Genomic DNA, 72,089 nt, shown 5'->3' on the forward strand with positions numbered 1-72,089 from the left:
AGGGGAGGAGGTGATCACCAGCGGAGAGCAGGGATGGGAATGGAGGGTAGGGAATGGAGGGGAGGGAACGGAGGTTGGGAAGGGATCGGAGGGCAGGGGTGAGGGGTCCCACCCTCGGGAAGAGGTAAAGCAGAAAAGAAGACAACAAAAGACATTTTTATTTCAATCAGGGGAAGATCGTAGGGCAGGGGTAAAGTTAAAAAAGAGGACAATAAAACATTTTTTTTATAAACAAACAAAAATGTGAACAATTTTAACAATTTAAATAAGTATTAAATTAACAATATTTACAAAATGATAACAAAAATTGAAATGAAACATCACTACATTTCTTCGTATCGATTGCCTGTATTTGTGTATCCATGCCTGGGGGAAACAAAAGAATCCGAACACATGGGATACTGTGCGTGGGGGGCAAGGCTTTGTGGATGCCGGATCCTCTGCACTGGTGTGTTGCGAAGTGGGTCCGGCATATGGGTCCAAGAATGTTGTTGAAAAGGGCCAGGGTCGATCAGAGTATGTACAGTAGAAGTTTCATTAAGATCATCGGCTGCCGCTTTATTTAAAGTCTCAAACATGACCCTTTCTGCGTGCGCCCTCTGTCGGTCATCCAGCCTCTGTAGTCTCTCGCCAGCAAATGTGGCGAAGTTGTCCCACTTGGCCTGGGTCTGTAGCAGTAGAATCTTGTTCGCCAGAGATATTAGATCTGGCGATGGCGGCAAGCTGGCCTTTCTTTTCCTTGATTTTCTTTGTCACTGAGGCACAAGGTCTTCACTTGTAGAGGCCATAGGGTCTTCATTCGCCGATGCCATAGGTTCCTCATTCCTTGACAGCACACTCGCCTCCTCCATACCACGTTCCGTAGCCGGGATGTCGTCATCTTGCCGATGGTGCTGTGGGAACACAAAATTAAAGTTAAGATTTTGGTTACAACATCCAGCAGGTATGTTATGACCAGCATGGGTACACGTGCACTAAAAAACAAATGTGAGGGGCGGCTAAACTATGGCATGTACATTGAAAGTATAAATGCTATTTACAGGGAAGCAAAGAAGGTACTTACATCTTCAACAGGGGAGTCAGTCTGGATATCAGGGTCTTCTTCCGGGGTCGGCCGCATCGTACACGCCATTCATCGAGGTAGCTCCTGGTCACGGGTGAAGGCAAGCAAGTCATAATACCATAATGTTGGCACATAAACCTCATTTGTGCCGGTACCCGACTTCTTTGACTTCTCCACCCGGTTGAGTTCTTTCTTATATACGGTGCGTAGACCCAGGAATTTTCTCTTCACCAGCTCTTCATCCACCTTCTCGTTGGGGCCATGGCTTTTAAAGAGGGCAATCAATTGCTGGTATGCCTCCCTCTTTTTCTCTCTATTGCAGTAGTCTGTTGATTTTATTTGCCAAAGGCACGGCAGGGAGCGGTACAGGTCAATCATTTCCCTCACAAACTCTTCACTTTTGAAAGCCATCTGAAAAAGGATAGCATACAGTGATCATACATGAAACATTTTAAAACACAGTAAAAAATACTGCACACTGTTTGTTGACCCCCTTAAAATGGCCTCCGATGCATAAGCAAATGTATACTTGTTGGGTGTGGCAAAAACCCACTAAAACAACTTACCGTGTAAACAAAGCAATATAGCTGCCTGAAGAACCAAAAAATCGATGTCGAGTCACAGCTGAAGAAAATCCACAAACCAGAACGCTTGTCAGGAACAAAGCCCAGATGAATGGAATCACAGCTGTAGAACGCTACTAGGATCCAAACATCAGGATGCTGACAGGGCCTTAACAAAGCCCAGATGAACGAATCTTGCCCGGAGAACACTGCTACGATCCGAAAGCAGAGCCCAGATAGGAATAAAGGAACGATCCGAAACCAAAGCGCAGATAGGAACAAAGGAATGGAATTGCTGCAATGTCGCCTTATTTTAAACCTGTCGCCAATCAGAACGCAGTAGCGTCCACCAATCGGAGATGAGGGGGCGCGGAAAAGTAATTTTATGCACGCCTTTGTGACACAGTACAATTCCTATCAAAGTGTGGATCGTTGAAGTAGCTGCTGTGTGAAAGCGCCCCAACGACCAACGAGATCGTTAGTTAGATCGCTGGGGCGGCCGAAATCGTTGGGAAGTTCAGCATGTTTGACGGCTCCCCAACGATCGCGATTTGACTTTACAGCGATCTCAAATTCGTGACGTAATAACGATCTCGCTAGCGATCTCATTATGTGTGACAGGGCCTTAAATTACTTGTGAGTTTAAGGCTATGTTCACATGTCCAGTAGTCATCTCTTAGAATGGATCCATTGGCAAAAAAGTTGTGTAGGCACAACTTTTTTGTCTGTTTTTTAAAAATTGATTTCAGCTGCATCCATTTTTTTTATCATTGAAGACTATGGTCAACAAATCTGTTAATTTGCCATCTGTTTTTTTCATTTGGAAATGATCTGTTTTTTTGCTTGCTGGATCAGTTTCAAATTGAAGAAAATGAATGGCTATTTCATGGATCCATTGTCCATAGACACTAGGCTTGTGATTCCTCTGCACCCTCTGCCTGCCTCCAGGGTTTGAATGACAGGTCACTGTTGAGATTCCAAGCGGAAGAGGAAGGTCTTTCAAGGACAAGAGACAAAATCTAATTAGCATAAAACTTCATATGGTGATTAAAGAAGAACAACGCGGATATCAATGTAATTAACATTACAGCACTATTACAGTCATGTTTTTACTTTACATTACAAAATCATGCAGACAGGTTCTCTTTAAGAATTCTGTTTCAAATTAAGTAAATAAACGTCAGTTATAGAGTGTTATAAAATGTTACAAATGTAGTTTTCCTTTAAGTTTTTTTTATGCCTTATCCTAAAATAAAGGTAGATGATGGGTTAATCTCAACTCCAGCATGTCTGACTGGTCTCTTTGTTGTTTGAACAGCGCCTTGCATTCATTTCTGACAGCTGCATCATGGCAGCCTTTGTTGATCTGTTTACTCACATTACTATTTCAGTTTCAAAATGATATTTCAATTGAAAAGGAAACACGCTATGTGTACAAAGAAAAAAAGACCAAACTATTGAAATACAAGCACTCTGGCATTGAAGAGGAAGCAGATGTCTGGTCTCCAACTGAACCAACAGGAACTTTATAATGAGACTTCATTCTCACCTGTTGGCTGAGAGTCACTTGTACTCATTCGTGTACCTGCTGTCTGACTTCTGAAAATCCCACAGACACACGGAGTTCTGGGTAATCAAGCATTCATTAATTATTCTATAAAGGAAGTTTTAATAGAATTTCATTTTCCTGTCCACTAATGATTCCATATTTGTTTTTGCATTTTATTTATGATCTAATACACAATCATTTATAAACACATAGCAAAAGTTTATTTAATTCAAAAGTGAAAAATAAAATATTTAAAAAATATCCATTGCAATATAACACATTGTGGCACAGAAATATTTAAAAACTGTTATTATAAAACTATGAGAAGCCAGCTAGTCATTAGTGAGTTACAGCAGAGGAGGCAGTTGTCATGTGAAGATATGATGTACAGTTCATTCTATTATTTTATCAATCTCTAATTTAACAGCAGATTTGATTGATTTTGTACTTATCGTAATGGTATGTTGAGTTTAGGAGACAAAGAAAATTGTGATGGTTAGAGATGATCACATCTTTTTCAATTCAAATTTCATAAAATGTCAATTAGCAGCGAATTGATTCTCTAGGAATTACAATGTTTAACCCCTTTACCCCCGAATGTGGTTTGCACGTTACTGGCCAGGCCAATTTTTACAATTCTGACCACTGTCACTTTATGAGGTAATAACTCTGGAACGCTTCAAAGGATCCCACTGATTCTGAGATTATTTTTTTTGTGACATATTGTACTTCATGATAGTGGTAAAATGTATTCAATATGACTTGTGTTTATTTGTGAAAAAAACGTAAATTTGGCAAAAATTGTGAAAATTTTGCAATTCTCAAAATTTGAATTTTCATGCCCTTAAATCAGATGTCCGCTTCAATGGATCCCACTGATTCTGAGATTGCTTTTTCGTAACATACTGTACTTCATGATAGTGGTAAAATTTATTCGATATGACTTGCATTTATTTGTGAAAAAATCTGAAATTTGGCGAAAATTTGAATTTTCATGCCCTTAAATCAGACGTCACATGTCTACTTTACATCAGCACAATTTTAGAACCAAACATTTTTTTGTTAGGAAGTTATAAGTGTTAAAAGTTGATCAGCGATTTCTCATTTTTCCAATAAAATTTACGAAACTGTTTTTTTAGGGGCCACATCACATTTAAAGTGACTTTGGGGGGCCTTTATGAGAGAAAATACACAAAAGTGACACCATTCTAAAAACGGAACCCCTCAAAGTTCTCAAAACCACATTCAAGAAGTTTATTAACCCTTCAGGAGCTTTACAGGAATTTTTGGAATGTGGAAGAAAACAATGAACATTGAACTTTTTTTTCACAAAAAAGTTACTTCAGTCCCAATTTGTTTTATTTTCACAAGAGTGATAGGAAAAATGGACACCAAAATTTGTTGTGCAATTTCCTTTGAGCACGCCAATACCCCATATGTGGGGGAAAACCACTGTTTGGGTGCACGGCAAGGTTCGGAAGGGAAGGAGCGCCATTTGACTTTTTGAATGTAAAATTTGCTTGAAATATTAGCGGATGCCATGTTGCGTTTGGGGAGCACCTGATCTGCCTTAACAGTGGAAATCCCCACAAGTGACATCATTTTGGAAATTAGACCCCTCAGGGAACTTATCTTGAAGTATGGTGAGCACCTTGAACCCTCAGGTGCTTCACAGAAGTTTATAACATTGAGCTGTAAAAATAAAATGTTCAAATTTTTCCAACAAAAAAGTTTTTCAGCCCCCAATTTTGCATTTTCATATGGGTAACAGGAGAAATTGCGCCATACTATTTGTTGTGCAATTTCTTCTGAGTAAGTTGATACCCCATATGTGGGAGAAAATCACTGTTTGGGCAAACAGCAGGGTTAAGAAGGGAAGGAGCTCCATTTGACTTTTTGAATATAAAATTTCCTTAAATAATTAGCGGACGCCATGTTGCGTTTGGAGAGCCCCTGATGTGCCTAAATAGTGGAAATCCCCCACAAGTGACCCCATTTTGGAAACTAGAACCCTGAAGGATTTTATCAAGGGGTATAGTGAACATTTTAAGCCCAGAGGTATGACACAGAATTTGATAACATTAGGTCATCATACTGAATAAGTTGTCATCAGTCTTGTGCGCAAGTGCTCGCTACTTGAGTTTGCATTGGGTACTCGGGTATACACCAAGTATCGATGGTGCTCGAATTACTTTCTCAAGTCCCTGCCCCGCATGTTTCATGGTTATTAGACACCCAAAAAAAAACATAGCATAGCAGTGTTTTTTTTGGCTGTATAACAGCATATGGGGTGGAGACTCGAGCATGTCATGAGGGGAGGGAAGAGAAAGTAGAAATCATTTTAGTTTTTTACAGTCTAGGCAGATTGGTTCTAGATGCACAGCTCATCATTACAGAAAAGGATAGAAAATTTGATTGTCGTTCAATTCTGAAAAACAGAGAAGATAAGTATGGCAGTCTCAATTTGTGAATAAAAACAAATAGATTCAAGAGTGCAGAGTCAGTATAACTTTTAATTGATTGATCAGTGATATACTGCAGCGAAGCACCCTAATAACACCACTTTTTTTTATTGTTCACAGATTACAAACAAAAGGGCAGTTTAAATCCCATTAACTCTAATTTTCCAACTAAAAAACCAAGGCTTGTGTGTCAGAGAAAGTATGCTGCCTGGACAACCCATAAGTTCTATCAGTTTTTGCATTTATTTAGCATTTTTTAATGCAGCTGTCTTCCTCACAAAGTATGCATGTTTACATTTTTTTTAACATTTTTGTTGTACCAGTCCAATATCACGCCTCATTTCAAAGTTGGGTACCTACTTCCTGGCATTGGTTGCTACACATCCTTTTGGGGAAAGGGTAATTCATCTACTTAAGCAAAAATGTAAAAATAAATATGTTTTACATTGAATCAAGACATTTAGCTGTACATGTCTATTTTGACACACCTGTTTAAGCCAATTGGAGACATGTACATGCCACAATGATGAGTGTGCTGTCATTTAATTAGCATTTTGGGCCAACATGTGTACCCTACCTAGCATTTCTGGATGATTTAAACTTTTTTCAGGGTTGAAAAAGTGTGGTTAAACTTTTTTGTTAACATTATCTTGATTCCAAAATGTATGGTTAAAGAAAAGTGGCACACTCAACTGACATGGTAACGTAAGGGAAAAAATTACTATATTGTGGCAAAAAACCGATCCAACAGTAGTAGTACCAAATGCAGGTTATAATTGATCTCCTTTGCCTCTGGAAAGCGTATAAATGAGGAGGATGCCGAGGGCATAATGGAATACGTGGCATGTAACTCATCACAGTCACAGTAGGATGATGTTTTCTCTGACTGCAAAATAGTCAGAGTAATTTTTCTGTTCAGTCAACCTCTTCCGTCACCAAAACATGATCATTTACATCCAAAACTTTCAGAGTTGTCAATAAGACATCTATCCATTCAGCCATATAGTTCCCTAACCCAAAGCACCCCAAGGGATAAGGAGGATACTTCAGATGAAGAAGTTCTTCCAGGTGATTTATTGGATGAGAAGGACAGTCAGTCTTTGTACTTGGATAATGTTATGACTAATAAAGCACATTCACACAGGTAACATACAAACCAGAGAGACAAATACCTGAACCTGACATGTCCCTATTCAGACTAGTTAAAGCCATTCTCTAACTCTAGTCTTTCCCTGCTTGACCATGGAGGATGGCACCCTAAGATAACGCAATGTCGCCCCCACTTGGTGGCTGCTTACCCTGCATGTTTTCAGTAGCTCTTAGGATAGCTATAGTAACAGTTCCCTAATGAATAAACGGATCACACAAAAAACAACTGCAACCAACACAAACCACAGTCATGTGAATGAATTCAACAAGTCACCAGCAGGAAACACAAGTTTTCCCCAACTTTTTTTCCCCAAGTTTTCCCCGAAAAGTGATAGGACAGACAAACAGAGTAAATGAAGGACACCTTTGTTAAGCTAGATAGACAGCAGCCAGAATAGCAGAACCTAAGCACCCAGAGAAAAGATGTGTCTTGCGTAGCAAGGCAGAAAAAGAAGCCGACCACAGAACACAAACTCAATGGTTCAAATCCAGGAGCATGACAGATAACTTGGGTCAGATGGAAGACACAATTCACAAGTCCAACTGTGGTACTGGTTCTACCAGTGGACGATGGTAGGGGCACTGTCACTGGTAGTGGCATTCTGAGTTAGGGCAAATTTAGAGGCAGAAATCAGGCAGGGATCTCATGACATTTTACATATTGAGACATCTGTGAGCTGGTTCATTAATAATGCGGCTGTTGGTTGGGAAATAAGTTGGAAGTATTTAGGAGGTGATGTCATCAAAGATGAAGGGTGGTGTAGTCAGCATTAAAAAGCAGAGCTGATGTCTGGCCAATATATCTTCAGGGGGGGAAATCTGACTGTTCTGATCAATGTATTGCAATCCAAAATAAAATAAAAATAATACATAAACAAATAAAAAATAGAGCCCAAACACCTTTCGTATTAATGTACAGGTGCACAAATACGCTATGTGGCCAATATATAAACATATACATACACAATATGTCAGCACACTGCTATTAATGAATACATGAACTCCACTATTGCTTTAAACATTAAAAATATAAGGTACTTAGTTAGCACTTTTTGATCAAAGAGCTCAAAAGCCATCCAACCATGTCAAGGTGTAACTAAACATGGATGGTCCCTATCACTAATGTTCTACCTCTCCATGTGCCAAATCAGCCTCATCTGAATGGGGAAGTGAAAGAAAACCAGGCACACAGTAATTATAAACTTGTCTTGGAAGGATGTTTAAATAAGGGTTCTAAGCCCTGCAGGGGCCTCACCCCAAATGTATACTACAAAAAAATAGGGCTTGCACACCTTTAGTATTAAATTAATGTACATGTGCTCAAATTCGCTATGAGTGGTGTGGCTCCCACCTCTTCAAGTCCCTCTCTGTCAAATATACTGTTGCATGGGAAACAGTGCACAGGTTGCTAACTGGGCAACTGCTCAGAAAAATTAGAGCAAGGCCCAATGCTGGTGGTCAAATTTTAGTTCACAAGGGATGACCTTATTTTGACCACAATACACCATGACGAAAGCACCCCTGACTGTGCTACCACAACAGATGATCCCAAAACCAGATTGTAATCTGCATTATAAAAAATCATGGGGGTTGTTGATCTCTCAAAATCATGGTACAAAAAGTGTCCCAGTACTTCAGAAACTGAAGGTACATGAATTGTATTAAGGTCACATTTCCCCAGTGAAGTCCCCCAAACTGCAAGGAAGGGAATAACTCAGAAAAAGTACAGCGTGTTCCAAAAGAAGGATACAAAAGGACACAAAGGCTCTCGTAAACCTGGCCTTTGGATTAAGGTTTGCTTTAAATCATAACACTAGTTCATGAATTATTAAAATTCTGATTTATCCTGTTAACACAAAAGCCTTTTGTAGTCTAATATAATTTATATAATAATAATTAATAATTATATAAAGTATAATATATATATATATATATATATAATGTATATGTATAATATATTATAATTTATTATATAATATATTATACTCTGCACAACTTACATGCGCCACCAAATTATAAATTCAAATAGCAGTAAAACCCTTAATTTATTAAGCCCCTAGATAATTTCCTTGCGGGTTTAATTTTTAAAAGAGGATCACTTGTTGGGCGTTTCTTCTTTTATAACATCTCCAGGCCTCTGCTAATCTGGCATACCACTCGTATATCACTCCAACAAAATCCACATTCCTACATAAACATTTTCTTGGAAAAAATTTAATTTTTCATGACCCAAAGTTATAAACCTTTGTGAAGCATCTGTGATTCCAAAAGGCTCACTCCAACTGAAAATAATTCCTTTTCCAATTAAATTTTTTTGGGTGCATATTCTCTCTTTACATATTGAGAAATTGAAACATTTGCCATTTTAGTTGAAAGAATGGAATTTTTTTCTTTTATTCATTCCACTTTGCAATAATTCCTAGGACTCTGGAGTGTTAAACTTCCTGAATTAGGTTTTGAATACTTTAAGGAGTATAACTTTTGGGGTTTTTCTTAAATATAGGCCCCTCAAAGTCATTTTAAAACTGTATAGGTCTACAAAAAATGTTTTTTACATGTTGGTGAAAAAATGAAAAACTTTTAACTAGAGATGAGTGACTTTTTTTCGATTCAAACTCATCGAATTTGCCGAATTGTCCCCAAATATTTCATTTGCACCGAATAAATTTGTGAAAATCTCAATATTGGAAAACTTTTATTGCTTGGACATGCAGAAGTGGGAGAGAAGAGAGAATCCCACTGACCATAAGAGATTACACTTTAAAGAAGAGAGAGAGGATCCTGCTGACCATAAGAGCTTACACACTACAGAAGAGATAAAAATTCTGAAGATGGAAAATGACCTTGTGGTACAAACTGTTCTCCACTGTTCTCCACTGAGCTGTGATGGCTCAGGTACTGACCACCACTGTACAAGATATAATAATCCGTAATTTACAAAATGATGTTGGCCAACTCATTGATGCTTCTGCAATTCGGGAACTGATGCAGGGAAAGATTTTTTCATGACCATAAATCGAATCTCAAAATGTTCGAATTCTTCTTAAACTGCAAGTTTTAGGAAATTCGACTCAAACTCGACCCTCCTTTAATCTATCCTCTTATCTCTATTTTTAACTCTTATAACACCGCAACAAAATAAAATGGCATTTCAAAAGTGATGCTGATGTAAGCTGGATATATGAGAAATGTTATTCACTAAATATTTTGCGCTGGATGACTATCTACTATAAGGGAATAAAAATGAAAAGTTTGAAAATTACAAGTTTTTTCAAAAAAATCCAAATTTTTGATATTTTCATAAATAAATGCATTTTTTACCTACATTTACAATTATTTGTAGTGCAATTTTTCACAAAAAAAACATTCTCAGAATCACTGGGATTAGAGGAAGCATACTTAAGTTATTACTAATTAAAGTAAAATTTTCCTTTGCAAAGTTCTCAATTTTTGTATTAAAAAATTATTTTTGAGGTCATGTGAAGTTTCCTGGTAGAATACTATGCAGACTTAGTCCCCTGCCCAGGACATAAAAGGCTATGGTAGTGTTTCTTTAATTATACTCCCTGTAATCACTCTGAAACAAATGTCATGGACCTTCATGCAATGAAAGATGGTGTGACTGTTCACAAAAGACTAAGGGCCCAATTCATCAAACCTATTACGCCAATATTACAGAGTAAAAATCTTTGAAAAGTTGCATAATTTTGGTGCACTAAACTCGAGGCTACACTAAAATGTTGCAACTTTAACCCAGCTCTGACAAAGTGGGTGGGGATGGAGTAGGATGGGGGGCGTAGCAACCATTGCTCATCAAATTATGCCACAAATCTTACTCCAGCAGGGACTGGAGTAGAATTTGTGAGGAGGCGCACATAGAGGTGCACGTCACGTCTTATTAAGACCGATGTGTACAATTTGATTTATTGGGTGCTTAGAATATGTGTACACAACGGCTTATAGACGGTGGAGTACCTGCATAGTTTTTAAAGCAGAAGACACCTTAGGAAATTGCTGGTGGTGTTTTTCCTGAAGCATCTGCTCTATCTTTTTCAATGTTTCTGCTGTGACTTTTGTTCATAAATTCACATGTAGAATCATGGCAGCTTCCAATCGGAATTCACCTGAAGAAGGGTCAGGTCAGTTCTTTTAGGCTTTTGAAGCCATTAAGAGTTAAAAAAGACAGAACATTTGCATAATAAGTGATTTTGACATTGGTGTGCATTTGTTCATTATTTGTAATGTTTATTTAGCACCTTTTCAGGCGGGTTCCAGGCATAATCTGGCAAAAAAAAGACATTGTGTTCCTTAGGGTGATAATTTTGGACAGTTTTTCTTTACATTAAAAAGCGTGAAATTTCTGTCTTTGCTGTGTGTTATAAAACAGGCTATTGGTTACAATCCAATTTCTCCCTAGCCAAATATTTTACGGTCACTTGGACATTATTAAGGCTATGTTTGCGTTAAAGAGCTCAAAGAGGCTTTAGTACAATCCTTGGAGGACACATAGTGTTACACATGTCTTTTTTGGCCAATTAGAGGCTTTGTAGTATTGAGATTCACAGCAAATTGATTCTGTGCAAATCAATTTTTTAGAAATATTTGTCAAACCTGGCAAATTTGAATTTCAGAAAATTTGATCATACTACACAGTATCACTCATAGATCACACAGTGGCACTACTGCTCACAGTTCTCCTATCTCTCTCCCCTATCAATTAAATCTCTGTATTTTTAACAGATTACTACACTTATCTTTTTCATGTCTGCAGTTGTACAAAACATTATTGTCTGGAGTATTTTTCCATTGTTTTAGAGCAGTTTCTTTCTATCTCTGTTGTTGAACTGTGAGCTATGATGACATTTCACTATTTTAAAATGGCTGCTGTATTCCCTGCCTCAGCTTATATACAAACTATGATAGCCCCTTGTTATTTGATAGCTTCAAGGCATTATGGAGAAGCCCATGCGGTTGCACTTGACATTTTTAGGTTGATTCGAATTAATTGAATCACCAATTGTTTACATCCGCCAAGACCTACAAATTTCAGAATATTCTACGTGAAATCAATTTGCATCAAATCAATATGCTCGATTTTATTGATGGTACACAATGGACTGTAGAATGAGATAACAGTGAGCTTGTTGCAACTGCTGGGCCTGTAGCAGTTGTGACATGCTCCATTCTCCTGAACATTTAATATAGAAGATTAAGATTACAGACCCTGCCACCAGACAAGCTTAGTAAAAAATTTACTGTTATTCTGTAGTCTGCTATACACTGAGATACACAAAGGCTGAAAATGCCTAACAATTCAAAATGTTTCTTTAAACTGTATTGTAAAAATTTTTTATAATATTTTTATCCACAAATACTTTTGTATAAGAAAAAAAAACTTCCACCAAAGGTATCCACTCATTCATATGTTTTCTGAGTTAAAAATGTACCGTATTTTTTGGACTATAAGACGCATCAGACCATCAGACGCACCCCAAATTTAGAGGAGGAAAATAGCAAAAAAAATCAAAAAAAAAAGAATTTTAATGTGAAAATGGGCGTGCATCTTATAGTCTGAATTTAGCATACTGCGGAGGCAGTGGCAGTAGAGCGGGGTCATAGGAAGCAGGGTCGCCACTGCAGGAAGCCGGTGGCAGCGGGAGAGGGGCATGCTGCGGGCCCTGGGCTTGGAGGAGGGAGTGTTTTGGTGGTGCGAGGCAATAGCCATTGATCTCCCGGCGGTGAGCTTCAGAAAAATGTGGGTGGTTCGAGACAGGAGCGGAGTAATGGCTGTGTACATTGATCTCCTAGCGGTGCTCTTCAGGAAAATGGATCCAGAGGCGACGCATGCTCAGGTTGAGATCTCATCTTGTCATTGAGCCGAGATCTAAATCTGTGCATGCGCCGACAATGGCGCCATTTTCCTGGACCCCACCACAATCAGCAATGCACACAGTGGGGACTCAGCTCCTACCTCAAACGCCAATATTTTCCTGAAGCCCACCGTGGGGAGATCAATGGCTCCTGCTGCCTTGCACCACCAGAACACAGCCTCATCCCAGCCCAGGGGCCACTGTATAGCCCCATTAATGCAGCCGCTGGCTTCCTGCAGCGGTGACCCTGCCTCCTGCGACTCAGCTCCACCGCCACCACCCCTCCTCCCTGGAAGCTACATTTGGACCGTAAGAAGCAACCCCATTATGCTTCCAAATTTGAGGAGAAAAAAAAGTGCGTTTTATAGTCAAAAAATATGATAGATAAAGGGAAATCACTGTTTGGCCAAAACTGTTTGGCCATGCCCAGGGTGCAAGGAGCACCTGTGCTTTGTTTGAACAGTCATTTTGTGCTGACAAACATAATTTATTGTATTGTTGTACACACTGTGCATGTGCCTTTTAAAGAAGGTTACAGTGAAAATTGTTCTTCACTTCAACTCTGCATATAAGACCACAAATCTTTTTATACAGATCTATGATTCATTTGGACCTCATACATTCTAAAGGATCTCATGCCATTCTGTTTTTCAGTTTAATGATAAAAATAACATTTACTGTATGTGAAACGTACACATGTGGACACACATCTATACAAAACTCGTGGTTGTCATAAATAGTCATTTCAGTTTATTCTATTGATACTTACTGCCGACATTTACTACAGTGTAGTAAACAATAGCATGCAGCTGACTTTCTCAATTTGCTTATATAATGACTGTTTGGCCTGCATACAATTAAGCACTTATGTAAATAACATTACTGCTTTTTGGTTTGAAGCTTGCCGAGCTTTATAAGCGCATGATGGTCACATTTACAATTCTATGTATATACAGTTCCTGTGTTTGAACACATCACCAATTTCTGAGATGAATTGTTGACTTTAATATTTTCTCCTTACCCATGTGTGTTATATACACGGGACATAAACTCAAAATTAATCATTTGTTTTTAATGTAGAAACATAAATTGTTCACTTTATCATGAAGATCATTTGAATAAGGTCTAATAGGTTGTTTGTGAATCAATCTTTAGAAAAGGTCCGAGTGGTCAGTCTCAATTTGAGATCCAAATGGAGTTGTCTTCTGCTGGACTATTGAGATACTTATTTTGTCAGAGTCTGGAGTACCAGGAAATTCCCTGAAATGTATATGAAATGCTGAATGAACAGATTGCTTTAATTAGATCTTAAGAGGGAATCTGTCACCAGGTTTGTGCTACCCCAGCATAAAGCAGCATAATGTAGAGGGAGAGAACACCTGATTCCAGCAATGTATCACTTACTGTGCTGCTTGCTGCAAATTTGATAAAATCACAGTTTTATCTACTGCAGATCTAGCAGTTCTCTGAATGCTGAGCTGTGTATAACCCCGCCCACACCACTGATTGGCTGCTTTATGTGTACACTGCATAGGCAGAAAGCTACAAATCAGTGGTGTGGACAGGGTTATACAGAGGTTATGAATATGGAGGACTACATGACAGCAGGTTTACTAGTCCTCTAGTGATAATCTGCAGCTAATAAATCTATGATTTTATCAAAGTAACACCAAGCAGCCCAGTAAGTGACACATAACTGGAATCGTTGTCTCTATCTCTACATTATGCTGATCTCGGAATAGGTGGCAAAAACCTGGTTCCCTTTATTTAGGAATGTTCCTTGCCCCATGTATCTTCATTGAGGGCAAGCACAACAGATTCTTTCCTTTATGGGAATTATAATGTATTTACTTATGGTGAGAGTTTCTGGAACAGTTTTACTTGAATACATTTCTGTGTAAAACTTTATGACCACACATAGATATATACTTTGTTTTGTAGTATGATGTGACAAAAGGAACCACATTTTATACCATATTGTTGCTGCTTAGTTCTAAATGATGTTCCATTTCATGATGTAAGTCTTCCTCTGCATTTGTAGGCGAGTACTTGGTCTTCTATATGCAATGTGATAGAAGATACTGGGACAGATTTATCAATAGTGGTGTTTTATACATTAGTCTAAAATAAAGAGGTGATAAAAGGAAAGAAGAATTATACTGCACCAGATTTATTAAAACACCACTTAATAAATTAATTGACGTTTTCGACTGTTGTAAAGTCAGAAAATGAGATCTCTACCTTCTATGAACAGATGCAAGTGTTCTGCAAAAAACTTGCAACATTTTCTGATGTAAAGTTTAATAAACCTGTCTAAACATTTTTGTCAATGTTCCCTCCTGGTGTAAAGGTTAATCAATTTGTTTAAAAGTTATTCGCTGCCCCCCCCCCCACCTATTCACTGGCTTTTTTAACTTTTTTCTAGCAAAAATGTAATTATTTTTCCCAAATTGCAAATTTTAGGGCTTAGGTTGCAAAAAAACGAGAGTAAACTGCTGAATAAATGTCTAAAACAGAGATAATTGTAATTTTTCATCTCTGTAGTTTGTAAGAAAATGTTAATTTTATGGCATAAATATGGATAATGTTGAAAATCATACACTTCATACATATTAAAATGGCATTTATTAAACAAATTAAATTTGCCATCCAGTAGCAAAATGAAAATAGATAATAATTAATTTCTAAATGCTAGATACCTTTCTATGTATACTGCACCTCACAGATAATGACCTCATGCAATCTAGGAGATTCATTTGTTGGGACTTTAAATGTAGGTTAAATTCCTTTCAGTACACCATTTATTAATTTTTAACAATTTCTATGCAAGAAGAGCAAACAACACTCCATACATTATTACAATAATTTACTTTATTCATACAGAAATTCAATACAGACAGTAATAAAATAGACACATAAACAGACAAAAATAGAATGTGCACACGCTGATATGGGCAAGTCAAACAATGGGCAATACAATGTATTAGTAGTGGTATAAAAATCAAGCGAGTCCTCATCAGATGAAAGTAACCTCAATAGAGAGATCTCAATACCTGACCACAGAATGGTGCTACTCAATCCAATATGTGTTTTGCCGTTGCTTCCTTGGGTAGTGTGGTTTGATCCCACCTCCAGTCCTTTTTATTCTCAGCTGTACAGATAGTGTACCAATAAGATCATGATTACCAAGTCTGGATATCCTTTTTTCTATCCAAGGAGTCTTACAAAAGTGAACTGCTGCCATTCCCCACATGAGGAGAAGGATCGGGCGCAGTCAGTGTGATCAGAGAGACCAGTGCAACAGCACTAATCTTGGATTTGGGGAACTGCCCACATACGTTGAGCTACTACAGCCTAATGCAAGAGGTGGGCATTATGTGATCATGGGTGCGCAGAGCTGAGGGCACAGCAAGCATTTTCAGAAATATCTACTCGATCTCCATCACAATCCCTATCACAATCCATCACAATTACCCTATTATGAACAGGAAACTCCTCATGTATTCATAATCTCTGGATAAGTGTGAATCTGTCTATTCCCTTTAGTTTAGGGTTAGACGACCATTTTTCTTTCAACCGAGAAAGTCAGTAAAATTTTGCTTATCACACTCTGATCAGATTCCAATCAGAGTTTGATCAGAGTGTGGTCCGTTTTTCTCGGACATGGAGAATTAAAAAAAAAAAGTTTCTCCATCTTCTCCATTCATCATTCCTGTGAAAATTGGACAGCACTCTGACAACATCTGAGTGCAGTCCAATTTTTTTTCCTGGGTCCATAGACTTGAATGTCCAAATGCAATCCAATTATCGGAAGGAAATCGTGCATGCTGCGGAAAAAAATTCAGACACGTGCATGGCCTCGTCGAATAATATGGCAAAGAGTGCTATCGGTAAAAACAACGGATAGCACTCATCCTATTTTTTTGGGTTGTGCGCACAAGCCCTTACAGTGAACCAAACATTGTTAAATCAGGTTTAAATTGCCCCTTAATAATGCAGTGAAGAAAATTGTTAGGTAAACTGTAAGGCCCTTATAGGAGGTCTAAGGTTTTATCTTAAGGTGAGAATCAAACAGGCATAGAGACCTCACATGCCCTGACATGTTCCCTGGAAAAAATAAATATGTACTGTAAATAGTCTCTTCACAAAGGAAGAGAATAAGGACTACATGAACACTGGATGAAACAACCATATTAATATACAGTACAGACCAAAAGTTTGGACACACCTTCTCATTTAACGATTTTTCTGTATTTTCATGACTTTGAAAATTGTACATTCACACTGAAGGCATCAAAACTATGAATTAACACATGTGGAATTATATACTTAACAAAAAAGTGTGAAACAACTGAAAACATGTCTTATATTCTAGGTTCTTCAAAGTAGCCACCTTTTGCTTTGATGACTGCTTTGCACACTCTTGGCATTCTCTTGATGAGCTTCAAGAGGTAGTTACCGGAAATGGTTTTCACTTCACGGGTGTGCCCTGTCAGGTTTAATAAGTGGGATTTATTCCCAGAGATGCTTAGCACTTGTTGGCCCTTTTTTCTTCACTCTGCGGTCCAGCTCACCCCAAACCATCACCATTGGGTCTGGTGACTGTGGAGGCCAGATCATCTAGTGTAGCACCCCATCACTCTCTTTCTTGGTCAAATAGCCTTTACACAGCCTGGAGGTGTGTTTGGGGTCATAGTCCTGTTGAAAAATAAATGATGGTCCAACTAAACGCAAACCGGATGTGGTAGCCATGCTGGTTAAGTATGCCTTCAATTTTGAATAAATCCCCAAGAGTGTCACCAGCAAAGCACCCCCACACCATCACACCTCCTCCTCCATGCTTCACGGTGGGAACCAGGCATGTAGAGTCCATCCGTTCACCTTTTCTGCGTCGCACAAAGACACGGTGGTTGGAACCAAAGATCTCAAATTTGGACTCATCAGACCAAAGCACAGATTTCTACTGGTCTAATGTCCATTCCTTGTGTTCTTTAGTGCAAACAAGTCTCTTCTGCTTGTTGCCTGTCCTTAGCAGTGGTTTCCTAGCAGCTATTTTACCATGAAGGCCTGCTGCACAAAGTCTCCTCTTAACAGTTGTTATAGAGATGTGTCTGCTGCTAGAACTCTGTGTGGCATTGACCTGGTCTCTAATCTGAGCTGCTGTTAACCTGCGATTTCTGAGGCTGGTGACTCGGATAAACTTATCCTCAGAAGCAGAGGTGACTCTTGGTCTTCCTTTCCTGGGGCGGTCCTCATGTGAGCCAGTTTCTTTGTAACGCTTGATGGTTTTTGCAACTGCACTAGGGGACACTTTCAAAGTTTTCCCAATTTTTCGGACTGACTGACCTTCATTTCTTAAAGTAATGATGGCCACTCGTTTTTCTTTACTTTGCAGCTTTCTTCTTGCCATAATACAAATTCTAACAGTCTATTCAGTAGGACTATCAGCTGTGTATCCACCTGACTTCTGCACAACACAACTGATGGTCCCAACCCATTTATAAGGCAAGAAATCCCACTTATTAAACCTGACAGGGCACACCTGTGAAGTGAAAACCATTTCCGGTGACTACCTCTTGAAGCTCATTAAGTGAATGCCAAGAGTGTGCAAAGCAATCATCAAAGCAAAAGGTGGCTACTTTGAAGAACCTAGAATATAAGACATATTTTCAGTTGTTTCACACTTTTTTGTTAAGTATATAATTCCACATGTGTTAATTCATAGTTTTGATGCCTTCAGTGTGAATGTACAATTTTCATAGTCATGAAAATGCAGAAAAGTCTTTAAATGAGAAGGTGTGTCCAAACTTTTGGTCTGTACTGTATAATGTATATATTCACATACCCTTAAGAACTTTGTCACAAAGGGAAAGAATAAAACCAAAAGATTAGACTTTTTAACATATCATGAGCAGCCTTAAATAAGAAACAAAAACTGGGACTGAGTCCTTATAAAATATTGCAAAATTGGAAATGTAAATATTTAGTTAAAAAATTCTAAAAAAAAATAAAATAATAATAATGAACTTGAAATGAATATCCCTGGGGATTCATAAAAATGAACTTACCAAGCAATGTGTCATACACTAAAAACACAAATATCATACCAAGTGCACACATTGATACAATATTAATATAGGTTACAAAACAACTTATTTAGAAATAGTTTCTAGATTATATGATAAACAATTCTACAATATATAATGCCTGCTCCTAAATTGTAATCTGTTTTCAATTCCATCTTTTTATTTGATGTGTTTAATTGCTTTTGCATCATTTGTATACTTTTTTCTATGTTTAAATTTACCATGAAACAAATATTAACAATTATTCATATTTACAAAGTTGGAATCTCTTTCCCACCAGCTTGTCTCAGAGACCTTCATGCCTCCTAGCCCTGGAGAGTGCTCCGAATCATATTTATTTCCAAAGAACAAGCAGAAGATGAGAGTTAAATCAGTGGGAACAAAACAAGAATCTTGATCTCATTCCAACCAGTATTGGACACAAATAGCACAAATACTCCCATTCTGAACTGGCCTTTGGTAAAAAATTTAGTGTCTCATGTTAGGGCTCTGTGGTAGAAATTAAATACTGAGAAAACAGACATATTCTTGTTCCCAGCCTACAGGTTAAACCTTATAGACAGGTTTTTTTTTTTGTGAATATCTCCAGACTACCATATGAAGGAAGGGTCACACTTGGCTGGGCCACAAAAGAGGGTGGGATACATTTGCTTTCAACCAACTGTTAATAAATGCTTTTTCTGTTGGCCTGTCATTTATCAGGAATATTTTTTTCTTCTTACAGATTCCTGACTTCCCAGAAAGTCTCTTTAATCTTGGCACAGGGCAATGCTGCAGGCTGACATGAAAAGTCTACTTAGTTTTAAAGGTTAGTTTGTTTTATTTAGGTTCTTTCAGAAGAGTAGATAATGTCAAAAAAACGTGTATTCACTATCATTTTTTTTTTCATGTCAGGTATCAGTTAAATGATGAAGTTAATAATCTGCCTAATGATCAATGTGTCCTTTTTGCAAAGATTCAAAAACTTCAAAAAAGTTTTATTCTTCTTTACAAATATTATCCACTTCTTAAAAGCAAGTAAGTAATTAATCGTTAATGAAACTACATTATAAGAAATGTATGCACACAAAGAATATTGTGGATTATAACACCCACAGAAAGTCAAAACACCCCATATTATAACACCCACAGAAAAGCACATTAATTCCATTTATAGAAAATGTGATGAATAAAAGAGTATATTGATTAAAGGGGTAATGTGTTGAATTTAAATAAGTTACGGTAATATGTATTTTTAAGGTACATATAAGTCATATGTAGGACAATGATCAGGAGTGTTGTGTTTGAAGAGAATCTGGTACTTGCTTAAAAAATCTTTAGCTAACGGCTTTGTAAAGCTCCAGTGATTTTTCCACTGTTTTCCATTTTGCACTGCATGACTCCATTGCAGAGATATTCACATTTCTCTCCTATAGAGCGCATTATGTGAAATTTCTGCTTGCAATCCAACTGGGCATTTCCTCATAGGCTTTTCTGGGTGCTTCCTTCCCAGATGCTGCCAATCGCAGCTCAGAAGCTAATAGACTGCTTCATAAGCTGCTGAACTGTGATTGGCAGCATCTCAGAGGGAGGGAGGGAGAGAGGGTCGAAAGTACATGCTCAGTTGGTCTGAAAACAGAAATTTCACAAAATGCATTCCAGAAGAAAAAAATGTGAATATCTTGGCAATGTAGTGATGCAGAGAAAAACTCAGGTTCACGTGAGTTCAGTGATTTTGTAAGGTATTAACTTAAGTGATAATACCTCTTTAAATAGCCTGCTGAAAAATCTGTAAGAGGTACCCCTTCTCTGCATGAAATTTATAATACTTGTATTGTTGCATTATTAGGCTTCAAAAAAATCCAAAACGTGATGTCACTGTGCTAAAGTAATTCTCAGAAACAGAATAATGTACAATGATATCACACCACAGAGATACTTAAAGGTGGGTGGTTCGATACCTTTGAAGCCCTTTATAAAACCAATATTTAAGCCCTAAGGATTTTTGTAATTAGTTTTATTATTAAATTCCATACCCTTCTCCTTATCCAGCTATTTCCTATATATATATATTTTTTTACTTTACATCCTGTGATATTTTGTTTGTGAGGTGTCTCAAATGGCACATCACAGAAGGCTGGGGCTCCATTCACTTCTCTGCAATGTCACTCATCCCTCCCAATACAGGGAATAATTCGGGGGCGGTGCTGCTATCATTTACCACAGCTACTGTCACCGCCATCCTCTGATAACATACTGGTTCAGTGAAGGTGATCACGAAGTGACAGCATCTTCAGTCACTGGCGCCATCACAGTCACTGCTACTAACACAGTAGTGCCTTTCCCTGAAACAAATTGCCATTAGGTCACAATGATAAAAGCAGTGTGACACCAGCGCTGCCCCCTGATGATGACTTATTCCAGGGAAAGAGTCTGCCATGTTAGAAGCAGTGACAGTGATGGCGGCGGTGGTGATTGAAGATGTGGTCATTACTCAATCACCTCCACTGCACCTGGATGTTATTAGGGTATAGAGATGACAGTAGCTGTGGTAAATACCCGCACTACTGTCCCCTAATAATGCTCTGTTTCAGCAGGGACACTGATAGACACTGCAAAGAAGTGAGTGCAGCCCCAGCCTCCTGTGACATCCCATTTGAGACTGCTCTCCAGCAAAATGTCACAGGAAGTAAAGTTAAAAAAAATTTATAGGAAATAGCAGGATAGCGAAAAGTGTAGGGAATTTAATAGTGAAGAAAATTACAAAAAAAGCTTAGGGTTTAAATATAGGTATTTATAAAGGGCTTTATAAATATTGGACCACCCCTGCAACACAGTGGAGTCACATTGCAAGGATGATGCACAGTTAATATACATGATGATACAGTACCAAAATAAAAGGGAGAATGTACATCAGTATGTCACAAGACTGGAATAACAGACACAGTGATGTTTCAGTACTTAGATGATAAATGCCATTAAGTCATAGGAAAGGTTACTGTTCAGTGATGTCACAGCACATGGACAATAAATTACAAGAACCACAGTGATCTCACAGTGCAAAGTTAATTAACAAAGTAATTTCACAGAATTAAATTAATGAATTTAGTGGGAGGATAATAAAAAATTATATCATAGTACAGAGATTATAAATACTTATGAAAGATTTTCTAATATGCATATTGGCCACTGGGTTCCTTCAGGTCCCATAGCTCAGGAGCAAATGCCGCCTCTGCAACTCTAATGGCTTGTTCACACATTGCCTTTTTGCTGCGTTTTCCCCTGCACATTTTTGCCACGGAAAAAATGCAGCATTTTACAGTATCAGTACAGTGAATAAGATTTCTGAAAACTTGTACATACTCCTAAGTTTTTTTGCTATTGATCTCTTATTAAGTTGCCAGACGCTTATTGTCTAAGGCTGGCTGAGTCTCTTAATGGACCTGAAAACTATCACCCAAGTGACCTATAAACATATGCATTCTGATTGCCCAAATATAAAACTTTAGTATCAAAGGTAGAGACAACTAAGAGGATTCTAATCTTTACCTGAAATAATTCCATAAGTATAGGGCATGCAAACAAAAATGCTGGTAAAGGTTTTAAAGCAGTTGTTCAGTACTTTATATTGAGGGCCTGTCCTTAGAATAGGTCATCAATATCACATTGGTGAGGTTATGACACCTGGCACCCCTAACATTAAGTAGTTCTAAGCAACTGCGGCAACCAGAAGTGATCAGTTGCAAAGTGGAACTACATCACTCCATCAAGCGTATAGTGGCCAAGCGGGGTACTGCAGATACATGTCTAATCAAATGAATAATGTATGTGTAGTACCCAGCCAAACCTACTATACTGTTGATGGAATTAAGTCTGCATGAGCAGTTATGCTTTATGCTCTGCCCACAGTAGGGTGGAGCAAAGTGCGCCTTCACGAGCCAACAATGTCTCTGCGCAGGCATGAGATTTCATTCTGCTATGTAGATAATACAGAATGTGTCATCTACATCAATAAAAGCTGGAGGGTAGTGATTACCAGCGGAGAGGAGGGACAGACGCCACAGCAATAATGCTCATCGGACCAGACCATCTGGATCTGCATACAGCGCGGGTGCAATTCAAAACATTTTTTTGGGAGGCGTATACAGAGGGAGACAAGGGATAATATACAACTTTGTAGAATTGAGCTGATAAAGGTAGTGGTATTTGTTCATATATAAAAAAACTGATGGCAGGTTCACTTTAAGCTTTGCAAAAGATTACTTGCGGCCACCAGTTGGCGGTGGTGCCAAGTGTCGCACCCCCACTAATCTGCTATTGATGATAGGCCAGTGATATAAAGTACAACCCCTTTAAGGATAATACCAAAATTAAAGTTTATACATAATGAATATACTAGACATCATGACTACTTAACTCCTTAGGGCTTCGCAAGCTACTAGTTTAGATTACTCACATTAAAAATGTACTTTGTCCACTGAACCTCATATTAGAATGACACTATTATGCAGAGATCACTTTTCAGTTCCCATCTCATAATCAGCATAGCTAGAATAACACAAATCACATAATCACACCATGATGTTCACAGCTCACTTCCTCTCCCTCTCTGCACAATGACCACATCACAGGTCACAGAACATGGGTTAAAAACACTTTCATACAAGTCAATGGAAATCTTCTTTCTATTATTTTACATGGTTTATGTGACATCTGTAAATCATATTTAAAAATGCTGCTAGTAGCTCTGGCAAGATATTTTACAATGAAAATAAAATAAAAAAAAACCCTACAATCAGAATTAGAAACAGGATAGAAAAAATAATAAATATTAGTGTCTGATTTTAATTTGGTAAACATTTTATGAACTCCAACGCTTTAATTAAGAGCTGCATTAATCATAGATTATTTTACAATTTGTTAGAAAATTGCTTTTAAATAAGTAGGTATAAATGCAATTAAAGGAGCTCCAAAGAAGAGCTACATCAATAAAAACAGTAATTAATGAGTCAATGGTACGGCAATAGCATTTGGTTACACACTACAAATACAAACCAGAAACTCACATTATCAAACGCACAACAGACTCCGTCGTAACAATAGGTAAATATTCTATTCATGAAAATAATCGGGAATATCTCAAATTGATATGAATGCATGAAACATGATGCCTATTTTCAAAGCATGCACAATATGTAGGGAATCTGACCTCAATAATAAAAAATATTGTATACCTCTGGAAAGAAGTGCTGGAGACTCCTTAAGTCAGAAACAGAATTCCCAGAAGATAGAACAATACTAATAAAATGCAAAGATTTTTGTTAAAGATAGAATTGAAAGTCAAAATTATTGTTCTAGCCAGAACGGCACATCATTTGTAAAGAAAATAAAATTACTCCAAGACAGTTCACTAGTTTCAAGTTATTTTTTAACCGTATCACTCCTCTTTTTCTGATCAGCAGTACATCCTGTCTCAACAAAATGTGTCTCTGCTGGTAATTCTGTTTCTTCTTTACTGGGGATTTCTCATGGGAAAAATATCAACAAATAAAAACCATGTGTAGCATTCCAGTAATAGCATCCCCAACATTTCATAGTAAAACATACACGGCTACAATAATACAGCCAGCGTCTGATTCATGTTCTCGTGGTTTAGGCAGCACAAAGCTTTGACAGGTTCCCTTTATGTGCACTTGCAACAAAAAGCACCACATTAAAAGTTTTTTTTTTCTTCATGGAAAACTCTATCATGCATTTCAAAATGTTAAGTTTTGACTAATGTTAAGTATAAAATCATGCAATATTAGGTTTTAGATACCAGTTTTTATATGACAGGTTCCCTTTAATACACATATCATTCATATATTTATATCTATCGTTCATCTATCTGTCTTTCTACCTATCTACATATTTATTTCCATTTTTTTAAAGCATTCTTACTTTGCAGCATTTATTCCACACCTAGGTAAGCAAGAGAGGGACCATAAGTGTTTCAAAAACCCCAGAATAAAGCATAGTTGGAACACAATGTGATGACTAAAAAAGGTGAATACTTTATTTGAATATTTAAAAAGACACATATAGTATAAATTGCATATGTAAACAGACATAACATGGGCATATGAGGCAACAGAGGGTAGATAGAGACACAGTTGGTATCAAATTTACACTGGACCTATAATAGGTCACATAGTTCAACCCATACAATGCATTGATCACAACAAAAGTGTGCAGGAAAAGTTATAGTAACATAAATCATATGACTTGTATCAGGTCAAATATAGACAGTCCTCAAAAATCCTGCAGCACACAGAAAATACAAGTATTACATGGATAAGGTTAAATAAGACATACTTAGTGAAGGTAAAAGGATAAGCAGCAGTGCCAGGGGAAGCCCCGACACGTGTTTCCATACTTCCTCAGGGGCCAATAGCGACGCGTGGCGCCACACAGCAGCGGACATTGGTGACAGCGGCACGGTCTCAGGCAGAGTCAAGGAAGAGGGGAACTCCCCCACTGACGTCACATGTTCCGGGACGCCGCCCATCCGAGACCGTGGCATCCGGCGCATGCGCACATGGTCAGCCCATAGATACCAGTCTTGGACATGTAGAGAATAGATATGGAGCAAAACAAGAACTACTCCACAACAAAGGGACAGGCAAACATCATATTCATAATGTGACAGTGTTCACAATGCACTATTTAAACCACACATATGATGCACAGCAGGTCACATTACAATGAATGTCCATAATATGAATAGGTGTCCATGTCCGCTTGTTTTCCTTAAAGGAGAAGGGTTCCATTCAAATCCAAATTGGTTGTCAACCAAAAAGTAGTCAGGTTCTCCTCCAACTATTAATAGAGCTCCAAATATAGAGAGAGGCTGGGGGAAAAAAAGTGAGTTAAAACAGGGATAAAAAATAACAAACACACACTTAATAAAAGACAAACTGAAAGGAGAGATATGGGGCAGAAACACAGAGATAAATCGATCAAATTTTGATTAATCATACTTAAAACAGTATGTACGGGAGGGGTCACCGGGAGGTCATAAACATCCAGGTAGGGGGATTTATATAGATCATGCAATGGGCAATCACAAAGAGAAGTCAAACAACTACACTTAACCTGATAGGTAAGTCCTATAAATAATCATTTATCCGAGGACATGGGTCATACCCCGAGGGTACCCCCGTCCAAAGACGAAATGGTACGGAAGGAGCAGGTGACCGCCACATAGTTAGAGGAAGGGGAAAAAACTCAATTGTTCATTCTGGCCCGCTGGTGACATAGTTCCCAGTCTATAGATCAAACCGCATTCTAATTTGGCCAATGCCTTCTTTGCATCACCTCCTCTTATGCCCAAATGGACCTGATCAATGCCGCAGACCTGCAGACTTTTGGGATCGCAATGATGATATTGCTTAAAATGTCTTGGCAGGGTCAAAAATGATGATATGTCCTCCACCTCCCCAGCTCCAAGAATATCCAACACATGCTCCCTCACGCGTCTCCTCAATTTCCTAGACGTGAGCCCCACGTAGATGAGCCCACATCCACAGGTGGCATGATAGATGACCCCAACACTGCTGCAGGAAATGTGTTGCCTGATATCAAAAACTTTCGTGCCATCCGCATTGTGAAATGTTTTAGTCCTGACTATATTTCTGCAGGAGAGGCAGGATCCGCAAGGATAGCAGCCCCATTTGGGGTTACCGATATTAAAGGGCAGAACATTCTGGCGCACATAATAACTGTGCACCAGAGTATCTCTGAGGCTCCTGCCCCTTCTCGCAGTCATAAGAGGACGATCAGGTAAAAACTCCCGGAGGCTTGGGTCAGTTTTTAGGACCTGCCAGTGTCTTTCGAGGATACCCCTGATAGCGTGCCACTGATTGTTAAATGTGGATATACATCTCACCACGGGTCGGCTTATAGGTCCTGGAGGTGGCTTAGGTACAAACAACTCTTGTCTGGAGGTTCGCTTCACTCTCTGGTGGCCCCTTTTAATGCTACGATTGCTGTAGCCTCTCCCGCATGTCCACTGCACACTCATTAAAATCCACATCATCAGAGCAAATGCGTCAAAGAAGTAAAAATTGTCCTGTGGGTACTGCGCTAATTGTAGATCTTGTGTGTGCAGATGAGGCGCGCAGGAGAGAATTGACCGAGGTCTCCTTCCTGAATATGGTCATGCCCACCCCACCATCCTCATGAATTGAATTCTTGATGTCCAAGAAGTCAATGCTTTGCAAATGATGCTTATAAGTGAGGTTGATGTTGTAGTCATTCACACTCAAGAAGGAGACAAGCTTCTTCAGCTCGGGAACCGATCTATCCCAAATAATGAGAATATCATCAATATAGCGGAGCCAGCACTGCGCATGGGCCGCGGCCGGAGCCCCGCCACCGAAAGTCTCCCTCTCCCAGTATCCGAGAAAGAGGTTTGCGTATGATGGGGGGCAGGCCGCGCCCATCGCAGTGCCCCTCCTCTGTTGGTAGAACCGGTACCCGAACAGGAAGAAGTTATGCTTAAGTACAAACTCTAATAGGGTAAGAACCAGAGAGCAGAGCGATGTCTCCAGGCTACTCATCTCCAAGAAGTACTTCACCGCCCTCAATCCATGATGGTGTTCAATACGGGCATAGAGGGCCTCCACGTCAACGGCAACCAGCGATACCCCACCCTTCAGTGTAAGCCCATCTAACAGCCGCAGGACGTCCGAAGTGTCCCTGACATAGGAGGGCAGCGTCTCAATGAGTGGATGTAAATAATATTCAATAAACTTACATGTCATATCACACAGCCCTCCAATGCCAGAGAAAATCGGACGACATGGCTGAGTCAGTGGGTTTTTATGAATCTTTGGTAATAAGTAGAAGGTGGGGATCACCGGGGCCTTGACAAGGAGGCCCTCCAACACCTTTTTAGTAATGACACCCATATCAAGGGCATCCTCGAGAACACAGGCAAGTTCCATAGAAAACGGGATCATGGGATTGGAATGAAGTTGTTCATAATATGATTTATTGCGCAATTGGCCCATCACCTCTTTCTCATACATATCCGACGGCCAGATAACGACGTTTCCCCCCTTATCGGCCGGTTTACACGTTCTCTGATGGGCGGCGTCCCGGAACATGTGATGTCAGTGGGGGAGTTTCCCTCTTCCTGGACGCCGCCTGAGACCGTGCCGCTGTCACCAATGTCCGCTGCTGCGCGCCACCATGCGCCTCTATTGATCAGTACCCACTTGCTCTTTATAGGGCTCATATATATAAGAGGCCCTGTATCCACACACACCCCACCACTGACCCCTGAGGAAGTACGGAAACACGTGTCGGGGCTTCCCCTGGCACTGCTGCTTATCCTTTTACCTTCACTAAGTATGTCTTATTTAACCTTATCCATGAGATACTTGTATTTTCTGTGTGTTGCAGGATTTTTGATGACTGTTGTAATGCAGCGCCTTGCTGCATTGCTAAAATGTCCAGGGGGTGTGTTCTATCTGATCATGTGCCTCCCCTCAGGTGACTGATCACATGACTGTGACATCATCACATGTCCTATGTGCACAAACTGATATATAAACCCTGGTAGTTTTGAAACAGGTGTGAAAGGCATGAGGCCTGATCCCTGTGTGTGGGACACCATTAGCCTGGAGAGGCTGGAAGAGAGAGGCCTGGTGAGGCCTGGTGAGGCAAGAGGCTAAATCCCTGTGTTTGGGACGCAGTAGCCCTGGAAGGCACGTGGCTTGGAGACCACGGCTGGGAAGCCTTAAAGCCACAGCTGTGGCAGAACAGAGCTGAGAGAAGCAGCTAAGACCCAGCAAAGGTAAAAATGGTTCTTTATATGGACATTGATGTTGTACCTTGCTGAAGTCTGTATCTAAAACCAAGCGGGCATGTCTGCCATTGGAAAGGTCTCCTGGATGTTATGTGTATAACCATGCCGGTGAGCCACTGCGATGGACTATGTTATGTGCAGTTATGAAGTGTAATAAACTGTTGGATGTCGTGTTTTCAGAAAACGTGGCTGTGTGCTTTAATTAACCCCGTGAAGCGAGTGTCCCCTAGCTTGATGAATAGAGCTACCTTACATGTGGTTCGAGAATGCGGCCAACTGCAGCCCAGTTGCTAGGGGCAACTGCAGCCTGGTTACTAGGAGCAACTGCAGCCCGGTTGCTAGGGGCAACTGCAGCCCGGTTGCTAGGGGTAACGGCACAGGACGACGAGTGTGGATACAAGCATCTTGCTGTGACTCGGCGGGGTCACAAAGATTAAAGCATCTTGCTGTGACTCGGCGGGGTCACAAAGATTAAAGCATCTTGCTGTGACTCGGCAGGGGTTACGAAAATTGTCGTCGCACTCAAACCTGGTTTTCTGTGGCTCGGCGGGGCCACGAAAATTTTCCGGGGAGAGCAGTGTGTGTGAATAGTGTACCGCGATGGCTGTGAACGGAGCAGCAAAAGAAAATGAAGCTTTTGAGCAGTTAAAGTGCCGGTTAAAACCGCAGCAGGAATGTGAGAAACGTCTACAGGACATGGTGGAGGAACCGCAGGAGCTGTGGGCACATTATAGAATGGCGGCAGTGGACCATTCTGTGGACTCTCTGGGGGCAACAGTATGTCCCAGAGTGCCCAGGGAGGTGGTAATAGATGTTGTGAACTGAGTCCTAAGATTATTGTTGATTTTTTCCATAAAAATTCTCCTACAGGTGTGGGTGTCCAAAAGGGGGCAAAGTCTCAAAAGGGGGCGGATTTCCAAAAGAGCGTGGAGTATAGAAAACCAAAATTTGTTACTGGTTGTGGGTTGGTACCGCCTAAAAATGACAATTTGACCGTTGATAACGGGGTAACTCCAGTAGAAGGGGTTGACGTCAAAGTGGGAGGTGACTTATTGGTCCACGACGCCATGGGGAGTAACACAGACCCCGTAGCTGACGGTGACACTTTGAAAGTAGGAGGAGAGTTCAGTCAGGAGGAGCTAAATGAGGAGAGAACGTCCCCCTCTCGTCATAGACGGCGCAAGGGCCACAAAAAGGTTGCTCCTATAGTCTTTGCTGCAAGTGAAAATAAAGAAAATGTAGTACTGTGTGCCTTTTTTTCAAATGTGGATCCTCCTTTAGAGGCAGAAGAGGAGGTGATGTTGCCAGTAGCAACCTCTGATACAGCACTGAGACAGAAGGATCAGGATCTGATAGCCATGAAAGAGGAGGCGGCCAGTCATGACTAAGAGCTGGAGCCTACCAGGCAGCAGTGTCAGAGTGACGTGCAGCAACTATGGGAAAACCTGGAGTCTGAACGGCAGAAAATATACCAGGTTGTGAGGAACTTACAGCAAGAACTGGAGGAAAGCAATGAGGAAGTTAACCAATGGAAGGAAATGTTCCAGGGAATTAAGGGGGACCGCCGCAAAACCAAGGAGGAGGTTTTGCAGTTGAAACTTGAGAAGGAGGCGCTGCAGGATGAAGTTTCTGGGCGTGAATAAAACCTAGAACGACTGCGCGAACAGTTCAACCGGGAGCTGTGTGAATCCAAGAAGGAATGTAGTGAACACTAGAGATGAGCGTTGTTCTACTCGAACTGTTCGTCAATCTCAAATTCGAGCTGTTTTGGGCGGTGTTCGAGCCGTTCGGCGAACACGAACAATTTGAGAAAAATTCGGCTGTTCGAGGTTATGTTCGATAACTGTTCGTGCACCAAAATCATAACTGGATTTTTTCTCAGTAATGATGAAAATTAATGTTAATACGCAGTTTGAGTGTACAGCGGGGTGGGGGGAGGGGCAGGGGATGGATCTCTGCAGGATCAATGAAGATCTCCATTTTTTTTTTCTCTTTCCCGCATTTACAGTGGGGAGGTGCAATCTGTCAGCCTATCAGCAGCGCACACACGGAGCGAAGTGCTTTTTTTCACACAAGCAAGGGCATGTGTCATTGGCAGTGTATGTCACATGTCCTTGCCCTATAAGACCAAGCCATTTTCCCCGTCGCCACCATTTTCTCACTGCTGCAGCTGCGTGTTAGACGGCACCGCTGTTGCTGTGTGCGCTATACCTTGTTAATTTCAAGCCAATTTTCGTACAAATCTACAGATAGCTTGGGAGTAGGGAATAGTTGTGATTGCAGTCCTTTTAAGGACTAGGTTACAGCATTTCCTACGACTTTTATCAGGCAGGTCTGTGCTCTTAAATAGATAGATTGTGGGAGTAAAGACTAATTGTAATTGGAGTCCTTTTCAGGACTAGGTTACATCAGTTCCTATCAGTTTTTGCCAGGCAGGTCTCTGCCAGTGCTGTGCAAGTTTTTTTCACAGCATTTGGCTGAATCTAGCAAAGCTAATCATTTTTGGCCTATTGCAGAGTGTGTTAGTCAGTGGAGTAGCCTATCTGTGTTGCAAGATATACCACCTGTGTATAGAATACCAATTTTTTTACTGCACCTAGTGAAGTAAAATCTTTTGGGCATAGCATCATTCTATTAGTCCATCTATACTGACCTCCATCAGGTTGCAAATTGAATATAATTTTTTTCTGCATCTAGCTCTGAAAAAATATTGGGCTTCTAGCTGTGTGTGGGACTTGTTGTATTAGTCCATCTATACTGACCTCCATCAGGTTGCAAACTGAATATATTTTTTTCTGCATCTACCTCTGAAAAAATATTGGGCTTCTAGCTGTGTGTGGGACTTGTTCTATTAATCCATCTATACAGACCTCCATCAGGTTGCAAACTGAATATATTTTTTTCTGCATCTACCTCTGAAAAAATATTGGGCTTCTAGCTGTGTGTGGGACTTGTTGTATTAGTCCATCTATACTGACCTCCATCAGGTTGCAAACTGAATATATTTTTTTCTGCATCTACCTCTGAAAAAATATTGGGCTTCTAGCTGTGTGTGGGACTTGTTCTATTAATCCATCTATACAGACCTCCATCAGGTTGCAAACTGAATATATTTTTTTCTGCATCTACCTCTGAAAAAATATTGGGCTTCTAGCTGTGTGTGGGACTTGTTGTATTAGTCCATCTATACTGACCTCCATCAGGTTGCAAACTGAATATATTTTTTTCTGCATCTACCTCTGAAAAAATATTGGGCTTCTAGCTGTGTGTGGGACTTGTTCTATTAATCCATCTATACAGACCTCCATCAGGTTGCAAACTGAATATATTTTTTTCTGCATCTACCTCTGAAAAAATATGTGGCCTTCTAGCAGTGTGTGGGACTTTCTCTATTAGTCCATCTATACTGACCTCCATCAGGTTGCAAACTGAATACAAATTTTTTCTGCATCTAGCTCTGAAAAAATATTTGGCCTTCTAGCAGTTTGTGGGACTTTCTCTATTAGTCCATCTATACTGACCTCCATGAGGTTGCAAATTAAAAATAATTTTTATCTGCATCTACAGTACCTCTGAAAAAATATTTGGGCGTCTAGCTGTGTGTGGGACTTGTTCTATTAGTCCATCTATACTGACCTCCATCAGGTTGCAAATTGAATATAATTTTTATCTGCATCTAGCTCTGAAAAAATATTTGGCCTTCTAGCAGTGTGTGGGACTTTCTCTATTAGTCCATCTATACTGACCTCCATCAGGTTGCAAATTGAATATAATTTTTATCTGCATCTAGCTCTGAAAAAATATTTGGCCTTCTAGCAGTGTGTGGGACTTTCTCTATTAGTCCATCTATACTGACCTCCATCAGGTTGCAAATTAAAAATAATTTTTATCTGCATCTACCTCTGGAAAAATATTTGGGCTTCTAGCTGTGTGTGGGACTTGTTCTATTACTCCATCTATACTGACCTCCATCAGGTTGCAAACTGAATATATTTTTTTCTGCATCTAACTCTGAAAAAATATTGGGCTTCTAGCTGTGTGTGGGACTTGTTGTATTAGTAAATCTATACTGACCTCCATCAGGTTGCAAATTAAAAATAATTTTTATCTGCATCTACAGTACCTCTGAAAAAATATTTGGGCTTCTAGCTGTGTGTGGGACTTGTTCTATTAGTCCATCTATACTGACCTCCATCAGGTTGCAAATTGAATATAATTTTTATCTGCATCTAGCTCTGAAAAAATATTTGGCCTTCTAGCAGTGTGTGGGACTTTCTCTATTAGTCCATCTATACTGACCTCCATCAGGTTGCAAATTAAAAATAATTTTTATCTGCATCTACAGTACCTCTGAAAAAATATTTGGGCTTCTAGCTGTGTGTGGGACTTGTTCTATTAGTCCATCTATACTGACCTCCATCAGGTTGCAAATTGAATATAATTTTTATCTGCATCTAGCTCTGAAAAAATATTTGGCCTTCTAGCAGTGTGTGGGACTTTCTCTATTAGTCCATCTATACTGACCTCCATCAGGTTGCAAATTGAATATAATTTTTATCTGCATCTAGCTCTGAAAAAATATTTGGCCTTCTAGCAGTGTGTGGGACTTTCTCTATTAGTCCATCTATACTGACCTCCATCAGGTTGCAAATTAAAAATAATTTTTATCTGCATCTACCTCTGAAAAAATATTTGGGCTTCTAGCTGTGTGTGGGACTTGTTCTATTACTCCATCTATACTGACCTCCATCAGGTTGCAAACTGAATATATTTTTTTCTGCATCTACCTCTGAAAAAATATTGGGCTTCTAGCTGTGTGTGGGACTTGTTGTATTAGTCCATCTATACTGACCTCCATCAGGTTGCAAATTAAAAATAATTTTTAGCTGCATCTACAGTACCTCTGAAAAAATATTTGGGCTTCTAGCTGTGTGTGGGACTTGTTCTATTAGTCCATCTATACTGACCTCCATCAGGTTGCAAATTAAAAATAATTTTTATCTGCATCTAGCTCTGAAAAAATATTTGGCCTTCTAGCAGTGTGTGGGACTTTCTCTATTAGTCCATCTATACTGACCTCCATCAGGTTGCAAATTAAAAATAATTTTTATCTGCAACTACCTCTGAAAAAATATTTGGGCTTCTAGCTGTGTGTGGGACTTGTTCTATTAATCCATCTATACAGACCTCCATCAGGTTGCAAACTGAATATAATTTTTTTCTGCATCTAGCTCTGAAAAAATATTTGGCCTTCTAGCAGTGTGTGGAACTTGTTCTATTAGTCCACCTATACTGACCTCCATCAGGTTGCAAATTCAAAATAATTTTTTGTCTGCATCTAGCTCTGAAAAAATATTTGGCCTTCTAGCAGTGTGTGGGACTTTCTCTATTAGTCCATTTATACTGACCTCCATCATTTTGCAAACTGAATATATTTTTTTCCTGCATCTACCTCTGAAAAAATATTGGGCTTGTAGCTGTGTGTGGGACTTGTTCTATTAATCCATCTATACAGACCTCCATCAGGTTGCAAACTGAATAAAAATTTTTTCTGCATCTACCTCTGAAAAAATATTTGGGCTTCTAGCTGTGTGTGGGACTTATTCTATTAGTCCATCTATATTGACCTCCATCAGGTTGCAAATTGAATATAATTTTTTTCTGCATCTAACCCAGCCAATAGTTTTGGCCTAATACCACAGTTTGGCCACTCAGCTCTGCTCGGTTCCCATCCATTGTTTTTTTGTGCAAACAACTCCAGAGTTGTGAATTAGTTAACCACCAAAATGAGTGGAAAAAATCCTGCTGCTGGTGGAAAGGGGAATAGGCGTGTTGGGAAGGGGAAAAAAAGGTTGTGTCCGTGGGGTAGGTGTTAAAGCAACAGTAACATCTGCAGAAGAAAGACCATCTTCCAGCCAAACTAAAATGTCTACTTCTTTTAGCGGACAATGTGATAAGATCCCTTTCTTACGGCCATGCCAATCGCTACAAATTCCAGATGAGGCACAAAAACAGCAGGTGCTTCAATGGATATCAAGTGCTCCTTTAAGTGGGCTCTCCTCCACATCAACTTCAACATCACAAATACTCCAGTCCTCAAAGGTGTCACCCCAATCGCACTTGCTTCCTCACAGCTCCCAAATCTCCAGCTGCCCGTCTGAGTATGAGGTAGAACAGATGGTTGAGTCTGCAGAGCTGTTTACTCATACTATAGCCTGGGAATCAGAGGTCGACTCCAGCGCTTCTGTGAATCCAGACGAGGAAATGATCTGCACTGATGCCCAGAATCTTTATGAGTCGGATCCAGGACCAGACGCAGAAGGTTCTGACCATAATGTAGACCCTCATTACCAAACTGTAACTCCTGTTGGTGGAGACAATGAGGAAGACGATGATAAGACTCAAATACCTGATTGGAGCGACAACTTTAGTTTTTTTGTCAGGGCAGGAACAGGTTGGCTCTGAGGACGACGGGTGTGATAACGCACAGGGTGATGATGATGAGGTTGGAGATCCCACTTACTGTCAACCCACAGTCAGCCAAGAGATGAGGTCAGCAGAGGAGGTGGAGGAAGATGCTAGTGACGACGAGGTCAGGTTGCGCCTTCCTGGACAGAAACGTAGTACTGGAAGCACGTCAACAACTGCATCCTCAAACACAACTCTGCCTCTCACCACAAGTCGTGGTGGCTCTTCAGGTCGCATGGGTGCTAAGCCTTGCATAGCCTGGGCATTTTTTCAGATCGATAAAGATGACCCAACTCGTGTTATCTGTAACATTTGTCAGCAAAAGCTAAGTAGAGGCCAAAAAATACATAGTTTGAGTACTTCATGCATGAACCGGCACATGGACATGAAGCATAAGTTGCAGTGGGAAGCTCAGTGTGCTACAATGCGGCCTAGCCGGCCGGGCCAATCACCGTCTGCCATATCTTGTGCATCCGCGGCCTCTTCATCCTCTGTGACTGGGGGGACAGCAGTCACACCTGTTTTGGGGCGCAGACCTGCCACCTCTTTACCCGCAACAGCCAGCGTGATTGGCAGGTCATCATTTTCTTTGGAGGTGGTAACACCAGCTTGTGTTGAGCGCTGTCCGACATCGATAGCACCACCTTTGGATCAAGGCAACCTAACATGTCCGCCTGCATCTTCCTCACAGACCGGCAGTTTGCCGGGGACACCCTTATCAACCCCGTCTAAGCACAATAGCCAGCCCTCGGTCCCTCAGATGTGGACAAGTAAAAGACCATTTCCTCCTAGCCATGAGAAAGCTAAGAGGTTGAATTTCACCATCTGCAAGCTCTTGGCTACAGAAATGCTGCCTTTCCGCCTGGTGGACACAGAGGATTTTCGAGACCTTATGTCCGTCGCAGTGCCCCAGTACCAGATGCCCAGTCGGCACTACTTCTCAAAGAAAGGTGTGCCTGCGCTCCAGCAGCATGTCGCACACAACATCACCGCTTCTTTGAGAAACTCTGTGTGTGACAGGGTGCATTTCACCACAGACACTTGGACGAGTAGGCATGGACAGGGGCGTTACATGTCGCTGACTGGGCACTGGGTAACTATGGTGACAGCAGGACAAGGGGCTGCTGTCCAAGTCTTGCCGTCCCCACGAGTTGTGCGTCAATCCTCTTTATGTTAAAGTTCCTCCACTGCTTCTGCCTCCTCAACCTCCTCTCGGTCTTCCACCTGCACCCAAAGCCTGTCTGGTCATGCCACAAGCTTTCTAACTGCGCATAAGGGATCCTGCACACCTCCTTACTATGCTGGCAGTAGGGCTCAATGTCATCAGGCGGTTTTTACTTTGAAATGTCTGGGAAATGTGAGTCACACAGCTGAGGAGTTGTGGTCAGCTCTGGAGAACCAATTTCATGAATGGTTGTCTCCACTGGACCTGAAACCAGGGAAGGCCGTGTGCGACAATGCTGCAAACCTGGGTGCGGCCCTTCGCCGGGGCAATGTCACACACGTGCCTTGTATGGCTCACGTGTTGAACCTGGTAGTCCAGCAATTTTTAGCCCACTATCCCAGACTAGATGGCCTTCTGCAGAGGGCACGGTCGCTGTGTGCTCACTTCCGCCGTTCGCATCTCGCAGCTCAGCGACTTACATCTCTACAGAAGTCGTTGGGCCTGCCACTTCACCGGCTAAAATGCGATGTGCCTACCCAGTGGAATTCAACTCTGCACATGTTGCAGCGACTGTGGCAGCACCGACAAGCCCTGGTGCAATACGTTCTGACGTATAGCCTGGGCCAACGAGATCCAGAGGTGGGGCAAATCACGCTGGAGGAGTGGTCTCAGATCAGAGACCTATGCACCCTTCTGCACAGTTTTGAAATGGCGACGAAGATGTTTAGTGCTGACGATGCCATTATCAGCATGACTATTCCGGTGATTTACATGCTGGAGCACATGTTAAACAGAATTCGGAGTCAGGTGATGGCACAAGAGGAGGTGGAGGAAGTAGAGGAGGAGGAGTTGTATGCGGAAGCGCTAACATCTGCAAGGTCCAGACGGTTGGCAGCACCAAGGCGGCAGGCATGTGAGGGTGGGGGAGATGGTTTTACCAGGGCGCATGGTAGCAGCCAAACTAGTGAGGAAGGTGCAGGAGCCCAGGAAGAAGTGGAGGACGAACTGATGGAAGACTCATCAGATGAGGGAGACCTTGATCACATTTCTGTTGTGCGAGGTTGGGGGGAGAGGACAGAGGAAGGAAGCATGATTGTTACCTCGCCACCAACACAACAGGGACTTGGTGCTCCTGGATGCGCAACACACATGAGTGCCTTCTTGCTGCACTACCTGCAACATGACCCTCGAATTGTGAGAATTAGAAATAATCCTGACTACTGGGTTGCCACACTGTTAGATCCCCGGTACAAAAGTAAATTTGCCGAAATTATTCCTGCCATAGAAAGGGATGCACGCATGCAGGAGTATCAGCAGAGACTGTTGCAGAATCTTACATGTGCTTTTCCACAAAACACCAGTGGTGCACGTAGTGAATCTCACAGTTCCAACTTGCCAACCGTGGGACCGTCAAGTGTTCACCACTCAAACCGTAACAGAACCACAGTATCTGCTGGTAACATCAATTTTGCGGAATCATTTCACCACTTTTTTAGCCCATCCTTTGCAAGGCCACAGGAGACAAGAAGTCTGACACATAGTCAACGCCTAGAGACGTTGGTACAGGAGTATCTCCAAGTAAACATTGAAGCCATGACTGTGTCACTGGACCCTTGCTCTTTTTGGGCTTCCAATCTGGATAAATGGCCGGAGCTAGCCACTTACGCCTTGGAGATCTTGTCAAGCCCCGCAGCCAACGTTCTGTCTGAACGTGTGTTCAGCGCTGCTGGTGGTGTGCTGACAGATAAGCGCACGCGGCTCTCCACTGATAATGTAGACAGACTCATGTTCATAAAGATGAACAAATCATGGATCCGAAATGACTTTTCTACCCCTGTGTCATCCTGGGGAGAGTAAAAGCTTGATGATTGGTTAAAATCACCCTACCAACCGTTTTAAGCTTTCAAATTACTAATCATGTTTATCTGTATCTTGGCTGGAAAATAATTTGGGCTTTGTAGCAGTGTGCAGCACTGATTCTATTAGGCCATCTATAATAAGCTCCACCAGATTTAAAATTACTAATCATGTTTATCTGTATCTTGACTGGAAAATAATTTGGGCTTTGTAGCAGTGTGCAGCACTGATCCTATTAGGCCATCTATACTAAAGCTTCACCAGATTTAAAATTAATAATAATTTTTAGCTGCATCTAGCCCGGAAAATAATTTTGGGGCTCCGAGATGCGCAAGACACATAAGTGCCTTCTTGCTGCACTACCTGCAGCATGACCCTCATATTGTCAGAATTCGAAGTAATCATGACTACTGGGTTGCCACACTCTTAGATCCCCCAAACTTTTCGATCAACCTTTTCATTTTAATAAAGACCAAAAAAATGGTCATTTTTGAAATTATAAGCATTAGCAGGTTGTTAGAAACTGAAATCAAACAGTTTTCAACTCAAAACTTTATTCTAGGTGATGTTACATTTTCACATAGGACCCCTTGTTCGAAAGGAGCTTCTGAACTCTCTCGTCCATTGAATTTGTCAGGTTTTGGATGGTTTCTGCTTCAATTGTTTTGCATGAGGACAGAATACCCTCCCAGAGCTGTTGCTTAGATGTGAACTGCCTCCCGCCATCATAGACACTCCTTTTAATGATGCTCCAAAGGTTCTGAATGGGGTAGAGGTCAGGGGAGCATGGGGGTCACACCATAAGTTTGTCCCCTTTTATGCCCATATCAGCCAGAGATGCAGATGTTTTATGTGCAGCATGAGATGGTGCATTATCATGCAAAAAAATGATCTTGCTGTGAAATACACGGTTCTTCTTCTTGAACCATGGCAGGAAGTGCTGTTTGAGAAAATCCACATACATTATGGAGTTCATCTTTAGCGCCTTCAGGGATCCTAAAGGGGCCGACAATCTCTCTCCCCATGATTCCAGCCCAAAACATTATTCCACCTCCTCCTTGTTGGCGCTGTAGCCGTGTTTGCGTGGGGTGTCCATCAACCAGCCATCCTCCACTCCATCCATCTGGACCATCGAGCGCTGCACGGCACTCATCCGTGAACAAAACAGTTTTGAAATCAGTCTTCATGTAATGTTTGGCCCACTGGAGCCGTTTCTGCTTGTGTGAAGTGGATAGAGGAGGTCGACAGGATGGCGTATGCACAGCTGCAAACCTCTGAAGGACCCTGCATCTTGTTGTTCGGGGGACGTTGGAGGCACCAGCAGCTTCAAAAACTTGTCTGCTGCTATGACAAGGCTTTTTTGCCGCTGCTCTTTCAACCTGACGTAATTGCCTGTAGGAAAGAGTCCTCAATTTGCCCTTATCAGCACGCACACGTGTGTACTGTGAATCAGCTACATACTTCTTGATTGCCAAGACACTTCATCCTGATCATCGCACAATGTTGATTGTAGTCATGCCTTGACCTAAACACTCCACAATTTGTTGCTTCTCAGCAGCTGACAAATCCTTTTTCTTTCCCATTTTGGCAGAAAATGTAGGCTGCTTAATAATGTGAGACAGCCTTCTTACGTAGTCTTGCCTTTCATTGGACACACCTGCCAAACTAATTAGCACAGGTGTCTGCAATTGCTTACAGTGATATAAAGAGCCCTGACACACATCACCATCAATGAGTTTAACTGACAAACAAACAAATTCTTCCCTTATCACTCCTAAACACTTTTTGCATAATAATTTGGAACACAGTGTACATGTGCTTTTCCACAAAACACCAGTGGTTCACATAGTGAATCTTACAGTTCTAACTTGCCAACCGTGGTCTGTATGGAGTTGTTCAATAAAGGGCCCAAAATTAAGATAACATAGATGGGAGAGGTCTCTATGAATAGGAATTCCTAAGTATTTGATACCCTGTGAGGGCCAGGCAAAGGGAAAGTTGGACTGGATGGAATCCTATATGGATTTGGGGAGGGAGACATCGAGGTCCTCAGACTTCGCTGCATTGATTTTAAAATTTGACCATGTAACAAAGTGATCTATTTCAGCTATAACAGCATGGATGGATATATGTGATTGAGTGATATATACTAGGACATCATCAGCAAATAGAGAGCACTTGTACTCGGTGCCTCCCACCTCAATCCACCTAATATTGGGGTTATGGCGAATTGATGAGAGCAGGTGCTCCGTCACTAGGATGTATAAGAGAGGGGACAGAGAACATCCCTGCCTTGTCCCATTGGTGATTGTGAAAGGTGATGAAAATGTTCTGACGCGCCCCCTGGGCCTTGGGACACCCGGAGCCGGACCCTTTTTGGTGGATGCTGGTGGTTGTAGTCTCCGTGGCGGCGACCCGGTTCCGTGGCTCAGGGCGGTCAAACCAGTGGCGGAACTATTTATGTGGTTTTGATGTTTAAATGTCCGACTACGCCACCCGTGGATTGCGGTCAGAGTGAACCGCCGCTCCAGGGCAGACCGCTGAGGCTGGTGTTGTGGGTGCAGCAGAGCGTAGCATAACTCCCCACGGGAGGAGTATAGCCTCAGGGCAGTGTATGCGGAGGATGGGGGTGATGGTGCAGGGCAGCAGCAGTAACGACACGGAGTCAGTGATGCAGTCCAGGGCCTTTACTCACAGTTCTTATTATCCAGACCACGTCTGCAGGTAACGGCTGCCCACGTCGTACTGTGCTCACCAGGTGAGGGGCTCAGACAACTCCCAGATAACTTTGGAGTGCTTCACAGGACCCCCTTTGTGTGTCCTTTGTCTGGCCTTTCTTACCAACCCTTCTGTCCGGCTGCCTCGGGCCTCCTCTTGGTAAACTTGGCGCCAGTTTCCCTGACCCTATGTGGTGCCTTCCTAGCGGGTGTAGCGAGGGGCTGAGCCACATAAAATGTCACAGCCTCCTGTTTCTAGCTGAGGGTCGTTTCCTGCCTCCAGTAGTTTCGGGGACCGGTCTCCCCCTTTGGCCTGACCCCTCCACGCAGGTGGATTCGGGCGTGCGGTGGCGACTCGCCCGTCCGCACCCCTGGGATCCCTTCGTTCCTCGTTCCTGGAGCCTTCTCCGCTCCTCTTCCTTCCTTCTCCCTCTTCCAGGCCTGGGCCTCTGTTACTAGGCCCGCCTCCGGAGCAGAGCTCATGCAGAGCCCCTGCTCCCTGCCACTTCTGCTCAGACTTCTCTGCACTGAACTAAGATGGTGCCCATCTTTTATACTCCCTTCTCAATGCACCCAGGAACTGCTTCCTCCCTGCTCCTGCACTACAGGGTTCCCCTTCCTCAGTGTTCCCTCGCCCCACTCCAGCCAGGGACAGGGACTGTCGTGCCCATCTCAGGGGCATATTGGTCGCCCTGCCCCACGGCAATGTGGTGTAATGCATGCAGGTGTCGGGTCCTGATCCACACTACATCCTTACCTGAGAGTGAGATATCACACCTCTGGGTGAGGTGCAATACCTCTGTAGCAACCGAGCCCTCAGGGTGCTACAGTTCCATTTATCTTCAGCCTATGTGACGTATTGCGATACAGGGCCGTGATTTTGGCTATAAAAGGGTCCCCTAGACCCCTACCCCAAGCTTTTTAAGAGAATCATATATGGCGTGCCAGGAGACTCTATGGAATGCTTTCTCAGCATCCAACGAGAGTATCTAATTACAAATTTTTAACTGCATCTAGCCCAGGAAATACTTTGTGCCTAGTAGCAGTGTCTGCTAGTCAGATGATTATCCCAGCTGTTAAGCAAGCTACACCACCTGTAGTTTGGACACTTAATTTTTTCAAAGGAAATGCTTCGGGACCACGGGATACTCAGTGAAGAGCATCAGGAGGCACCCCAAGGCATAGGGGCTGGGACTGGCAGTAGGATGCCTTGCGGTGGACAGCCGAGCTCGATCCTTATAAAAGCTTTTTAACTGCAGCAGCTTTAGTGGACGCTACTGAAGCTGGAATTACGCGGCTGCTGGCATGAGACTTGCCCTCCAATAGATCCTTGTAAATGGATTTAAAGTGTATTCATTCAAATTAGAGAGACAATTTAAATTAAAAAGCTTAGAGCTGCCTCCACCACAGGGGGGCTCGCTCGACCCACCAGCGGACAGGCACCAGTATTGGGAGACGGGGGTTGGCCGTCAGGGTACACGGCGGCTCTGGCACAAACCCGGCGACGCGGAGGTGGCACGGGCAGGAGCGGACTGAACGTGTCGGCTTCTCACTTTTTGGATTTTAGAAGGGCATGACATGCCTATATCTGTGTCTCCCCCTCCATTTACTCCTCCACCTCTTTTCTTTTCGCATGACTATATGTACTTGTCACTTTTCCATGTGTTAGTTGTGTCTTCTGAGCAGTTTGTCAACTTTTGGACACCTTTGAAGGTGTTTTCTATGTGTTTCTATGTGTTTTTGTTTGCCTGCCATTCGTTTTAACGGTGTTCGAAGGTGTTCGACGAATAGTTCGACGAACAGTTCGGCGAACACACGGGTGTTCGACGAACCGAACCGAACTCGAACACTACGAGGGTGGCTCAACACTAGTGAACACAGTGGGGAACTGCAGCAAATTAAGAGAGACTATGAGGATATCCTCAGGGTTAAAGAAAAACTAGAGGATGATAAGGCGGATGCAGAACACATGCGCCAAGTGGTTGAGACCACTCTGCAGGACACCCGTAATGAAAATGATGATCTCCGCAGAAAGACCATAGGTCTGGAAGCTCAGGTGAAGGAGCTGCAGATGTTCTGTGATGATCTCCAGAGGGCAGAGATGTGCCTTAAGGAAAGAATCAGCAAGATGGAAGCTGAGTGGAAAAAATGGAGGAATCTATCGGAGAAGCCACAGACCAGGGCCAGGAGTTGGCCACTGAAGATGGGAGGTATGAAACAAATACCTACTCGAATAATGAGAGCTCGGATGATTCGGTGGATGTAAGAACCGAGATCAAGGTGCTCAAGGAGACATTACAAGCCCATTTGAAGCAAGAGAAGCTTGAGAGACTGGCTGTTGAGAGCCGAGTGGGCGCATTGGAGACAGAGAGGTCTGAGAGAACTCTACTGTTAAAAGAGCAGTTGAAGCAGGAAGAGCTTCAGAGATGGGCTGCTGAGAGGCGAGTAGCTGAGCTAGAGGAAGAAGTTGTTAAGCTCAAAGGTCGCCTGGCAAAGCACCACTCAGTGAATGAGGCCTCCTTGGAGAAGGAAAAGGGCAAACAAGTGCCACTTACTCCTTTATACCATGAGAAGGTGGACCTCAGGAGATCTGATAAAGTGTTAAATGAAGATAAGTAAGAAATAGAAGTGGTCAAGACGAGAATTCTTAAGGTCGTAGCTGTGAGTCGGCTCAGGAGAAGCATTCAGAATGAAGAAGCTGAGAGTCAGTTGTCCCTGCAACCTGAGCCGGATGACTGCTTGGAAACTTCTGGTGAGACAGAAACGTCTCGGTACAAGTGCCTCGTAGATGTACCCGAAGATTTGAGAGAAGAGTGCACCAGAGAGTCAGTGCATGAAGAGTTTAAGAAGGCCGTGGGAGCCTGTAAGGTGTACTCGACACCAGAAGCTAAACGGCTGGTGGTCCTGTCCACAACCGAAGTCACAGTGAAGAGGGTGGCTATCCTAAGTGACATGCACTGGCGATGTATTCGCACAAAGCGGTTTGTCCGGTTGAAGACGGAACAAGCCATTAGACAACTGGAGCTTATGAGAAAAGCTGAAAGTCTGCGTGAAGACGTCATCTGGGTGCCTCATGTTCTGGTAAGAAAGCTCATTGGGAGGAAAGGCCGAACCATGCAAATGAGGGTAAAGAAGTCTGGGGTGATGAAAGTAAGCAGTCTACGTGACCGTCAGGACTGGATACCAGATGAAGATGCCATGGTGTCATTCTCCGCTGTAGGAATGGAAGAAAGTCTTGCATATATACGCATGCTGATGGAGTACCGAGTGACTTACCTGCGAGAGGTAGAACAGTTGAATCTCGCCAGACTGCGATAGGAAAGACAGAATCGCCTGAGCAGCAGAAGATGGCAGCCGTCTAGAAATTGTGAGACCAGACAGAGAAAGGGCCCTTCAAATAATAGAAAGGCTACAGTAGAAGGTAAAGACCTTCCAAGATGTCCTGAGGGTAGTGGGTGTAGAGGTAGTGAGACCTCCAGTAACTCAGGTTTGAGAGGCCCATACAAGCGACCCAATAGAGTACGGGACAGTACGGAGTCGAACCAGACCTTAGATACAAGGGCAAGTGAGTCACACTGCTATATTGACCGCTGGGACCAGGGAAGGTCTGACAAGGTGACGACTGATCGCTGGGAGCGGGGGAGGTCTGACAAGATTACGACTGACCGCTGGGAGCGGGTGAGGTCTGACAGGGTTACGACCCAGAAATGTGACTTGGCAAAGTCAGTGACAATGACAGATGGTAGGTCCCTAAGGAATGGGCTAATGTCATTGACTAATGTTCCAGGGGCTGAGCAGCGCAATTGTCAAGTATATGGTCTCTGTGTGAACCGTGGGTTATAATGTGATTGTGTATATTATGTGTTCAACCCCACAAGTTTGAACAGAGGGGGGGGATATGTAATGCAGCGCCTCGCTGCATTGCTAAAATGTCCAGGGTGTGTGTTCTAGCTGACCATGTACCTCCCCTCAGGTGACTGATCACATGACTGTGACATCATCACAGGTCCTATGTGCACAGACTGATATATAAACCCTGGTAGTTTTGAAACAGGTGTGAAAGGCATGAGGCCTGATCCCTGTGTGTGGGACACCATTAGCCTGGAGAGGCTGGAAGAGAGAGGCCTGGTGAGGCCTGGTGAGGCAAGAGGCTAAATCCCTGTGTTTGGGATGCAGTAGCCCTGGAAGGCACGTGGCTTGGAGACCACGGCTGGGAAGCCTTAAAGCCACAGCTGTGGCAGAACAGAGCTGAGAGAAGCAGCTAAGACCCAGCAAAGGTAAAAATGGTTCTTTATATGGACATTGATGTTGTACCTTGATGAAGTCTGTATCTAAAGCCAAGCGGGCATGTCTGCCATTGGAAAGGTCTCCTGGATGTTATGTGTATAACCATGCCGGTGAGCCACTGAGATGGACTATGTTATGTGCAGTTATGAAGTGTAATAAACTACTGGATGTCGTGTTATCAGAAAACGTGGCTGGTGTGCTTTAATTAACCCCGTGAAGCGAGTGTCCCCTAGCGTGATGAATAACGCTTCCTTACACTGTCTATATTTGACCTGATACAGGTCATATGATTTGTTACTATTACTTTTCCTGCACACTTTTGTTGTGATCAATGCATTGTATGGGTTGAACTATGTGACCAGTATAGGTCCAGTGTAAATTTGATACCAACTGTGTCTCTATCTACCCTCTGTTGCCTCATATGCCCATGTTATGTCTGTTTACATATGCAATTTATACTATATGTGTCTTTTTAAATATTCAAATAAAGTATTCACCTTTTTTAGTCATCACATTGTGTTCTAACTACGCTTTATTCTTTATTCACTTATGGTCCTTCTCTTGCTTACCTAATGTTTAGTGGTATGCCCCTTATTACTTATGAGGTCCTATTTTTCATTGTTACTTTGTTGTGCTATTTATTCCACACCTGTCTAAAAAATAGAAGTTGTTAATAGTTTATTTTCATCAATTAACAAAATGCAAAGTGAATGAACTAAAGAGAAATCTATATTAAAGCAATATTTGGTGTGACCGCCCTTTGTATTCAAAACATCATTAAACCTTCAATTCTTCTACATATACATGCATGCAGTTTTTGAAGGAACTCAGGAGTAAGATTATTCCTCTTCTGTGGATGTAGACTTGCAAAAAAACCTTCTGTCTCTTCATGTCATCCCAGACAAACTTGATGATGTTGAGATCAGGCTCCCTGGAAGCCATATAATTACTTTCAGGAATATTTGTTTGTCCTTATGTAGAAGATAGTTCCTAATGCCATTGGTAGGTTGTTGTTCTGCTGCAGAATATATTTGAAGTCAATCAGATGCCTTGTTAATGCTTTTGCACCAAGGATAAGTGTCTGTATTTTTCAACATTGAGGACACCAAAATATGGCAAAGCGAAGGACAGCAGATGCAGTGGTCGGCCCAAAAAAATTAGTGCAGCAGATGACAGACATATTGACAGACATATCATCCTTACTTCCCTTCGAAATTGGTAGATATCCAGCAGTATCATCATTTCAGAACTGGCAGCAACCAGTGGGACCCAGCTACACCCATCTGCTATATGGAGAAGTCTGGTCAGAAGTGGTCTTTGTGGAAAAATTGCAGCCAAAACAAAAACAATAACAAAACATATATATTGTGCTTTTCTCACAATGCTCTCAAAGCACAATTGTTGAGTAATTTCATTAGTTTTATTCTGAAGCAGGACAATGACCACAAACATACAGCTAATGTCATTTAGAACTATCTTCAGTGTGTAGAAGACCAAGGAGCCCTGGAAGTGATAATATGGCCCCCAAAGAGCCCTGATCTCAACATAATCAAGTCTGTCTGGGATTACATGAACAGAAAGAAGGATTTATGCTAGCCTATAACCACAAAAGATCAGTGGTTTGTTCTCTAAAAGGTTTAGAACAACCTCCCTGCCAATTACTTTATAAAACTGTATGGGACTGTATCTGGAAGAATTATTTGGCACTATACCTTATGCAAACTCAGCATCACCCCAATCCATCTTTTTTATTTTAGTTGCATAGAATTTGTTAATTTACTAAATGTTTTGGGTGGAGATTCGAAGTTGAAGCCAAGCAGAGATCCAACTATTGACAACTTGATTGTTAGTGCGCTTCCTCTTTCACTACAGAAACAATTGGTATGAAATAATGATCAACAAGACAATACACACTTCTTAAAGGGGTTTCCCCAGGAACGAAAGTTCATTTTAAAAATTGGATGTGACTGACCATGTACAGAACATACCACATTTCCTGGGCAGGGGAGGAAGCAAAAGACAATACAGACATTACAGCAGGGGAGCGCAGAGGATTCATTTTGTGAGGTAAAACATTGTTTAAAAACAGGTAGTGAAATGTTTTATGTATTGTCTTTTGCTTTCTCCCCTGCCCAGGAGATGTGGTATGTTCCGTACATGGTCAGTCACATTCAATTTTTAAAATGAACTTTTGTTCCTGGGAAAACCCCTTTAAGTGTTTCATTAAATATCAGACAGGCCTCTAGCCAAACTTATTTCTAAAGCATAAGTTACAATTAAATGTTGCTTAATACGTTTTTTTTATTATTTAATTTTGAGTTTAAAGATATTATAATAATTTCATTCACACTGAATTCCGGAAAGGCTTGAATCATGTTTCTTCCCATGCCTCTGGCAGAAGATCGAGAGTGTTTTTCTTTTTTCTTGGCGCAAAAATATAACATTGTTCCTTAAGCCAAGTTTCATATTCACAATACATTCCTTAGTATTACATTAAGGTATTATTTGCCTAGCTAGAAATATTTACTAAAAATTTAATTGTCAGGCATAACATTATTTTTTATTACAAATGATTCTATAGGTTATCAGGGTCAACACATCTGCTCTCTGAATTTCTTGGAAATATATGTTTCATAAAGTACCTGAATGAACAAAGAAACTCTAAACTACCAATTTAGTTTATCTGATTGTTATAAAAAACACCTAGAGGGGTTGTCCGGTACTTTTATATTGATGGCCTATCTTTAAAACAGGTCATCAGTATCAGATCATTGGAGGTCCAACACCTGGCATATCCAATGATCAATTTTTCCCGGTGGGGGCGGTGATGTGCTCAGTTGCAGAACAGTACAGCTCCATCAATTGTATAGTGGACACATCGTGTTACTGCAGATCCACCACTAGTTATTGAAACAGAGGGGGATGGACAGTACCCAGCCACAGCTTCTATACAGCTGACAGAGCCGTGCTGTTCCATTCCACAACTAATCACATCCAGGATCTGCCGGCATCGTGCCAGGTGTCTAACCGCACTGATCTGGTATTCATGACTTATCGTAAGCATAGGCCAAGAATATAAAAGTACTGGAAAACCCCTTTAAAAAATAACACAACATTTTTACCTGTCATACAGACATTTTTTTCAGTTTCAAACACCAGTCTCAGTGAATCAGGGCCTTAGAGCACTAATTATTACATTTTTTTGTTGTTGACATAACAGTTAGATATTTATGTGCTTTGAATTGTCTTTTGGTTAATATAGAATATTATTTTATCATTAGATGTGGAATAAATAATCAAAATTTATATTTTTAAACTTTATTTTATATTTCTTTTAAATATAATTTTTTTATATTCACAGGTAGGTGTGAGCACATTTAGACACCTGTCAGTCACTTGGAGCAGAGAGGGGAGAAGCCGATTGTGGTGACGATGGTCTAATCTTGTCCCTATAAACCCTGGCTGGCTCGTTAAACTGTTTCCTCTACACCGGCAGAATGTTTCAGAGAAAAACATACCTGACTCCAATTGTGCAGCCTGACTCTGATTCATGCTGGTGGTTTGAGGAGCACAAATTGAGTGAAAGGTTCCCTTTAATGTGGTACTTTTTTGTATTTAGGAAATAGCAAATCAATAAACAACACCCATGATTGTTATGTAAGTCAAATTGAGTTTAATCCAGGCACTATGTATTCCAAGAACCAAAACACTTGGGATATCTTATTCTGTCTTATATTGTACATGATATGAAACATAGATCTTGAAGACACTCATTTTGATGTACTTGGCACCAACGGACAATTTTTGTCATTGCAGCTGTTGTAGTGGATATACCATGGTAACCAGCCAGCCATCACCGCCAGATGTAGAGTTAGTTTATCGACAGCTGGAGTTCTGAGGTTTGCCTCTGGGCCTTGTGTTTTACTGGTTTACAAGACAGGCACAAAACAATGTCAGTTTATTTGTTGGGATCACCCTTCAGCTGGCTGGGATATTTACAATTAAATATGTTCTATGCCAAGAAAATGTTCAAATCTGTTCAAGAAATAGCTGTTTTTTACATAAAAATTAATTATGGATTACTTTGTGTCTCGGTTCTCCTAATATTAACTGATACCGAAAGTGAAGAATACTATATGCTATGGCAGCATGATGGCTTATTGGTTAGCAATGCATCATTGCATCCATGAGTCAAATCCCACCAAGCTCAATGTCTGCAAGGAGTTTGTATGTTCTTCCCATGTATGTGTGGTTTCCTGAGGGTTCTCCAGGTTTCTCCCACACTCCAAAGACATACTGATAGGGAATTTAGATTGTGAGCCCGATAATTTGATTTTATTGCACCATATTTTACAGAATTGTACATTTAAAGAAGCACTCCTATGAAGTTTTTCTTAAAGCACCACTCCAGCAGTTGTTTTTTTTCACATTTTAACGCTGCGTTGGTGCTACTAATCTAAGTTCCCTAATATTAGTATTATACTTACCAGCTGCCATATTCTGCTGCTATCAGCGTCAATCCTATTCTGTGCTGCCGTCTTGTGAGTGCTACTTCTGACTAACCAGAAGTCAGAGGTAACGGCACAATCTCTCAATGCAAGTCTATAAGAGCTTCCGTGTTCTGGCCTCATTCTGGCACTCATAGATTTACATTAAGTTGTGACTTCAAACACTGGAGTAATCCTGTAGGTCACAAACTGCTGGAGACTGACCAGTGTGGAACCGATAAAAAATGAAGAAGGCAGCTGGTAAGTATGATTCAAGGTGCAGGGAACTTAGATTAGTGGCAGAGTGGTAGAGTTGTGCTTTAAACTATATCAGTTTATATGTGTATATAGTTTAGTGTGTGTTAATAAACTCACCTATGCTGGATTCTCTAGTATCCAGAGCCATTCTGCTTCTCTTCTCAGTGACATCACCGCACTTCAGACTCTCTGGGTCACATTACACTCTGCGTGACAAGAAGAGACATTTACAATGTAAGCCTATGGAGGGTCAGAATGAGGCCTCAAAGGCTTACAATGTAAAAGAAAATTCCAGCTCACACATAGAGCATAGAGTGAACCGGATAGTCTGAAGAGTAGTGACGTCACTTAGAGAAGGAGCAGAATGATGTTGAATACCGGAGAAGGCAGCATTAGGTAAGTATATTAACACATACACAATACATTACATACACATATACGCAGATTTATTTAAAAAATTCTTCATGGGAGTGCTTCTTTAAATAGCACATAATCTCTTCATTTTGTGATAAAAACCACCAGTTATTAGTGAACCATGAACGCTTGAATCAGGGTTATTCTCCCTAATTACCCTAAAGTACCCTGGCATTTCAGAGAAAACAAATTTAGTTAGGAAGAGGCAGACTGGTCATCAGGGTGGCTCCTCCTGACCTGATTCTGCATCACTGACAACTTAGGCCTCATTCGGACATCTATTTTTCACATATTTATTTTATCAGTGCATTTTATAGATACATCACCTACCCATAGCCAGACGAACTCTCTGCATTTAGGGTTTTGATCCAAGTTATGGATCAAATGGCAAGTCTGTGGGTCACTGAAAAACTTGGACATCACACTGATGGCATCATATTTACATCTTAGTGCTGTCCATTTTTCATTGACTGTTTCTTAGGGGAACCTTGAGAAGGTCCCACCACTTTTTTCTGCATATGACCTGATGGTTAAAACTGGTACACTCTCCAAACATTGATCCAGCCCACAGAAGAGATTCGGTCTATTTTTTTTTTTCACATATTCATAAATAAAGCTGATGTCTAAATGACGCTTGACATTAATTAGTGAATCTCAATAACTGCATCAAATAGCTTTAACTCCTTGGTGAGTATATGTTTCCTGACTGCTGCAAAATTGCCTTTACTATTTGTAAAAAGAAATGAAATGAAATGAATGTTGTTTCTCTGTTTATTTTGCGTTTGGAAAAAATCTTTTGAGCATTAATTCTGTAAGTAAATTTTTAAGCAGTCAGTCCAACCTAAAAAATAGGATATATTCAATTTAATTACAATATCAGGAACTCATTCCCCTTTTAAATACGATTTCACCAAGAAGTGATACCTTAATGTGAAAGCAAATTAAATATAATAGATAAGACAGGCAAGTGTTTTATTTGCACTGCAGCAAAATTTATTGACACCTTTTTTTTAGTATGTTGGGAATTATATGATGTAACTGATATTTTGTAGTCTAATTGAAAAAAATAAAAATATATAAGGAAGATGAATTCATACTGCATGTTACCAAGTAATATAGTAAGAGCACCAATCCTTAATGCACAACCTATGTTTCAGTATGAACTGCTTGGACCAGAGATTAGGGTTCGATTAACTACTAGAGAAATATTTTATCACTTTGAATGTTCCCATTACTATTAACATTCTTTAGAAAATAAATTAAATATACCATTAGAAATACTAATAATGAGCAAAGATTATACAGCACTTATATTTCGAGATGAGTGAATACATTCGAGGTGAATTGAATTCTACTCATATTTTACTAAAATCCGTTTTCACCAAAATGTATATTTTTTTGTAAGTCATTTCCGAGTAGATTCTAAATTACTTGCATCACCCATAACAATCTCGCAGCATCTTCAGATCACCTTTGGTTACTGAAATCCCTGGACCTCTCACACTAGGCCAGGACTTACAGCTTTAATCAGGGCCCAGGGGGATTCTACGCAAGTGTGCGAACGGTCATGGCATCATGATGTCGCAGCGTGTGCAGTGACCAGAAAACTCCCAGGCTCCATCAAAGCTGGAGGTCCCAGAAATCATGAGAGATCTGAATATTTCAGCGCGAACAGTGGTGTTCTTCAGACTCGGTGAGGACCAGACAGATGCCGGTGAGAAACAAGGGTCTGGAGAAATGAGTGGTGAGTTGACTATAAGCATTCTTTTTATTTTTACATATTATGTTTATTATTCTCTGGGGTTTTGAGAGACTCAAAAACATAATAAGGGACATTAAATTCACATAAATAACTTCTCCCCAAATTGAATTTCCCCTTAAAAAACGCTTGAACAAGCTCATTCGAATTTTGCCCGATCCACTCATCTTTACTTATATTTTTTTGGAAGTTGAGCTGTGAAAGATTAGAATCAGAATATTACAATTAAAAATATTCAGATCATATTGTTATGCTTTCCAGTAAACTGTGTGATGACAAATAATTTGGTGTAATTAAAAAAAAGCAGAGAGAACTCCAAACCAGAAAGTGGGCATAATGTAGACAAGAATCAATATTGTAAGCTTACTGCAATTTTTTTATTTTCACACTTTAAGACTATATAATAATAATTGATGACTATACAATGAGCAATGTTTAAACTTTTCTATAAAATTTTATAATTTATTACTATTTTTGCAAGAAAAAAAAACCTAACAATAATAATATAATAACCACCACAACAAAAATCAGAAAATTAAATGTGTTGGTTGCAAGGTTTAAGGTAAAATGTAATCATTAGTGATGAGCGAGCACTAAAATGCTCAGGTGCTCGAAGCTCGGGTCGAGCACATTGGAATACTCGGGTGCTCGACCCGAGAAATGAGCCCAATGTAAGTCTATGGGAAACTCGAGCATTTTTCTTGTGGTTCCCCCGGCGGTCTGCAGAAGGTCAAAAATTGTCCAAATCGATGGGAACGGTGCTCAATTAAATGTCAGGCAGGCAGAATATATAGGCAGACAGGCAGACAGGGTATATAGGAGGGTGCATGAAAAACATAGCAGGGCACTTGGAACACACTAGTGCCCTCCGATTTTCATGCACCCGTCTTTTTAAAAAAGCCGGCCGGCAATTCATCAGCGGCATACACTGGTACCCGACAATTTAGAACCGAAAGATTAGAGCATCACACATAGATTAGATAGATAGAAACATGTCAGTCACATATATAATAAGTACAGTGACAGTGTTGGTTACTGTACTTGTTATTTAGTGTTAAAATAAAGGATTTATTAAAAAAAATAATAGTGTTTTTGTCTCTTTAAAAAAGCCGGCCAGCAATTCATCAGCAGCATACACCGGTACCAGACAATTTAGAACAGAAAGAAAAGAGCATCACACATAGATTAGATAGATAGAAACATGTCAGTCACATATATAATAAGCACAGTGATAGTGTTGATTACTGTACTTGTCATTTAGTGTTAAAATAAAGGATTTATTTAAAAAAAAATCGACGTGGGGTTTCCCGTAATTTTAGTCTCTAGCGGAGGTCCCCCCTATTTTAATAGCTAGCAAAGGCTAGGCAGACAGCTGGGGGCTGATATTAATAGCCAAGGAAGGGTGCCATGAATATTGGCCCCTTCCCAGGCTAGAAACACCAGCCGTCAGCCGCCCCAGAAATGGCGCATCCATAGGATGCGGCAATTCTGGCACTTAGCCTCGCTCTTCCCACTGCCCTGTAGCGGTGGCAGTGGGGTAATACGGTTGGGGTTGATGTCAGCTTATAATGCCAGCTGACATCAAGCCCAGGTTAGTAATGGAGAGGCGTCTATAAGACACCCCCATTACTAACCCCATAGTCAAAGTTAAAAAAAAACACAAACACCCAGAATAAAGTCCTTTAATTGAAATAAACACACAATTCTTTAATGTTCTAAATTAAACCATACTTACCATCACACCCATTCCAGCTGAAGCCAATGTCTTCTGCAATAAGAGTAAAATAATAAACCAGCCTCATCCTTACCTTTCCATGGTTCCCAGGACAGCTTCAGCTCTGCTACATTCACATAACAGGCTGGATCGCAGCCTGTCCACACGCTGAATTCTCCCACGCTGTCAGTGACGTGCATGAGGTGAGCTGAGTTCATTGGGCATGAACTCGGCTAATCTGGATGCCGTCACAGCCAGACACTGAGGAGCACAAGCATGCCTGCGCTTCTCAGTGTCTGAGGCATGGCAAGCTGGATGGCAGCTTTCGGCTCCATCCTATGGATGCGCCATTTCTGGGGCGGCTGATGGCTGGTGTTTCTAGCCTGGGAGGGGGCCAATATTCATGGCACCCTTCCTGGGCTATTAATATCAGCCCCCAGCTGTCTGCCTAGCCTTTGCTAGCTATTAAAATAGAAGGGACCCCACGTAATTTTTTGGGGGGGTCCCCCATTTTAATAGCTGGTAAAGGCTAGGTATTCAGCTGGGGGCTGATATTAGTAGCCTGGGAAGCTCCATGGGTATTACCCCCTTCCCAGGCTTCAAACATCTGCCCCAGCCGTCTGCTTAACCTCCGCTAGAGACTAAAATTATGGGGAACCCTACGCCAATTTTTTTTAAAATAAATCCTTTATTTTAACACTAAATGACAAGTACAGTAACCAACACTGTCACTCTACTTATTATATATGTCACTGACATTTTTCTATCTATCTAATCTATGTGTGATGCTCTATTCTTTCTGTTCTAAATAGTTGGGTACCGATGTATGCCGCTGAAGAATTGCCGGCCGGCTTTTTTAAAGAGATGGGTGCATGAAAACACTATTGTTTTTTTTTTTAATAAATCCTTTATTTTAACACTAAATAACAAGTACAGTAACCAACACTGTTATTGTACTCATTATATATGTGACTGACATGTTTCTATCTATCTAATCTATGTGTGATGCTCTATTCTTTCGGTTCTAAATTGTCCGGTACCGGTGTATGCCGCTGATGAATTGCCGGCTTTTCATGTTTCACTGTGAGAACTGTTCCCATCGATTTTGGCAATCACTGTAATGCCACAACCACCATGGCTGTGACATTACAGTGAGTGGCAGACAATCCCTGCATGATTGGTGCTCTAAATAGCACCAAACATGCAGGACGGGGACCCGAGCTCCCGCCCGAGCATCTCGAAAGTACTCGGCGAGCTCCGAGCATCTTGAGTACTGAGATGCTCGGGCGAGTACCGAGCAGTGGCGAGCATGCTCGCTCATCACTAGTAATCATCTCAACAAGTAAATATTAGTTGTGATAGTAGCTATTATCTAAAGAGTAACCAAATAAATTATGCAGAAGTAAAAACTAACCAAAACCCTTTAATAAACATTGCAATCTTTAGGGTAAAAAGTCGTTTGAAGCACAGACATTACTCCAGATTTTAAGAAACAGCAATCTCCCAATCTTTTAATGAATATTTATGACATTTCACATATTCCAATTTTCCTTACACATACTTATTTCTTTAAAAAGTTGTATGAAAAGGTTGATAGAATCAGAATATTGTCAACATTATACATAATATCATGTTAGGCCAGCATTATATTAAAAAGTAAATATTAGATTTGGATGGATCGATTCGCAGGACTCTCGGTCCATCAGCCAGGTCAGTACTCTGTGATGGTTAGATGGCAGTTTTTGCAAATCTCTTACCTTCAGGGATTTACAGCTTTTAATTAGCCAAGCTGGACTGAAGTCATCTGTGCCTCATGTCGCAATGATGATGCCGTGCCAGTGTGGCTAATCAAAAGCCGGCGATCCTGGATGATAAGAGTTTAGCGAGCCTCTAGTCCAGCGGTTAGAGTCTACTGACCTGGCCCATGGACCAGAGACCCACAAATTGATCTGCCCAACTCTAGTAAATATTAATTATGATCTAAGAAGTAATCAAATAAACTTTTGTAACCACTGTTCATGGTTACCTGACCACTTTAAAGATGGCTATCACGAACACTCTTGGAGCTAATTACTCCCTCCTCCAAATCTCTGGTGTTGCCCTGGGTTTCATCCTATAATACTTATACTGGGATCTGACTTAACAGGGACCCTTAGGCTGGGGCCACAGAGTTAGCTGCTGTTCGGTGGTGTGATCTGGCAAGAAGGATGGTCCGCTAGCTGGGTCAGAATGAGAAGGTCAGTGTATGAACAAATGCAGGAGAGGAGTCAAAAAACAAGCCAAGGTCATAATCAGGAACATCTACCTGGATGCAAAACAGGATACAAAGATGTTAGCTAGTTAAATTATCACCGACAGTAGACAGCAGGCTTTTAGGAGCTTAAATAGCTTACAGCTCCGCCCAGCCCAAGCAGGAGAAACAGTAACAAAATGTAACTCTTCATCTTCCAGTAAGTATGGAACCACAAGTCCCAGAACTAGAGTAGCAGCCTCATGTCACCTGCAACAAGAATACATTGTTACCTGGCAAGAGAAGCAGAGACAGGAAGGTCAGGCACCGATAGAGATGTCACAACTATCTAGTAGTAAAGTCCAAGCACTACCCTTCAGTAGACATTACAGTCTTTAGAAAATATAACCCATTGGAGCAAACACATTTCACAGTTTTTAAGAAACAGCAAGTTCACAATTTTAAATGAGTTTTCATGACATTTCAGACATTCCAATTTTTCTTACATATATTTTTTGCTTAAAAGTTTTTTTTTTGAAAGGGTAAATATATTCAGAATATCTTCAGCGATATACATAACATCATGTTAGCTCATCATCATATATTTTCATGCACATTCATTGCATTCATTTTCACGGAACATAGAACTGATCATCTCATAAAGTACTTGTTAATAAAGGGTGATGACTGTCCATAGATAGACTACCTTGAAGACAAAGAGAGTCCATGTTCATTGACGAAAGCCATGTTCATCCATTCAGCACTGCACAAACAACTAATTTTACTGAAAGTCTTGTGACTCATTCTTCTTTCAGAGCCCAAATGATCTGACTGGCAATGCTAATAAAATGAATAAGAATATATTAGACGTTGAGTCGTTCAGTTTGTCACTCTGTTATGGAAAATAGCAAATAGTACTGCCATAAAATATCACTTGTTAAGGTAATAATCTGAATTGTGAACCTGAGCCTTGTAGATGTTTAAAGAGCTCAGTAATATCTTAATTTAATGTTTGACTTATTAATTAGTAGTGTTGAGCCACCCCCGTAGTGTTCAAGTTCGGTTCGGTTCGTCGAACACCCGTGTGTTCGCCGAACTGTTCGTCGAACTGTTCGTCGAACACCTTCGAACACCGTTAAAACCAATGGCAGGCAAACAAAAACACATAGAAAACACCTTCAAAGGTGTCCAAAAGCTGACAAACTGCTCAGAAGACACAACTAACACATGGAAAAGTGACAAGTACATATAGTCATGCGAAAAGAAAAGAGGTGGAGGAGTAAAAGGAGGGGGAGACACAGATATAGGCATGTCATGCCCTTCTAAAATCCAAAAAGTGAGAAGCCGACACGTTCAGTCCGCTCCTGCCCGTGCCACCTCCGTGTCGCCGGGTTTGTGCCAGAGCCGCGGTGAACCCTGACGGCCAGCCCCCCTCTCCCAATACTGGTGCCTGTCCGCTGGTGGGATGAGCGAGCCCCCCTGTGGTGGAGGCAGCTCTAAGCTTTTTAATTTAAATTGTCTCTCTAATTTGAATAAATACACTTTAAATCCATTTACAAGGATCTATTGGAGGGCAAGTCTCATGCCAGCAGCCGCGTAATTCCAGCTCCAGTAGCGTCCACTAAAGCTGCTGCAGTTAAAAAGCTTTTATAAGGATCGAGCTCGGCTGTCCACCGCAAGGCATCCTACTGCCAGTCCGAGCCCCTATGCCTTGGGGTGCCTCCTGATGCTCTTCACTGAGTATCCCGTGGTCCCGAAGCATTTCCTTTGAAAAAATGAAGTGTCCAAACTACAGGTGGTGTAGCTTGCTTAACAGCCGGGATAATCCGCTGACTAGCAGACCCTGCTACTAGGCACAAAGTATTTCCTGGGCTAGATGCAGTTAAAAATTTGTTATTAGATACTCTCGTTGGATGCTGAGAAAGCATTCCATAGAGTCTCCTGGCACGCCATATATGATTCTCTTAAAAAGCTTGGGGTAGAGGTCTAGGGGACCCTTTTATAGCCAAAATCACGGCCCTGTATCGCAATACGCCACCTAGGCTGAAGATAAATGGAACTGTAGCACCCTGAGGGCTCGGTTGCTACAGAGGTATTGCACCTCACCCAGAGGTGTGATATCTCACTCTCAGGTAAGGATGTAGTGTGGATGAGAACCCGACACCTGCATGCATTACACCACATTGCCGTGGGGCAGGGCGACCAATATGCCCCTGAGTTGGGCACGACAGTCCCTGTCCCTGGCTGGAGTGGGGGGAGGGAACACTGAGGAAGGGGAATCCTGTAGTGCAGGAGCAGGGAGGAGGCAGTTCCTGGGTGCATTGAGAAGGGAGTATAAAAGGTGGGCACCATCTTAGTTCAGTGCAGAGAAGTCTGAGCAGAAGTGGCAGGGAGCAGGGGCTCTGCATGAGCTCTGCTCCGGAGGCGGGCCTAGTAACAGAGGCCCAGGCCTGGAAGAGGGAGAAGGAAGGAAGAGGAGCGGAGAAGGCTCCAGGAACAAGGAACGAAGGGATTTCAGGGGTGCGGACGGGCGAGTCGCCACCGCACGCCCGAATCCACCTGCGTGGAGGGGTCAGGCCAAAGGGGGAGACCGGTCCCCGAAACTAGTGGAGGCAGGAAACGACCCTCAGCTAGAAACAGGAGGCTGTGACATTTTATGTGGCGCAGCCCCTCGCTACACCCGCTAGGAAGGCACCACATAGGGTCAGGGAAACTGGCGCCAAGTTTACCAAGAGGAGGCCCGAGACAGCCGGACAGAAGGGTTGGTAAGAAAGGCCAGACAAAGGACACACAAAGGGGGTCCTGTGAAGCACTCCAAAGTTATCTGGGAGTTGTCTGAGCCCCTCACCTGGTGAGCACAGTACGACGTGGGCAGCCGTTACCTGCAGACGTGGTCTGGATAATAAGAACTGTGAGTAAAGGCCCTGGACTGCATCACTGACTCCGTGTCATTACTGCTGCTGCCCTGCACCATCACCCCCATCCTCCGCATACACTGCCCTGAGGCTATACTCCTCCCGTGGGGAGTTATGCTACGCTCTGCTGCACCCACAACACCAGCCTCAGCGGTCTGCCCTGGAGCGGCGGTTCACTCTGACCGCAATCCACGGGTGGCGTAGTCGGACATTTAAACATCAAAACCACATAAATAGTTCCGCCACTGGTTTGACCGCCCTGAGCCACAGAACCGGGTCGCCGCCACGGAGACTACAACCACCAGCATCCACCAAAAAGGGTCCGGCTCCGGGTGTCCCAAGGCCCAGGGGGCGCGTCAGAACATTTTCATCACCTTTCACAATCACCAATGGGACAAGGCAGGGATGTTCTCTGTCCCCTCTCTTATACATCCTAGTGATGGAGCACCTGCTCTCAACAATTCGCCATAACCCCAATATTAGGTGGATTGAGGTGGGAGGTACCGAGTACAAGTGCTCTCTATTTGCTGATGATGTCCTAGTATATATCACTCAATCACATATATCCATCCATGCTGTTATGGCTGAAATAGATCACTTTGTTACATGGTCAAATTTTAAAATCAATGCAGCGAAGTCTGAGGCCCTCGATGTCTCCCTCCCCAAATCCATATAGGATTCCATCCAGTCCAACTTTCCCTTTGCCTGGCCCTCACAGGGTATCAAATACTTAGGAATTCCTATTCATAGAGACCTCTCCCATCTATGTTATCTTAATTTTGGGCCCTTTAATGAACAACTCCATACAGACCACGGTTGGCAAGTTAGAACTGTAAGATTCACTACGTGAACCACTGGTGTTTTGTGGAAAAGCACATGTACACTGTGTTCCAAATTATTATGCAAAAAGTGTTTAGGAGTGATAAGGGAAGAATTTGTTTGTTTGTCAGTTAAACTCATTGATGGTGATGTGTGTCAGGGCTCTTTATATCACTGTAAGCAATTGCAGACACCTGTGCTAATTAGTTTGGCAGGGGTGTCCAATGATAGGCAAGACTCCTTAAGAAGGCTGTCTCACATTATTAAGCAGCCTACATTTTCTGCCAAAATGGGAAAGAAAAAGGATGTGTCGGCTGCTGAGAAGCAACAAATTGTGGAGTGTTTAGGTCAAGGCATGACTACAATCAACATTGTGCGATGATCAGGATGAAGTGTCTTGGCAATCAAGAAGTATGTAGCTGATTCACAGTACACACTTGTGCGTGCTGATAAGGGCAAATTGAGGACTCTTTCCTACAGGCAATTACGTCAGGTTGAAAGAGCAGCGGCAAAAAAGCCTTGTCATAGCAGCAGACAAGTTTTTGAAGCTGCTTGTGCCTCCAACGTCCCCCGAACAACAAGATGCAGGGTCCTTCAGAGGTTTGCAGCTGTGCATACGCCATCCTGTCGACCTCCTCTATCCACTTCACACAAGCAGAAACGGCTCCAGTGGGCCAAACATTACATGAAGACTGATTTCAAAACTGTTTTGTTCACGGATGAGTGCCGTGCAGCGCTCGATGGTCCAGATGGATGGAGTGGAGGATGGCTGGTTGATGGACACCCCACGCAAACACAGCTACAGCGCCAACAAGGAGGAGGTGGAGTAATGTTTTGGGCTGGAATCATGGGGAGAGAGATTGTCAGCCCCTTTAGGATCCCTGAAGGCGCTAAAGATGAACTCCATAATGTATGTGGATTTTCTCAAACAGCACTTCCTGCCATGGTTCAAGAAGAAGAACCGTGTATTTCACAGCAAGATCATTTTTCTGCATGATAATGCACCATCTCATGCTGCACATAAAACATCTGCATCTCTGGCTGATATGGGCATAAAAGGGGACAAACTTATGGTGTGACCCCCATGCTCCCCTGACCTCTACCCCATTCAGAACCTTTGGAGCATCATTAAAAGGAGTGTCTATGATGGCGGGAGGCAGTTCACAGCTAAGCAACAGCTCTGGGAGGGTATTCTGTCCTCATGCAAAACAATTGAAGCAGAAACCATCCAAAACCTGACAAATTCAATGGACGAGAGAGTTCAGAAGCTCCTTTCGAACAAGGGGTCCTATGTGAAAATGTAACATCACCTAGAATAATGTTTTGAGTTGAAAACTGTTTGATTTCAGTTTCTAACAACCTGCTAATGCTTATAATTTCAAAAATGACCATTTTTTTGGTCTTTATTAAAATGAAAAGGTTGATCGAAAAGTTTGGGGGATCTAAGAGTGTGGCAACCCAGTAGTCATGATTACTTCGAATTCTGACAATATGAGGGTCATGCTGCAGGTAGTGCAGCAAGAAGGCACTTATGTGTCTTGCGCATCTCGGAGCCCCAAAATTATTTTCCGGGCTAGATGCAGCTAAAAATTATTATTAATTTTAAATCTGGTGAAGCTTTAGTATAGATGGCCTAATAGGATCAGTGCTGCACACTGCTACAAAGCCCAAATTATTTTCCAGTCAAGATACAGATAAACATGATTAGTAATTTTAAATCTGGTGGAGCTTATTATAGATGGCCTAATAGAATCAGTGCTGCACACTGCTACAAAGCCCAAATTATTTTCCAGCCAAGATACAGATAAACATGATTAGTAATTTGAAAGCTTAAAACGGTTGGTAGGGTGATTTTAACCAATCATCAAGCTTTTACTCTCCCCAGGATGACACAGGGGTAGAAAAGTCGTTTCGGATCCATGATTTGTTCATCTTTATGAACGTGAGTCTGTCTACATTATCAGTGGAGAGCCGCGTGCGCTTATCTGTCAGCACACCACCAGCAGCGCTGAACACACGTTCAGACAGAACGCTGGCTGCGGGGCATGACAAGATCTCCAAGGCGTAAGTGGCTAGCTCCGGCCATTTATCCAGATTGGAAGCCCAAAAAGAGCAAGGGTCCAGTGACACAGTCGTGGCTTCAATGTTTACTTGGAGATACTCCTGTACCATCGTCTCTAGGCGTTGACTATGTGTCAGACTTCTTGTCTCCTGTGGCCTTGCAAAGGATGGGCTAAAAAAGTGGTGAAATGATTCCGCAAAATTGATGTTACCAGCAGATACTGTGGTTCTGTTACGGTTTGAGTGCTGAACACTTGACAGTCCCATGGTTGGCAAGTTGGAACTGTGAGATTCACTACGTGCACCACTGGTATTTTGTGGAAAAGCACATGTAAGATTCTGCAACAGTCTCTGCTGATACTCCTGCATGCGTGCATCCCTTTCTATGGCAGGAATAATTTCTGCAAATTTACTTTTGTACCGGGGATCTAACAGTGTGGCAACCCAGTAGTCAGGATTATTTCTAATTCTCACAATTCGAGGGTCATGTTGCAGGTAGTGCAGCAAGAAGGCACTCATGTGTGTTGCGCATCCAGGAGCACCAAGTCCCTGTTGTGTTGGTGGCGAGGTAACAATCATGCTTCCTTCCTCTGTCCTCTCCCCCCAACCTCGCACAACAGAAATGTGATCAAGGTCTACCTCATCTGATGAGTCTTCCATCAGTTCGTCCTCCACTTCTTCCTGGGCTCCTGCACCTTCCTCACTAGTTTGGCTGCTACCATGCGCCCTGGTAAAACCATCTCCCCCACCCTCACATGCCTGCCGCCTTGGTGCTGCCGACCGTCTGGACCTTGCAGATGTTAGCCCTTCCGCATACAACTCCTCCTCCTCTACTTCCTCCACCTCCTCTTGTGCCATCACCTGACTCCGAATTCTGTTTAACATGTGCTCCAGCATGTAAATCACCGGAATAGTCATGCTGATAATGGCATCGTCAGCACTAAACATCTTCGTCGCCATTTCAAAACTGTGCAGAAGGGTGCATAGGTCCCTGATCTGAGACCACTCCTCCAGCGTGATTTGCCCCAACCCTGAATCTCGTTGGCCCAGGCTATACGTCAGAACGTATTGCACCAGGGCTTGTCGGTGCTGCCACAGTCGCTGCAACATGTGCAGAGTTGAATTCCACCGGGTAGGCACATCGCATTTTAGCCGGTGAAGTGGCAGGCCCAACGACTTCTGTAGAGATGTAAGTCGCTGAGCTGCGGGATGCGAACGGCGAAAGTGAGCACACAGCGACCGTGCCCTCTGCAGAAGGCCATCTAGTCTGGGATAGTGGACTAAAAATTGCTGGACAACCAGGTTCAACACGTGAGCCATACAAGGCACGTGTGTGACATTGCCCTGGCGAAGGGCCGCACCCAGGTTTGCAGCATTGTCGCACACGGCCTTCCCTGGTTTCAGGTCCAGTGGAGACAACCATTCATGAAATTGGTTCTCCAGAGCTGACCACAACTCCTCAGCTGTGTGACTCACATTTCCCAGACATTTCAATGTAAAAACCGCCTGATGACGTTGAGCCCTACTGCCAGCATAGTAAGGAGGTGTGCAGGATCCCTTCTGCGCAGTTAGAAAGCTTGTGGCATGACCAGACAGGCTTTGGGTGCAGGTGGAAGACCGAGAGGAGGTTGAGGAGGCAGAAGCAGTGGAGGAACTTTGACATAAAGAGGATTGACGCACAACTCGTGGGGACGGCAAGACTTGGACAGCAGCCCCTTGTCCTGCTGTCACCATAGTTACCCAGTGCCCAGTCAGCGACATGAAACGCCCCTGTCCATGCCTACTCGTCCAAGTGTCTGTGGTGAAATGCACCCTGTCACACACAGAGTTTCTCAAAGAAGCGGTGATGTTGTGTGCGACATGCTGGTGGAGCGCAGGCACACCTTTCTTTGAGAAGTAGTGCCGACTGGGCATCTGGTACTGGGGCACTGCGACGGACATAAGGTCTCGAAAATCCTCTGTGTCCACCAGGCGGAAAGGCAGCATTTCTGTAGCCAAGAACTTGCAGATGGTGAAATTCAACCTCTTAGCTTTCTCATAGCTAGGAGGAAATGGTCTTTTACTTGTCCACATCTGAGGGACCGAGGGCTGGCTATTGTGCTTAGACGGGGTTGATAAGGGTGTCCCCGGCAAACTGCCGGTCTGTGAGGAGGATGCAGGCGGACATGTTAGGTTGCCTTTATCCAAAGGTGGTGCTATCGATGTCGGACAGCACTCAACACCAGCTGGTGTTACCACCTCCAAAGAAAATGATGACCTGCCAATCACGCTGGCTGTTGCGGGTAAAGAGGTGGCAGGTCTGCGCCCCAAAACAGGTGTGACTGCTGTCCCCCCAGTCACAGAGGATGAAGAGGCCGCGGATGCACAAGATATGGCAGACGGTGGTTGGCCCGGCCGGCTAGGCCACATTGTAGCACACTGAGCTTCCCACTGCAACTTATGCTTCATGTCCATGTGCCGGTTCATGCATGAAATACTCAAACTATGTATTTTTTGGCCTCTACTTAGCTTTTGCTGACAAATGTTACAGATAACACGAGTTGGGTCATCTTTATTGATCTGAAAAAATGCCCAGGCTATGCAAGGCTTAGCACCCATGCGACCTGAAGAGCCACCACGACTTGTGGTGAGAGGCAGAGTTGTGTTTGAGGATGCAGTTGTTGACGTGCTTCCAGTACTACGTCTCTGTCCAGGAAGGCGCAACCTGACCTCGTCGTCACTAGCATCTTCCTCCACCTCCTCTGCTGACCTCATCTCTTGGCTGACTGTGGGTTGACAGTAAGTGGGATCTCCAACCTCATCATCATCACCCTGTGCGTTATCACACCCGTCGTCCTCAGAGCCAACCTGCTCCTGCCCTGACAAAAAACTAAAGTTGTCGCTCCAATCAGGTATTTGAGTCTTATCATCGTCTTCCTCATTGTCTCCACCAACAGGAGTTACAGTTTGGGAATGAGGGTCTACATTATGGTCAGAACCTTCTGCGTCTGGTCCTGGATCCGACTCATAAAGATTCTGGGCATCAGTGCAGATCATTTCCTCGTCTGGATTCACAGAAGCGCTGGAGTCGACCTCTGATTCCCAGGCTATAGTATGAGTAAACAGCTCTGCAGACTCAACCATCTGTTCTACCTCATACTCAGACGGGCAGCTGGAGATTTGGGAGCTGTGAGGAAGCAAGTGTGATTGGGGTGACACCTTTGAGGACTGGAGTATTTGTGATGTTGAAGTTGATGTGGAGGAGAGCCCACTTAAAGGAGCACTTGATATCCGTTGAAGCACCTGCTGTTTTTGTGCCTCATCTGGAATTTGTAGCGATTGGCGTGGCCGTAAGAAAGGGATCTTATCACATTGTCCGCTAAAAGAAGTAGACATTTTAGTTTGGCTGGAAGATGGTCTTTCTTCTGCAGATGTTACTGTTGCTTTAAAACCTACCCCACGGACACAACCTTTTTTCCCCTTCCCAACACGCCTATTCCCCTTTCCACCAGCAGCAGGCCTTTTTCCACTCATTTTGGTGGTTAACTAATTAACAACTCTGGAATTGTTTGCACAAAAAAAACAATGGATGGGAACCGAGCAGAGCTGAGTGGCCAAACTGTGGTATTAGGCCAAAACTATTGGCTGGGTTAGATGCAGAAAAAAATTATATTCAATTTGCAACCTGATGGAGGTCAGTATAGATGGACTAATAGAGAAAGTCCCACACACTGCTAGAAGGCCAAATATTTGGCTGCTCCATTATTTTGGCATCACTACACGCGATTTACTCTTCAACCGCTTGAAGCTGGCCAGGTGAGGGGCCCAAATCTATAAATGGAAAAGTGAACAGCTCTTTGGAGTGTTCAAGTGTGGGATCAGTTGTCTCGGGGCACTCGGCATGTTGGGAGGAAGGCGGATCAGAGTGAGAAATATGTGATTCAGACTCACGGCTACTGAGACTTGACCGAGTGGAAGACAGGGTGGTGGTGGTGGTGTCAAAGTGACTGCAAGCATTATCTGCTATCCAACCAAAAACCTTTTCACACTGCTCTGTGTTCAATAGTGATGTTCTGGGGTCCCCTAGTAATTGGGACAGGAAGGTCGAACGACAAGATGTGGGTGTTTGTTGTGGCACAATTTTAGCTTGCCCACAGCCTCAGCCTCTGCATGCACCATCAAAATCATGTCCACTTTCCTATCCGTTGCCCATTTGAAATGGAGGACAATATTTTGCTCGTTCACTAAAAATGGCTACATTTGAACCGCAGTTATATGTGATACATCTGACGGGCAACCACGATTTTAAATAGCGGGCCTGTAGTTTTCTAAGACTGTTCCTCACAGTGACCTTCGTGTGAATAGCTTCACTGACACACTGCAACAAAATGTAAATGGAGACCAGAAATGGCTGAATTTGGACCGCAGTAATATGTAATACATCTGACGGAAAACCACGATTTTAAATAGCGGGCCTGTAGGCTACTATTCTTCACAGTGACTTTGTGTGAATAGCTTCACTGGCACTCTGCAAAAAAATGTAAATAGATGCCAGAACTGGCTGAAATTGGACCGCAATTATATGTGATACGTCTGACTGACAACCACAATTTTAAATAGCGGGCCTGCAGTTTACTAATACTATTCTTCACAGCGACCTCGTGTGAATAGCTTCACTGACACACTGCAACAAAATGTAAATGGAGGCCAGAAATGGCTGATTTTGGGACGCAGTTATATGTGATACGACAGACAACTACGATTTTAAATAGCAGGCTTGTAGGTTACTATTCTTCACAGCGACCACTTGTGAATAGCTTCACTGACACACTGCAAAAAACTGTAAATGGAGGCCAATATTTTCCATGTTCACTACAAATTTCTGGATTTTTATCGCCGTAATATAGAAAAGATCTGCCTGTATTCTGCAGCACTAACAAGCAAATGGAGCATAAAAATGGTGTACTCTGGATTGCTTTTTAAGCAAATAATCAGGATTAAGATAAAAAAAATTAACCCTGGCCCCTGATATCTGGGGCTATGTCTACAAATATCTGTAATAGCAGGATCAGTCAGAAAGTGCAATAGACCCTCTTGTGCTGTATATGACGCGCCCCCTGGGCCTGTGCTGTGCAGGGAATACTTAATGTTGTAACAAGTGTCCGACTACGCCACCCGTGGATTGCGGTCAATGGGGACCGCCGCTGCAGGGCAGACCGCTGAGGCTGGTATTATGTGTGCAGCTTAGAATGGGATGACTTCCCACGGGAGGAGTATAGCCTCAGGGCAGTTAGTGTGGAGATGATGGGAGTGATGGTGTGAGCGTCCCAATACTGATGGTGCTGGTGCGGCGATGAAACACAGAGACGTGGGGTTGCAGTTTCCAATGCTTTACTCACAGTTGTTATTCGTGTCAATCCTGCAGGCGATGACTGCCCAAGCCGTGCTGCGTCCACCAGGCAAGGGGCTCGACCAACTCCCAGGCAATTCCAGAGCGTGGCACAGGGCTCCCTTCTCTTCCCTTCTCTGGCCGTCCTCACCAGTGACCCACCTTTGTCCAGCTCCCTCGGGCCTTCTCTTGGTGAAACCTATCTCCGGTTTCCCTGACCCTATGTGGTATGCTTTCCTGGTGGATGTAGTGAGGGGTCGCACCAAGATGTGGTCACAACCTCCGGTCTTTGGCTGAGGAATCTGTTGCCTCCACCAATTTGGGTTCCGGTACCCTGCTCTGCCAACCCTTCACCCGCAATCTCCTGGGCCTTTGGGGTTCCTTCTTCCTTTGTGTCTCTGGGCCTCTCTTAATGTGCTGTTCCTTATCTCCTTTCTGTTCCAATTCCAGTTCCTACTTCTCCTTCTCCTCTCAGGCTCCGGCCTCTTCTCTAGGCCTGCATCTGGAGCAGCACCAATCCTGAGCTGCTGCTCCCTGTCTGCTCTCCTCACAGACTGCACTCAACTGGACCGACTGACTGTCCTAAGATGGTGCCCACCTTATATACCTCCCTTATGTGTGAGCCCAGGTGACTAGCAACCAATGGGCTCCTACCTATGCCCAGAGACCCACCCCTATCTGCTCCTACACCACTGGGTGTACTTTCCCCTCCCCACTCCAGCCAGGGACAGATGCTGTCGTGCCTGCACTTCTGTCTAGTGGGAGCACCGTTGAGTTGTCCTTCGGAAATGGGGTGTGTGTGGTGCATGCAGCCTAACGAGCCCTAGTCCACACTCCATCCTTACCCGGGAGTGGAATATCACACCTCTGGTTTAAGGTGCAATACCACTGTAGCAGCCGAGCCCTCGGGGTGCTACATATACACTGTCTGCCACAAACCCTGCCTGCCTAGCTTTTTAAGCAAATAACCAGGATTAAGATAAAAAAAAAATTATGCTTGGCCCCTGATATCTGGGGCTTTGTCTACCAATATCTGTAACAACAGCAGCAGCAGACAGAACGTTCAATGGATCCTCTTGCACTATATGCACTGCAGTTTACCACAAACCCTTCTTGCCTGCCTAACTCTTGCTATCACCACTGAATATAAGCAGCTGGATTAGTCCTCAGAAGGACTGTTAGTTCAGATGGATATATAGATACGCTGTGGAATACTTTTACTATTAACAAGCAAATATCTCCCTGACTCAGCTGGAGCTCTCCCTACTCTGCCTGTTTCCGGGGTAAACTGTGACAAGCCTAGCATCACCGGGTCTTAAATAGACCCGATGACGCTATGTGGCCAGCTAATCACTGTAATGCCACAACCAACATGGCTACGGGATTACAGTGCGTGGCAAGCAATCCTTGCATGTTCATCTGCTCTCTAAAGAGCGCCAAACATGCAGGGCGGGGACCCAAGCTCCCGCCCGAGCAACCCGGAAATACTTGCTGAGCTAGTCGAGCACTGTGATGCTCGGGCGAGTACTGAGTAGTGGCGAGCACGTTTGCACATCACTATAGGTTCGAAAAACCTATTTTATGATAATGCAATAGTTTTGTATAGATGAAAGTTGGGACCTCATAATACAGTACTTTGGTGGGCTCAATGTTCCCCAGTCCGACACTGACTGTAATCAAGTGTGGTGAAATATGCGTCGGGCTATTTCACCACAATAGGGTCTGTATTGATATTGTGACTTCTGTTTTGTATTTCTAAATATTTTTCTAGCATTACCTTATTTTCAGTTTTAGTTTACTTCTGTATACTGTTTAGTATCTGAAAAAAGGAGCTTACTACTTACCTTATACAGCATTAGGCTTGTTATTAATAAGTTTTACTGCTCTAGATTTACTCCACTCCACAATTTTCTGTAAAGCTGATGCATGCACAAAATATATGAACTTGGTCATAGGTTGTAGTTTGCATTATGATTTAATCTTTTGTACATGCATTATTAATACTGTATAATAATTTAGTGGTTTGCTTTGTGTAATACTCCAAATTTTATGTGTTTGAAAATTAATCAATAATAAAGATACAAATAATTTGTATATATTTTGTTGTCTGAATTGTTTTTTGGTATAATACATTGTCAGGGACATCAGAGATGACACTGGGGAGCTCACACAATATCTCACCGCTGCCGTCACTCTGTCAAGAATTCACGGGATTGAGCAGGGATTCGCAAGCACACGATTCCGATTGCTCATTACGTAGCTATCGGCAAGCGACCAGAAAGATGGCGCACACACCTCCGGATTCCAACGCATGGAATATGTGTATACGTCCCAGTACGGTTACTGCCAGCTTCACGATAGCCCAATTATTATTATTCATTGCCACCACAGGCCAGTTTGAAATATAACACACCCCTGGTCATACACCTGCGTTCTGGTAGCGTATATGACTTCGGGGAAGGGAACGATTACAGGACAAAAGAAGCAGAACTATTACATTTTATATTTAATCCTAAAGGGAGGCAGTCTTATGAAAAATATACAAGGATTTTACAAAGGGGACGTTTACATTACTGAGTATACAGTTACACAAATAAAACAGGATTAAAGAAGAAGCTTACTATAAGATCGCGGAGACGATTCAGTATAGGTGGAGGGGAGGCACTCAAGATTTAACCGTTATCGAACGTGATCCTTTGCTATAATAAATATATACTCCCGGCAATGAAAACTAATTCATTCTCAGTGGGGTCTTTTATGCTGAGGGGGAAGGCCAGCACACCCCCTGTGCTGACATCATGTGGATTGGGCTCCAGCCTTCACATTTTTATTAAAATCGCTAACTTCTGGGATAACTTATCGCTCATTGATCGCAGAAGCTTGCAAACGATGCCATAATTTTCTTTATGAATTTGCCTTTCTTTACAGACCACACATGACATAGTTGCGGTCTGCTATTTTGTTACTTTTGTGTTGCCGCTCCCCGGAGGGGCTCAAAGCTACAGAGAAACAAGCATAATGTTCCTTGGCTGACCCTGCCACTAAAAATATAGGTCCCATTATTATCGGACGTATGGAACTTTAGTTATTCCATATTTCATGTCAGCTCTGGCCCGTCTGCAGACCTCTCTTAAATTCCCTTTGACGTCCTGGGAATACAACCTTCTCAGCTAGATGTAAATTTATCACAAGCCGAGGTTAATTCAGTTTGGTAGCACCTTTTGGGCTAGCATTTGCTTACAAGGCATTTCTCATGTGTGTGTTAATTTTTATACAGACAGATGGTAGATTGTCAGCTCTTCTCTCCTGACAAATACTATAGGGGAGGGGGGAGAAGAAGAGGGGTCTGGGAGGGAAAAATTCTTAATATTTTTTGGACATACATTGTTAGAAATAACCAGAGACAACAAAGCAATGTTTCTTATTGGGTCTTCTACAAAATGGTTCATAAAATGATCCTGCAACAAACTGAGGAATTTTCTGACCTTTGCTGTTGTAGTAGAGCCAATATCTGCATATTTAAAACTCCAATAATCACTACTATAACAGTCTGTCCAGCTCGCACCATCTGATGATGTAGCTGATCCCCTTACTCCTCAGTAATGTTGGGGGGGGGTCTATAGATTAAACCATAAATTACAATCTCAGTCTTTGTCTTCCTTTTAATCCCACCCTCAATAATTCAAGTTCTTCGCAATTATCCCCTTTACATTGCCTCCATCACATATGCTTTCTTATCACTCCTAGCATACTGATATACTACTCCTCTTTCCCATTTGCCTTGTCTCCCTGAAAGAGCATGAAGCTAGGAAGATTTACAATCATGTGTAGAGTCCAACCTTGTTTCAGCACCACCAACACAAATATTGTGTTCCATAAGAGTTCATGCTCTCCTATTTTGCTTGCTAGATTCCTTGCATTTGAAAATATTCACTTTAAGCTTCTGTTCAGTTTTTCACATTCATTTTCATTAAAAGCTAATTCCTGAAATGTTGAGGCCTCATTTGTTTTTATTGTTTCTTCGTAAGACTTGGATCTCCCTACCCACTTATCTAATCCTCCCTTCACATTCCACTTCTTCACCCTCCAAAAAGTATGATGTCCCATGTGTATCTACCCTTTTATTTTATATGTATCCTCACCACTTGCCTCTAGTTTAAATATATCTCCACCCCTGCAAGAATTCTTTCCCACAGTACAGCAGAAATCCTTCTATTCAAGTGCAATTTATCCATAGAATATAGAATGTACCCAATGAAAAGTCAGCACAGTGCTCAAGGAACCCAAAATCCATCTGCTCTCCACCATGACTTAAGCCTTGCATTTAACTCCCTATGGGGTAACTGTCTCTTCTTTCGTGTACAATACTACCTTGGAGGTCATTCCCTCCAGCATACAGTCTAGTTCTTTAAAATCTTTCGTAGGAATACTTCATCTATAACTTATTCTGTCATTGTTTCCCATGTGGACTACAACAACTGGATCATCACCAGTTGGCCAGCTAGGATTAATTTATCAACCCCTTCTACCACAAACTGAACCCTGACACCATTTGTTATGGTGATAAATTATTCTGTTTAAGGCTCGCCCCCTGGGCCGTGGGGCACTCGGAGCCGGGCAATCGGGAAACGATGGGGGTAGTAGTGGCAACCCGGTTCCGTGTCTCAGGGTGGTCAGACCATTGGTAGTCTGCGATGCGCTGTTGGTAATGTCCGACTATGCCACCCGTGGATTGCGGTTATTAGGAACCGCCGCTGCAAGGCAGTCCCCTGCGGTTGATGGTATGCGCAGCTGAGATTGTATAACTCCCCACGGGAAGAGTGTAACCCCAGGGCAGTGCAGTGGATGGTGGGGGTGATGGTGCAGGGAGTCCCAGTACTGTTAGTGCTGGAGGAGCGAAAGAGTACACAGACAACGTACTGCAGTCCAATGCCTTTTACTCACAGTTCAGATGCTCCGGGTCACTTCTGTACAGGTAGTGACCACCCAAGCCGTG

At 42.4% G+C, this 72,089-nt stretch overlaps 1 long non-coding RNA gene across 1 annotated transcript; it reads left to right on the forward strand.

Annotated features, from left to right (window-relative positions):
- The first annotated feature begins 3,003 nt into the window (after positions 1–3,003).
- On the forward strand, positions 3,004–50,795 carry LOC141252941 (uncharacterized). Its single transcript, XR_012314159.1, has 4 exons — positions 3,004–3,256; positions 19,467–19,550; positions 19,637–19,759; positions 48,430–50,795. It is a non-coding gene; the product is annotated as an uncharacterized lncRNA (long non-coding RNA).
- The last annotated feature ends 21,294 nt before the right edge of the window (positions 50,796–72,089 follow it).

The sequence above is a fragment of the Phyllobates terribilis genome, unplaced genomic scaffold, assembly GCF_046119375.1.
Source record: "Phyllobates terribilis strain yellow unplaced genomic scaffold, ASM4611937v1 Scaffold_2__4_contigs__length_985480577, whole genome shotgun sequence".
In the NCBI taxonomy this organism is placed as follows: Eukaryota; Metazoa; Chordata; class Amphibia; order Anura; family Dendrobatidae; genus Phyllobates; species Phyllobates terribilis.